The sequence below is a fragment of the Punica granatum genome, chromosome 4, assembly GCF_007655135.1.
Source record: "Punica granatum isolate Tunisia-2019 chromosome 4, ASM765513v2, whole genome shotgun sequence".
In the NCBI taxonomy this organism is placed as follows: Eukaryota; Viridiplantae; Streptophyta; class Magnoliopsida; order Myrtales; family Lythraceae; genus Punica; species Punica granatum.
In genome coordinates, this window is record NC_045130.1 from 26,500,873 (window position 1) to 26,571,517 (window position 70,645).

At 39.0% G+C, this 70,645-nt stretch overlaps 8 protein-coding genes across 8 annotated transcripts in view; 7 read left to right on the forward strand and 1 right to left on the reverse strand.

Moving 5' to 3' along the window:
- LOC116206395 overlaps window positions 1-1,641 on the forward strand; it is a 2,518-nt gene extending 877 nt beyond the window's left edge. The window contains exons 2-3 of the mRNA XM_031539262.1: window positions 1-130; window positions 872-1,641. The exon at window positions 1-130 is cut by the window's left edge and continues 89 nt beyond it. Of these exons, the coding sequence (XP_031395122.1) occupies window positions 1-130; window positions 872-1,093 (352 nt within the window). The 3' untranslated portion in view covers window positions 1,094-1,641. The remainder of the gene's footprint in view (window positions 131-871) is intronic.
- Window positions 1,642-14,980: 13,339 nt separating this feature from the next.
- LOC116206235 (rho GDP-dissociation inhibitor 1-like) lies at window positions 14,981-18,624 on the forward strand. The gene is made up of 5 exons (XM_031539049.1): window positions 14,981-15,568; window positions 16,166-16,232; window positions 16,496-16,714; window positions 17,368-17,492; window positions 18,171-18,624. The coding sequence occupies exons 1-5, from the start codon at window positions 15,326-15,328 to the stop codon at window positions 18,249-18,251; spliced, it is 735 nt and encodes a 244-aa protein (XP_031394909.1). The 5' UTR covers window positions 14,981-15,325; the 3' UTR covers window positions 18,252-18,624.
- A 3,102-nt stretch (window positions 18,625-21,726) lies between these two features.
- Window positions 21,727-25,778, forward strand: LOC116204582 (U4/U6.U5 tri-snRNP-associated protein 2-like). Its single transcript, XM_031536735.1, has 10 exons — window positions 21,727-22,068; window positions 22,476-22,881; window positions 23,132-23,376; window positions 23,675-23,759; window positions 23,888-24,073; window positions 24,165-24,332; window positions 24,432-24,638; window positions 24,768-24,939; window positions 25,036-25,207; window positions 25,304-25,778. The coding sequence occupies exons 2-10, from the start codon at window positions 22,510-22,512 to the stop codon at window positions 25,395-25,397; spliced, it is 1,701 nt and encodes a 566-aa protein (XP_031392595.1). The 5' UTR covers window positions 21,727-22,068; window positions 22,476-22,509; the 3' UTR covers window positions 25,398-25,778.
- A 3,202-nt stretch (window positions 25,779-28,980) lies between these two features.
- On the forward strand, window positions 28,981-31,369 carry LOC116204583 (acyl-CoA--sterol O-acyltransferase 1-like). The gene is made up of 2 exons (XM_031536736.1): window positions 28,981-29,771; window positions 30,838-31,369. The coding sequence occupies exons 1-2, from the start codon at window positions 29,044-29,046 to the stop codon at window positions 31,208-31,210; spliced, it is 1,101 nt and encodes a 366-aa protein (XP_031392596.1). The 5' UTR covers window positions 28,981-29,043; the 3' UTR covers window positions 31,211-31,369.
- Window positions 31,370-43,743: 12,374 nt separating this feature from the next.
- LOC116205617 (acyl-CoA--sterol O-acyltransferase 1-like) lies at window positions 43,744-47,542 on the forward strand. The gene is made up of 2 exons (XM_031538251.1): window positions 43,744-44,194; window positions 46,629-47,542. Exons 1-2 carry the CDS (start codon window positions 43,838-43,840, stop codon window positions 47,337-47,339), a joined length of 1,068 nt encoding a protein of 355 aa, XP_031394111.1. The 5' UTR covers window positions 43,744-43,837; the 3' UTR covers window positions 47,340-47,542.
- Window positions 47,543-57,299: 9,757 nt separating this feature from the next.
- LOC116202474 (acyl-CoA--sterol O-acyltransferase 1-like) lies at window positions 57,300-58,888 on the forward strand. Its single transcript, XM_031534046.1, has 2 exons — window positions 57,300-57,828; window positions 57,918-58,888. Exons 1-2 carry the CDS (start codon window positions 57,472-57,474, stop codon window positions 58,626-58,628), a joined length of 1,068 nt encoding a protein of 355 aa, XP_031389906.1. The 5' UTR covers window positions 57,300-57,471; the 3' UTR covers window positions 58,629-58,888.
- Window positions 58,889-66,363: 7,475 nt separating this feature from the next.
- On the forward strand, window positions 66,364-66,968 carry LOC116205447. The gene has a single exon (XM_031538060.1). The coding sequence runs from the start codon at window positions 66,375-66,377 to the stop codon at window positions 66,732-66,734; it is 360 nt and encodes a 119-aa protein (XP_031393920.1). The 5' UTR covers window positions 66,364-66,374; the 3' UTR covers window positions 66,735-66,968.
- A 157-nt stretch (window positions 66,969-67,125) lies between these two features.
- The window catches only part of LOC116205446 (mannan endo-1,4-beta-mannosidase 6-like), a 3,703-nt gene continuing 183 nt past the window's right edge, over window positions 67,126-70,645 (reverse strand). Inside the window, exons 1-5 of the mRNA XM_031538059.1 lie at window positions 70,399-70,645; window positions 69,787-69,981; window positions 69,342-69,464; window positions 68,688-68,905; window positions 67,126-68,305 (exon numbers count right to left, since the gene is read on the reverse strand). The exon at window positions 70,399-70,645 is cut by the window's right edge and continues 183 nt beyond it. Of these exons, the coding sequence (XP_031393919.1) occupies window positions 67,891-68,305; window positions 68,688-68,905; window positions 69,342-69,464; window positions 69,787-69,981; window positions 70,399-70,645 (1,198 nt within the window). The 3' untranslated portion in view covers window positions 67,126-67,890. The remainder of the gene's footprint in view (window positions 68,306-68,687; window positions 68,906-69,341; window positions 69,465-69,786; window positions 69,982-70,398) is intronic.

Genomic DNA, 70,645 nt, shown 5'->3' on the forward strand with positions numbered 1-70,645 from the left:
GGCAGGAGGAGGAGACGGTGGTGGAGGAGGTTGGTTTGGATGGGGTGGACGGTTCGGTTGGTCCAACGGTGACGATTTCTGGCAAGAAGCACAGCAAATGGGTCTCACTATTTTAGGTATCATTTGTATGGTAAGCTTTCATTGAGCCTTTGTTTCTCAATAGTTTTCTTTTGCTTTTTCATGTCAATAAAGGGCTCCTTATGAAGTTATTAGACCATGGTGGCACAAGCCCCGGGACTTAGGTAATATTCTTGATGACACCGGGACGAGTTATTAGAGTGTGTTAGATGGGGTGAAGTGAAGTCATTGAGTCTAAGACTGCAATGTGCTCCATTCACACTTGAACAGCCCTGGCTAGTTGAAGCGATGACTGCTTTAAAGTGTGATTAAGTCATCTAGTTCATCAGGCAATAATAGCTTTGTCGGCAATAATATTGCTTAACTGAAGATTTGTTAGGTGGTTGTATTACTATTATGAATAATCTAGTAGATGTTCTTGTATGAATTCTGTTCGCGGGCATCTTTGTTTCCATGTAGTAACTCGAACACAATCAATTTCAGCAGGATGGCCCCTTAAGAAGTCATGTTTGAGCCATACTCATATCTTAAAAGAGTTTTCACTTTTCAGAGTCCAGGAGTGCTTAAAGCACTATTTCACGGGTGCAGCTGGCTAATTATAAGAATGCAAAATAATGTGAGAAATTTTGAGTATGTTGATATACAAGTTATGATCAGTTTAATGCTACTTTGACCAGTCCGATATAAACCTCAATTTAAACTTGCACGAGTATATTGACTAGATCAAAATGTACTGATATATGCTAATTTATGACTTGTATCTTCTCTCTAATGGTGTGATCATCATCTGCAGTACCTCATCATTGCCAAAGGGGAAGTACTGCTCGCTGTCATCTTCAACCCACTGCTATTTGTTCTTCGAGGAGCAAGAAACAGTTTAACTTTCGCAACTTCCCAAATCCTGAGAAGGATATCGCCAAACACTTATGCTCAATTGGTCACTCCACCTCAGAAGGAAACTTACACCCGTGTCTCTGCTAAAGAGGAAGTATTAAGAAAATGGGGTAACAATTGACTTTTCTGTTGAGGTTTCAATTTCTCATCTCATCCTTCATCTGTTGCTTTTTTTGCCAAATCTTTTTCCATACTGTCTTTTGACATGCGGAAATTGTGATGGGTTATCTTTTGGAAGAGTAGAGTTAGATGAGCTCGTTTGCTTCTGTTGAAGAAAAGAAGTGAAATGGCTATATTAGGATGAGATAGTATCAAAGCACAGGCTTTTGGATCTATGACCTGGTATCTGAAATGCCCTTTCTATAAGCTCACAGTGCAGAATTTCGATATTTAATGGATAGGAAATTTGGATGAGATCAGAAATTGCTCAAGAATACCCTTGTTGTACCAAGTTGCTGATGAGAATATTTGTTACTTGCAATTTGCTGGAGCTTCATTAGAACAGCTTTCTTGTTTGATAGATCCAAATGATCGTGCATTGGTGTCACTTGTTTTGGATTATCATGTGTGAGCAGCCATATTAAGAATCTTATACTAGACAGTGCCTTCTCCCTGCAATCTGGCTGAAGAAGACAATATAATGAAGTATAACAAGCGATGCTGTGGTCATTTTGATTTGGATCAATATGTTTTAGTTCTACATCAGACAACTGTGTCCTGGCATCTTGCAGTGTTAATATTAAAATTAAGTCTGTCTGTGCAAATATTGCCAAGCAAACGAGGTAAGGATTCACCAAAGAACCTGTATCCATTGTAGTTCGAATTCCTGTGAGATCCTTTCCCGGTGCCTGTCTTTGCACTTTTTATAAAATAACTGGATAATGCTGTATAAGTCATGAAATTACTTGCTTCTTTTCACACCGAGTTCGAACTTGGATTGCTTTTAGCTACTGCTTATGCTCGTGATGGAATGTGCGCTTTGTAGTGAATTAGCTCGCCCCTCAAGAGAGGCGAGTGATGACCATCTACTGTGTGTGGATCAGATCCCTCGTGGTTCCTCGAAACTCAACGGTTGATGATCAATTTTAATTGGGTCGGGTTTAGAACTGAATAAATCTTAGAGCAGTGCTATTTTACGCGAATATTCTTCTGAAAGTAGCCTCCGAAAGGAATGCAAAAGACAGTTGTTAGTCATCATGATTACCTGACATTTAATGCATCATTTGCTTCCTTACTCTCCCCTTCTACCATCTGCTTTCTAGTTTTCCCTTGTTTCGGAAGGGAGCAAAAAGATTGCAGAAAAAAACAATAAATAAATAAAAACGTAGATAAAAAATGAAGAGAAGTTGGTTAATTTCTAAGATGAGAAATCTCTTTACTATATCATTCACTATCTAGTCTTGCAAGATCTTACATTTAGCAAATCAAGTTTTCTTTTCTATATTCATTATCTACTCTTGGCAAAATCTTACGTTTAGCAAATCAAGTTTTCTTTTCTTCTGCCCTATGGAAATCATTTTTGCGTAAAATACCAATGCAATTGCATTAAAATTCCAAATGACTGATTTAAAGGAATAGTTGATTCATTTACTTATTGTTTCCTTAACTATCTTTTTTGGCGTGAATCTTGATATTCGAAAACTTAATTGGGTTCTGATTAATTCAGTCGAGCCGAGTCGATCCACTAAGGGGTAAAATTCTCCCCGCATAGATTTTAAGTGGAACAAGAGTCGAACCGTTTAAACCAATTTAGGTTGGATGTTTCCTTAACTATTTACCTATTAAGTTTTCTAGATAATGTCAATATAAAGCATACATATATGCGAGCATATCTTTTCGATAAAAAAGGGGTACTTATAGTTTTGGTACTTTAAAGGAAAAAAAATACAATGTTATTTAGGTTGCTATTTTGCTATCATGTTGTGACTCATAAGGCATATCATTTATTACATAAAAGAAGCATATCATATCATATATTATTTGAATGAAACAACTCGTGTTTTACGGAATATAAGCTAAATCAATAAAAAAAAATTGGCATGTACCTCTGTATTCGGAAGCCTAACGGGTCCCAATTAATTTAGTTCGAGTAGAGTCGGTCCACTATGAAGTGAATCACTCTCAATTGTGAATTATTTTCATTTATAAAACTTGAACTTGATACATTATTAAAGGAAAATAAACACCATACCGCAACCAATCCATGTTGGTCAAATTATTTTCTTTGATTGCCTGACGGATAACTATGAAATAATATTTTTCCGGTAAATTATGAAATAATATTCTTGGTATGGAAGAAAATCTTCAGAGAAGTAGTCAAACATTCCCTTTTAATAAATATATGAGAGTGTTATTTTTTCTTTTTCACAATAAGGTCACGTTGGAAACAGAGGATAAGGGAAATTGAAAATTGGGAACACTAGAAAGCTGGAAACAAGGGATAAAACATGAAAATAAGAGACGTTGCATTAGTCCAGCAAAGCTTTGCTTTTATAATGCATTAATATGTCTGACCCCAGTCGGAGGATAGTTCGGCAGATCTAATCGGAGGAAATAGCATTTTCCTAAATCTTAAGTGGCGTCCGTTCGTTATGAAAGTACGGAGAAAGCTAACAGTAATATGCACAAAGCCTGATCATGATCATGTGGGCAGTGATTTTCAAAGCTAATCCACCCTTCCCCCAATAAATGAAGCTGTTTAACTTCAAAAGTTCAAATCTTCTTTGGTAGCTCTCCTGCAGCTGACAAAATCTTCGTTGGGATTCGTGATCCATCGGGCTCTTAACTCGTACCTCCCGTTAACAGATTAACGTAACCAGAGAACAAAATGTGTTACATAAAAGATCCCATAAAAGCTCCCTATTTTTCCTCGATATTTCTCTTTACCCGATAAGTGAAGAGGTAAATCGGGTACGTCTAACCTTATTTAATTGGAATGTGATTTATCCAAATGGGGCATGCGGAGTATTACATCCGGGGGAGGATGTTAGGACCATCTGTCACGGGCTAAAAATAAATGAGATCACATCTTGTTTGTCCCATATGGACCACGTCAAATGTCATGAAAATCACTGTTTCAGTTTTTGTGCGTGCATTAGGTACATGCACGAATATCCTAATGACATAAGCTTTTGAAATTAAATATATGCAATGATGAGTTTTTTTTGTGTGTGAACCCTAATATTCGGAAGCCGACATACTAAGGAATAAAACTCTCACAACGTGAATTTTTTGTATCCAGAATGACTCGAAATCAAAATTTTACTTAAACGAAATAAGCGTTGAACTGTTTGAATTTGGATCATTGATTTGATTTGTAATGATGAACTTTCTAAAACTAAAATTCATTGTTTAGTCATGGGGAAGCGGACATCGTGACTAGCAAATTGAGCTAATAAAAAATAATTTGCAACACCAATTTGGGTTGATTTAAGCTGTTCGATACTTATTCCGCTTAAATAAAGTTTCGAGTTCAAATCCTTATGAATGTAGAAAATTCATACTGGGAGAGTTTTACCATTTGATGAGCCGACTCAGTTCGTCTAGATTAATCGAGATCTAATTTGGACCTTCGAATATCAATGTTCACATGAAAAAATAAATAAATTGGGGCGCTCCCACCACATTAGTCAAATTAAGATGAACTTAATTATTGCAACAAGCAACCATTCAAGTGGTGGATCCTATTTTCTCACTTTTATTGTTGGTAATTGGAAAAGTCATTCAATGAGAGAACATGATCATCGTTTTTTTAAAAAAAAAATTTTGTCCATAAGCCTTTTCTTTATTAACTTTAACTCAATAAGAGATGCCAGACTAGGCCACATTTCTTCAAAGCCTCAAAGGCACACAGGCCAAAAAACAAGACTCAGGTCTTAATACCAACTCAACTTTTAACACACAGATCATCATTTTACATGATGAATTTCGGAAATTATCCACTCATTTTCTATGAATGACTAATGAGTTCAAAACTCTATCAGTACCTCAATTTCAACGGCTTCAAATGTATGATTCCCCGTTTCCTATCATCAATTGTCAACCGTCGAGATCTCTCACCAAGCATCTCAGATATTCAATGCGAAATATGTTCTCAATTCTAAAGTGTTGGGACAGTTTCTCTCCGATGGTGAGGGTACGTGTTAGAGATAGTCCCACATAAAAAAGTTGAGAGAAAATTCATAAGTTTATAAGTTTATAAGAGATAATAATTTAGCAACTCATAGGCTTAAGCTTTTGAGTTGCAGATAGGCCCGAGTCCGAAATAAGCCGTGAATTTTTCCAACAAGTGGTATCAGAACCCAAGGTAACGATCTAGAGAAAGTGCACATGCTATACGTGGAAACCCACACTACACCAAGGCCCGAGTGTGGAACTCGTGGCTAGAGAAGGTCCTAACAATTGGTATCTGAGTTCGGAAGTGGAAGCCCGGCTCGAAGTCCTCCACATAATCGAGAATGGGGAGAATTGTTGGGATGGTTTCTCTCCTTTATGGAGAATGGTGAGAGTAGGTGTTGGAGATAGTTCAACATGAAAAAGTTGAGAGGAAATCCATAGATTTATAAGAGACAATGGTCTAGCAACTCATAGGCTTAAGCTTTTGATTTGCGGATTGATTCAAGTCCGAAGTAAACCTGTGGATTTTTCCAACATAAAGATTATCCAATTTGGCCCCGTCATTTACCCAAAAAAAAATCAGTTTTTTTAATCTTTACGTTGGACACGACTCCAAATTAGAATTTTGAGCTGAGATGCATCAAAACTTTCACTACGTAGCGCGTGGACTATTCCAAATAATACTCACCATCACACTTATTAAAAAAAAAAAAGAAACTCACAATTAGAAATTCGCATATTGAATTATGAAAAAAGAAAAATGGGAGGAAAAGAGAAACTCATTGTAGTGCAACATGGACGTCAAAATAAATAGGATGGGGGGCTAAAGCAATTTCAATGATGGATTCAAGAACTGAGAAAGCCGAGAGGTTTTGAAGTATAAAATTCCTTCTCATCATCAAAAGAAAAGAGGTCCCTCTCTTTTCCTCTCTATCCTCCAAGTTCACACCAATCTCTATCTTAATAGTTAGAATAATAATGGAATATTCATGCAGTTAAATAAAACAGATTTTGCTTCTAGATAAGATCTGGATTTTGACTGTTCAAGCTTGCAAGTACTCGAATGGAATCAACTTTTTTGTAAGTTTATTATGTATTGAAAAATATTTCGAAGAAAAAGAAAAATTAAATCAATAAAATAAAAAGGACTGAGGGATAGAGGAGGGAGTTGGTGGGTGAGATAGAAGAAAATGGGGTACATGGGTATATAATTAATTTTCCATTCTTATTACAAATGAAACATTAAGTGAAAACGTAAAATAGAAGAGAACAATAGGGATCAAATGAAAAGTCTAGAGAAAAATATAAATTCATGACGAAAACTTAGAAAAGGAAAAGAAAGATAATTTGTAAGTCATGGAGAAGAAAGGGTGTGTGTAAAGATTGGGAAATTCACCCACCAGAGGGAGGAGAAAGTTATTTATCTTATTCAGCAAAAATTGCAAGGATCTCTCTCTTTTTCTTTTTTACCTATAAAAAAATAGTGTGAGAAACTATAAAGCATTTGGTTAGCTACCAATCAAGCCGACATCTAAATTGAACTAGCCACAACTACTATACTGAGGAAATCTGTGGTCTCACCAGGAAAAAACAAATTTAAGTTAAAAGATATGATAGGATGAAGGGAATTGATTAAGTCTTTTTTTTTAAACTTAGTTTGTGTTTTTTTAGGCTTAAAATGCACTTAATAAAATAAGTACCCGAGAAAATAAGTTGATTTTGTTTGGTGAAGTGGAAAAGTTTAGTTACTTAAAAGGTTGATGATATTTTTCTATTTTTGCCATTATCTTTTTTTAAACTTTTGCCCCTTTACATTAATATTATTTTAATTTAATTTCAATAAATAAGGAAATCGATTTTTTTTAAAAGATTTGAAATAGATCAGAAATGGGGAGGGCTACGGTGGTGGCTACTACACCAGCCACCACCATCTCAGGAGATGTGGCCGGCATCATTAGGGGCTGTTGGCAACGTCGCCTAGGTTGTGATTGTCGGCGAGGAGTCACCACAGCTCAGATCTCATTCCTTCTCTCTCTTCGAGGAGAAATGAGGACTTTTCGTTTGTTTGAGGAAAAGAATAAAAGAAGAGAGTCGGAATTAGCCTAATTTGGTTGGACATACTTAAATGAGGACATTCATTCGAATGAATAAAGATAAAATATTAGCGTATTAGTTATGTAATCAATGCATTGCATGGGCATCTACGTTTTTTTAGTTAATATTTCATAAATTGAATTTATAAATATCAATTCTTAAATTAAAGTAAATAAAACGAGTTTTCTTGAAATATTACGTGTTATGTAAGATGCCAAAATTCAATAAAATAAGGATTGCACATGCATTTACTTTTTATTTTTAGTTATTTTTTTATTTGAAAAGATTTTAGCTAGTGAAAGGTCACGCGACGAAAAGATTGCTTCATCCTATGTGATGTTTCCTTATGTCTCGTCCTGGCTTTTATTATATATATATATATATGTATGTATCTAACTAAGATATATCATTTCCATAAGTGGCACAGGTTATCTAAGAAGAATGTTACCCAGTTATAATTGAACTGAATTAATTTTGCAAAAATAGATTCCAGATGTGGTGTAAACGAAATATACAAGGTAAGTCCACCGGAAAAAAGAAAAGAAAAGAAAGAAAGATAGGCAAGGTATATTATGTGTCTAACATCTTGTTTGTCATGAAGTTGATCTTAGATGGCCGATCAAATTAAGAACCACCTTATAAAATGAGGTTTATTAATTTTCGGTAAATTGTTAGATTTCTGAAAGATTTTTTGGAATAATAAGTTGTCGAAATTTTCTGTTACTATCTAAGGGTTCAAATTTTTGTCGATTCTTAATTTAATATAATCATATCATGGTAATTAGCATTGTCTTCAAAAGCACTAGGACATTGCCCTCGCTGTGCCTCAGCAACAAAAGTTTCCTCAAATAATTTGTTAGATAGATGTATATTAATAAATTATTATTTTCTATATCCCCTTATTTATTTATGATTATAATATCTTAAAATAATAGATTTGGAATGTTTATGAGTCTTTTCGTACGGATAAAGGGAAGAAAATATTACTTGTAATAGTACGTGTATAATTAGTATATTTCCTTACGAAAGAGACAGTATAGAGGAAGAAGTCTGTATCTATGAATGAAAAACTGTAAAAAAATAAAAAATAAAAAAAGCATAGGGTATATGTATTACTCTTTAGAAAAAGATAAAATAGATAGAGAGAATAAATTGAAGTACATCGGAAATCAAATCCTCTAGCGATAAAGAAAAAAATAGGAAAGCTTGTAAACCATATGGGCGTAAAATGTGACCTTATATTTACTTGTAATGTTCGCTTCCTTAGGTGACATTATTTTTGTATATAGTACTTGTAATAAAAAAAGGGAACAACTCGCATGTAGTAGGAATAAATCTAGATAAAAAAAAGCAGAAAAATGATATTTTAGATTAACTTGGCCTGATCATAATGATCGAATCATTTGACTCGATGGGTTAATCAAGTTATCCTGCTAGTTGGTCGGGTCGGTTTTAAAAACATTGGATAAAATAGAAAATTAAAATAAAAGGCAAGGATATCTAGGAGAGGGAAATAGTTCCACACTTGTAATCTAAAGTTAAAAAAAATACCCAAAAAAAGTTTGAAAAACAATTATTGCAAATATCCTAATTTGTACATCTAGCACTTCTAATATGGAATTTCTTTTGAATTTTCTAAATAAAAGTTAGGGAATTTTTTGCCTAAAACCCTATACGATCGGATAATTCGGCATTAAGGGTTGACCAAAATTACCTAATACCTTATTCAGGCACATGAAGTAAAGTATTATAGTGATCGGCCAAAAAAAAAACAGAGAAAAGTTTGTACAACATAAGGGCGAAAAATGTGACGTTATATTTACTTATGAATGCTAGAGGTTCGCTTCCATAAGTTTGCTTTTAACTATAATGATCAGATCATTTGACTCAACTGGTCAACCGGCTTACACCGTTATCTTGCCGGTCCATATTTAAAAACACTGGGCAAAAGAAGAAAATTAAAACAAAGAAAGACACCTGGTAGAATGAAAATATTCCCTACTTGTAGCCTAAAATTCGAGAAAAAAATATTGCATATATATGGTACTTTTAATGCGAAATTGCTTCTAATTTTCCAAAATAAAAATTGAGGGAAAATGTTTTTGGGGAATAAGTGGTCTTACTATAACGATCATATCATTTGGGCTGACGAGTTGACCGAATTAACTGATACCTTATTCAGGTCGGATTTGAAAAAATGGAAAATGGAGAAATTTTAAAGAAATTTTGAAATTGAAAAGGCTAAAAATTTTAAAAAGATATATTCTTTTGGTGTAGATTCCGATATTTGAAAGTCTAATGAGCATGATAATCAAAGATATATTTACCCTAACAAATTGATCGAATTACGTGATAATTTTATTTAGATCATATTAGAAAACACTAAAAAAAAAGAGAGAGGGATTAGAAAGCTCCCACTCGCCTCCAGGGGCCAAAAAGGGACCCAAAATAGCTATCTTATATAATAATTGTTACCCATAAAACAAATTTATGTAGAGATAATTTTTAGAGATATTATTTCGATATTATAGGAACTAAACTATATCTAAAATAAGATCTTGTTGGTTAACTAGATTAGTTTATACTCTTAAGATATTTTTGATTTGATTTAGCTATCTATCAACATCTATCATTATTTTTATTAATTTTTTTTGTCTATAAACAAGTGAGTTTTCTACATTATTTAATTAATCAATTTAAATAATCCACTATCGTGATTTTGACATATGGTTACCACGTTTTGATATCTCTCCTTCCTATTTTATGTTAAATTTCTTCAAGGTCCGAAGCTGGATAATGGGCCATTGATAACATGAAAATGACAATAAACAACCTTTGAAGCGAGAAAAACTCAAGTCAATCTCTTCGGTATTTGAAGCTACATATGCTCAAGCCATCAAGTCAACAGGTATATCTTGACCGCGGAAGCCAAGGGATTTTTTGTTTCAGTCTATTGATAATTAAGAGTGCGTTTGGATTTTGAGTTGAGTTGAGTTTTGATTTTAATTGGTTTGTAATGATTGTATTGTTAAATTATGAGGAAAAGTATGAAAAAGTAATAAATAATTGAGAAAAAGTAATGATTAAGTAATGATTGTGTTGTTGAATTGTGAAAAAGTAATGAATAGTTGAGAGAATTTAATATTAAAAATTGAATTGAATGGTTAAAAAATTTTAAAAATAAAAAAAGTAATGATTGTGATGTTAAATTAAAAATAAGTGGAATTGAGTTGAGTTGAGTTGAATATTATTCGAAAAACAAACGCACCCTAGACCCATGTCAATTCATGGTTATTGTTGGGTAATGAAGCCCCCACCGCCGTCAAATTCGATTGGAAACTCATGCAAGACTAGAATTTTCGCTGGTTTACATGTTCTTCTTAAGGAAGTGGTAGATATATTATTTCGATATTTTAGGAATTAGAATATTTGAAATAAGATTTTCCTGATCAATTAGGTTAGTTTATCTCCTTGAGATATTTCGGATGTGATGTAGTTATTATTCCACATCTATCTATATTCATTTCAAGATCTTCGTTTTTAAAATCTATGTAGCGTATAAATTGGCAAGTTTCTTATCTTATTTAATGAATAAGTCTGAATAATCTATCATTCATGGGATTTTGGCCTACGCGGTATATCTAATTTCTCTCTCTTTCTTAGCTTATATATTAAATTTCTGAACAATTGAATCATCTATGCTACTTCAAAAAGAAAGTTTTTTTTTTCTTCTAACATTCGATTTCTCAAAATATCATTCTTCCAATTCGATTAGAAAATATGATCAATTGGATACAATATCAGTTTTGTTAATTTGCATTCGCACTTTTCTCGACTCACATTGTTCTCCTAAAAGTTCTCTTTTTTCTCTCTCCCTCTCTCACTTCTCACTTGCATAACTTCCTCACATTTCAAAATTTTAATTATTTAATTAATTTAACTCAGAAATCAAATTTTTATATTTCAAAGGACAAAGTATATTGTTTCGACTAATTAAGATTGATAAAAAATTACAATGCGTTATAAAAATTAAACTTGAGAAAAAAAATATTTAATGAATTCCGCGCGTAGCGCGGTCTATGTCTAGTTATTTTTATATGAAAGAAAAGAAATTATAAGAAAAGGAGACGGGAAGTAATTCGTGCCTGTATTATTATTATTATTATTATTATTATTATTATTTGTGCCTCTATAATAAGGAAAGTGCATGGTGGCATTGTCAAGCACAATCAATTTGCTGCAACCGATTTCACGTGCCATACATGCCATCATCATAAAAGAAGAGAAACCAAATGGACCCCCACCAATCATTTTAATTCAATCAATTTAAAAATTTCCACTCATCGCTCCGCCAATTAATTATTCGTTTGAGTTGACGTTATTTCATCAAAAATTTCAATTGGAATTTTAATTAATTACTGGCGTGTATAATTGCGAGAATGATGAGGATACCAGCCGAGCTCTATCTAGTGGGGTCGTCGAATCATTTTGAGGGAGAAAATTTTGCCTAAATCAAAAGAGAATTATTAGAAAGAGATATTACCTGTGTCTAATGTTGGTCTGCTCAAGAAGGGTTGGTTTGGGAATTGGGGTTGATGTTGCCGATGGAAAACCGGAAATAAAATAATAAAAAATAATTATGGATTTAGATTACGTTAATGTGTTTGGAATTCACTAATTTAAAGCTATTAGAATTAAAATACATGACTGATTAGTACTTGAAATATATAATATAATAAGTATAATCAATTTTATTTTTATAATTACTTATTGATCAATTGCAAGTGCCACATTCAACCCAAACTATTGTTTTATCACCAAACACAGGTTCCGTTTAAAAATCACATTCACGCTATCAAATGAACTCATGTTCAGATAAAATTGAAAATTTTTGTTAGAGATGTCTCGGATTAAGCCTGAAGATTCGAAGACCCAGTAGGCGACGACAAGATTGGTCGAAAAGAGAAAGGAGTGATATATTTCATATTTTCTAAGGATTTCGTTGTATTTTTTGAATATTTGAAGAGTGAAATATTCATAGGAAATATTAAAAATATTTATACGATATCTTTAGATTATTTAAAAGGAGAAATATTCATATATCAAATGGAAGAATATTCTAGAGGGATTTTAGGATATTTTTGAGATAAGAGAGTCATGTATCTATATAAAGAAGTGAGCCATATCCTCAACACACAACGTTGCGTGAGACGGTGAGTGTTGAGGTGATATCATTCGATAATTATCTCGAGTTTATTTCTCTATAACTCTATAATTTTAAGGTGAGAAAGGTGAGAGAGAATTGAGAGGTCGGAGAGACTATTTTCGGTGAGGTTCGAATCGGTAAAGGGGCTTTGGAAACACGAGGGATATCTCGGTTGTAATCTCTGATTTTCTTTTATCTACTGGATACTCTTGCTTTGTCTATTGATGTTTCCCTCTACTTGAGGGTTTTACCGCATATATTTGATATAGAATAATATGATAGAATCTAATGATTAATAATATAACTATTAATATACTGATAATTAATATAGTGTAATATAGTGATATATAATTTTGATCTATTTATCAATTAGATGTTTATGAATAATTAATATCTTAATTATATAGTACAGTAAGATTTTTTTTTCATTCCATTTTTTAAACTCAAATAACATTTTTTTGACAGTTTTTTTACTAAGCTAATTCTATTCCTTTTTGACTTTTCATGTCATCACTATTATTTATTACATGACTTTATATCATTTATAAAAAATTCTCAATAGAATTAAATAACTAAATAGAATTTCATTTCATAATAAGAATTTCTTAATTTAATAATTCGATTATGTCGTTTATTTTTCAATTTCTCGCTATTCTAATTTCGTCTGGACATCTTTGGAACAATAAATGGTATCAGAGCACAGGTCTCAGAGTTGATAAAAATGTTAGGCGCGAGATTTGAGGTGGAGAAATTTGATAGGAAGAACGACTTCGGATTGTGGCGGATAAAGATGAAAGCTTTGCCGGTTCAACATGGCCTAGATGGAGCACTACAAGGAGAGACACAAGCTGGATCTGACCTTGATGGCTGACTAGAAGAAGTCGGTCATGGAAGGCTCTTAGCATAATTCAATTGAGCCTGTTGAGAAATATCTGTATCTCAAATGGAAAAATATTCTAGAGGAATTTTAGGATATTTTTGAGATAAGGGGGTCTTGTATCTACATAAAGGGAGTGAAGCATGTACTCAAGACACAATGTTGCGAGAGATGGTGAGTATTGGGTGAGATCTTTCGGGAATTCTCTCGGGTTTATTTCTCTGTAACTCTAGAGTTTTAGGGTGAGAAATGTGAGGGAATTGAGAGGTCGGGGAGACTATTCTCGGTGAGGTTTGGGTCGGTAAGGGGGTTAGAAAACACAAGTGATATCTAGTTGTAATCTCCATTTTTTTTTATCTAGGGGATACTCATGCTCTGTCCATAATGTTTTCCTTCGTTTGAGGGTTTTACTATGTATATTTGGTGCCATTTATTTTTCGATTTCTCGTTATTCTAATTTCGTTTTGACGTCTTTCGAACAACAAATTTTAATTGGTTTATCATAACGACTCGATGAGGAAGAATTACAATAGTTGTTTCAATATATAAATGTACACTACAAAGCTTATTTATTCATTTACTATGACCCTAATGATATATCGTGGATAACGCAAGACTGATGAAGAATATGTTCTCCCAACTATTGTTCCTATGCTTGTCAAAAGCATATTTGTTGGTTAGTAACAATAAATGATTTCGAGAATTTATCAAAATAATTTAAAAATTTAAAATAATCACACACCTTTTTCTTTGTAAAAAAAAAATTTAAAGTTATCGCATAGAATTAGAGCGACGATAACCTTCATTTGATTCACATGATGTTTTGCAATTTCACATTTTAGACTCTTGCCCCCAATCTTTAAAAATTTATAAGATACCTCCAACCTTACAAAATATAAGCATTTTGCCCCCTCCGATCACTTTTCCGGGCAAAAAGAGGCATGCTCATGGAATGAGGCATTTTCAAGGGGCAAATATGAACTTTAACCAAATAAAAATAACTAATTAAAAAATTGAATAAAAAAGAAAGTGAAGGAAATGGATCGGAGATAGGAGTGGGGGAGCCCTAATGCCACCAAACCCCTAGAACGAGATCATCGGCGGGCTTGCTGCAACCACGATCGGGGGGTGGGGTGGCTTGTTGTGGTGCCATCCACCCCTTCTATTGAGAGATCTCGACTAAGATCTTCCTGATCGAGGGATGGAGGCGCCTCCACCAGCCATGTCACCCTATTCTTTGATCTCTAATCCTTTTCCTAATTTTTTTTTTAAAATTTATGATTTTATTATTTTAAATTATGTGAAATGACATTTTTGTCTCTCAAAAATGTCACGTCACTCATTCTTATTGGAAATTTGACCAAATGAGGTAAAGTGCCTTTTTATTATTTAAGTTAAGGGGTATTTTAGAAAATTTTAAAGGCCGGGGTAAATAATATCTGCCCTAGGCTGGGGACAAATTGTTTTTACTTATTAAGAAAAAAAAAAACTAAGCCAAAAAATATCAATGCCCAAAGACACAGATGATAAAAAAAACTCCTCAAGGTATTGGCCCATCTGTCCGTACACTGTTTATCCCCTGGAGATGGCTGTCTCCTTTTTCCTCTTCCTTGGATTCAACTTCACATTTTCGGATCACCACATGACCGATTGACTGTTTCTTCCCCCTTCTGTCAGCAACCCACCATTGTTTTTTTTTTTTTTTTTTTTTTTTTTTCTCTCTTTCTCTCTTTCTCTCTCTCTCAAAAATTTGAGCTTCCCCTGAATAACAAACTCCCCTACACTTGTCCCCATTTTCTTGGCTTCTTGAGAAAAAGAAAAACCAGAAACAGAGAAGTTCATGCCATAGTTAGTTTTCCTTCCTTGGATCGCACCCCATTAACCCCTCTCCCTCTCCCCCTCTCCGCATTCGGGTGCTGCTCTGTTTCCCCCCGGGAAGAAAGAAAGGAAGAAAGAAATCTCTCCCTTTTCCAGTTCTTCCCCTGTTCCAGCACCATCATCATCTTCTTCTTCTTCTTGCATTAGGGGTGTAGGGAAACTCTGGTTTTGATGAACTGTTGATGTCCTTGGCTGTTGGAGCAATGGGGCACGACGACAACAAGGGCGCCGAGAAGACAGAGCAGCAGCCCGCTGGAACGAAGACACCCACAAACGCCGAGGAGGAAGAGGAGCACAAGATCCACCGGTCCCCGAGCGAGAGCTCCATCTATGCCACCGAGGAAGAGGATGATGAAGATGGGGGCGGGAAGAAGATCGATTTGGGACCCCAGTGCACTCTCAAGGAACATTTCGAGAAGGATAAGGTCTGTCTTTCCCTGCCTGCCTTATTTTAACACATGCCATGCATCAACCTCTGCCCATTCTGGTTCATTTCCTTTTTTTTTAACGTTCAACTTGCTTTCCTAGAGAATCTTGTTGGGTAAGCCTTTAATCTTCTGTCAGGCAAATTTAAAAGGCCTCTGGTGCATTGGAATTTACAATTGTTCATGTTTTTGCGTGGAGAAGATGGGTTTGAAATCTTTCTTTATATCTGCTGTCATGTTTTTGTGAAAACAAGAACAAGATTCCTAATTTCGTCCAAGAAAGTCTCATCTAAAGTGCAACCGACGAAGCTTTTTCTAATTACGAAAGATATTGCAACCGCTGCGAAACACTTCTATAAAATGAAATTTCATCGGAAATCTACAGCATTCTCTAGATTGTCAACGGCGAGTGCATGACTGTTGAAGAGATTTGCATGGAAGGGAAGGCACAGTGATTACCTGTAGTACAGGAAAAAGACAACGGAGAAAAGCAACTTCCCTTATGTGAAATGGAGTTGAAAATTTTTCTCATTCTCGGTCGAGTTTTGTTGTCATCAATGTGGATGTTTATGGTACCCGTTTTGATTGGATATTTAGGATGATGAAAGCTTAAGGAGATGGAAGGAACAGCTTCTGGGCAGTGTGGACTTCTCATCTGTTGGAGGTAATTTAATTTCTTCAATGTTGCAACTGACTTTTCGTTTTCCCTTTCCTTTCTGCATTCACAGTGAAACTTGCAGCAGATAATCCGCTCATCCTGATAGGCAATAACATTGTTGGACATTTTCTTTTGTGTTAAACTCGAATGCTTAGTACTTTTGGTAAAACAATGTGATTACTGCATCAATCAATGGACTCGGTGTTTCCACTCCCCCGCCCCCCCCTTTATCTAACTACCAAATGGTCGATACCTGTTATGGTTCGTAGAAACTCTGGAACCCGAAGTGAAGTTCTTGAGCTTGGCAATACTGTCGCCGGGAAGGTCCGACATTGTTCTTTCGATACCTGAGAATGGGAAGCCCAAAGGCCTATGGTTCACTTTAAAGGAAGGCAGCCGCTACAACCTCAAGTTCTCCTTTCAGGTCAAAAACAACATTGTCTCTGGTCTCAAATACACCAACACTGTGTGGAAGACTGGTGTAAAAGGTAAATTCTAGCAAGAAATTTCCTTCCATGTAATCTATGCTCAGGATGAGGTTTTAGATAAACATGATGGGTTGCGAATCCTCCGACTTTCTTTAACATGGTCCCACTCCGTCTGGTGCATTAGTTGATTGGCACAGGCTGATCAAATCATCAGAATCTTAATTATGATTTGACGACCATATTGTCTGTGGAACTAAGGGAATATATATATATATATATATATATATATATATATATGGTTCCTTCGATTGGCACAAGGTGATCAAATCATCAGAATCTTAATTATGATTTCACGACCATACTGTCTGTGGAACCAGAAAAAAGAATATGGTTCCATATCAGGAAAAAGAAGCAGTCCAAAAGGAAAAGAACAAGGGCAAGGAAAAGACTTGATGTATATTATAAGGCAAGATCCATCCCCGGTGTTGAGACTTATGTATTACTGGACCAGTTGCAATAAGAGACTTATGTATTACATAGAGTCAAAAGTTCTTTAAAAAAGCCATATTACCTTCCTAGCAATTCTTAGAAACAACTTGTGATTGTAATCTCTCCATATGTTCGTCATTTAGGGAATTATTATTGTATTAAGTTATGCATACATCTTCAATATCAAAGTCAGGGCATGACATCTTATGCGCATTCTCTTGCAGTGGACAGCTCGAAAGAGATGGTCGGCACCTTCAGCCCACAGTCAGAGCCCTACACACATGTGATGCCAGAGGAGACGACACCTTCCGGAATGTTTGCTCGAGGATCTTACTCTGCTAGAACCAAGGTTAGTTTCGTCTTCTTTTAATATTGTGCTTGTGAATTTGTACTGTGTATTGCACCTTTCATGTGCCTAATTGATGATCATGACATTTAAGGAATATACAAGGCTTTGATTGATAAATGATACTAAAATAAGTTTCTTGAGAAGGGTGTTCTCAAAGATAATCTCACCTCTTCACTTATGCTCAGAAAGTTCATCAAATGCAAACAAATACTGATTAAGCTTCATTTGGATTGCATGTGTGTCAGTTGTAATGCTGTTAATTTGAGTTCTTGACTTTTGTGAATTATAAAACTAGCCTTTGATCAGTTAAGGCATTTTCATTAAAACAATTTACAATCTGATACAACTATTTGGTTGTGGGATTTTCTTTTCTCGAAGTAGGGTAACAAGTGCCGCTAGGAATTCTAGGGGATGCAAACTTTTGACAAAGTGCAAAAAAGGGCTTCTGTTTCCTGGCTCGTTATCGATGAGTTTAAATGCATCTTTCATGTAAGAAGGCAAAATCTTGAGAGTTTTTGCATCCAATAAACCGATTTCTTATTTGCGTAGACGAACAACAAGGGGTCTCCTTTACCTATCAATCTTACAATCTACAATTTGTCGTTTCCATGTTAAGGCCTTTTACAAAATCTATCCTTCCTGGCTTCAAGTTTGTTCATTCTCTGTCTTCATTTGCAGTTCGTTGACGATGATAACAAGTGCTACTTGGAGATCAACTACACCTTTGACATCCGGAAAGAGTGGCCGGCGGACCAATAATCTCTCTGCCTCCAGTCTTGATTTTCCTTTGCCTGCAACTGTTCTTCGAACTTGAGAGATCCTGCAATCTCCTATGTCATGTGTAATCTACTACTTGTCCATGACTGTTGCTTTAAACAATAAATGGAAGAATGTTAATTGAAAAGAAGGGAAGAGAAAGATGAACTAGGAGCTGAACTTGATCTACTATTACATTTTAGCATGTTTTGCTTTCGGGATCGCTTTTGTTAGTGTTGCTTGTTAGTGACTGAGTTTGGTCTATCTGCATTGTCTCCTCTTTTTCCTGTCTGTCTGATGTTCTCTAGTGTGACTTTTGGACCTCTAATGTACGCACGTATTAATCTAGAAAGTTGCGAGAATGCCTTCTTCTCTACTTTCACTACTTCTCGGATCTACCCAAGTAGTTGCTATTGCTTGATGTATGTGTTAGCCCAGGCTTCGTTTGGTCCATATCCGTGATCAGTAAAAGAATAGGTGCAGAGGATGGCAATTGGAGTGCCCAAGGGGTTTAATCCCCATGTCCACTGAGATACATTTACTGAAATACATTTGAGAGGCGGAGCCTGTGAGGTTTGGATTGAAATGAGGGTTAACCTTTTCAGATGAGAGACACATCCCACGCGCTTTAAGATTATGTAATTGCACTAATTACCCCTAAATTTTGAATTATTCACAATGTACTCCGAAAATGCAGTAACATATGGGCTTGTGCTCACTTAATTGGTCTTGTTTTTCATCTTGATTGTCAAATTTGTGATTTTCAAATGCCCCCAAATGTCGTGGCAATGGTGGCTCTGTTACAGGCTTCCATCGCCCGAAGCGAGGTCAAGAACAGCCTTGAATCTCAAGTAGTTGTGATCGACAATAGAGTTATCACTGCTTGAAACTTATTTTATAATTTTCTCCTAAATCATTTATCTTTAGTTTTTATTATCTTATAAACTAAAACTCTTGGTTATAATGGATAGATGTCAACCTATCAATTTTTTGCTTTTTTTTTAATTTGATCTTTTGATATTAGTTTATAATCTCATTTAAGGCTCATATATATATATATAATTTAATAATTTATTTACCTAAATATAAATTTTTTATTTTAAGTCGTCACCATTTTTTGGTGAAACGCAAGATCACTCCAGCCTATTGACAATTTTCGCTTAGATTGGTCATAGTCGCGAGATGCTTTAAATGAATTTCAAAGACCACTTAAAATTGACGGGGCTCTTAATGATGAGTTTTCAATAAAAATTTTACTTAATTAAAATTATAAGAATTATAATATTTCGTATTTATAGGTTTGTTGTATTATTATAATATGGTGCATATTTGCACACGCTATAATGCACCCATATATTTTACTTTTTATTACTAAATAACTAAATAAAAGAATCCTTGTTAAAGTAAAGAATCCATAATATTTGAGTGCATTCTAACACGATATCATGTGTCATAAAGGTATCATGATAAATGAAATATATTGCAGTAAAGACAAGCTGTAACAGTAATATAAAAAAAATGAGATACTTAATGTAGAGGAATTAAATAGTTATTTAATTATATGCGTAATTCGAATAGATATGGTATAGTTGTATCTACAAAGCATGAATTAATATTTTATTTTTTATAAAATTAATTATATATATTCAATATTTCATATAAACTTTTGCATTTTTATATGTTGTTATCATTTTATCTAATTAAGTTTCTCATTTTTTTCTTCACGTCTATATGTTTTTTAAATTAAGACAATTTTGAATTTAGAGTGTGATATCAATTTTAAAATAAGTCACATGGTATTAATTTATAAATATTTTATCTTTTTCAATATTACTAATATCATTTCTCGCACTTCTATCATATGAAAAAATTGTTGACTAAGATCTTTTTTGAAGACCCGCGGCATCGCGCTAGCCCTTTTGCTAGTTAAAGTTAAATGTAATAATATACAATTATATATGCGTATTTTCACATGAAAGTTATGCTTAAGCGAGGTTTTTCTATACGTATTTAAGTTATGTACAATATAATACATATATTACATCATCTTAGGCTTTTATTGTATATATTTCAAAGTCAACCTTGAATACTAAATTGAGCAACTTATATTATAGGTTTAGTATAACCAGTGCTAGTTTAATTTTGAATCATAAATTTGATTAGCCAAGTTTAGATTAACATGTCCATGAATTGATGAAACGTTAATGGATTCAGTAATGCTTATTAAACAAATAAATATTAATTTATAAAAATAAATAAAATGTCAAAACATGAATTCAGTGAAAATAAATTTACATGATTTTATTACAATTCCTTTTGGAACAATTAATCAACGAGAATATCGACCTATATATCTATATATAATATATAATTGTAAAACGAAGATAAAGAATTAAGGTCATCGCTCCAATTTTCAAACTCTAAGCTCCTCATGGCTCGACCTTTCATATGCCCCATGACATTAATTAATAATCACTTTCATTTATTACATGACTGACATTTATTAACCCACCATATTAATTAAGTCACCACATTAATTAAACCAAGAAAATACTCATAAAGAAAAAAATAACATAATTTATTCCATGCACAATACAATAGAATTATTATCTAATGATCTATATATAATATAAAATATCGAATCATCTAATAGGGTCTGCCAGTTTAATTAGAATTACACCATAACTTTTCATTCACCGACTTTTCAGTCACAAAATTGAAAAGAATCGATTTGTTTATAGGACAACAAACGTATTTGAAATTAAAATTTATTACATGATTGATATTTATTAATCCACCACATTAATTAAACCATGAAAACTTTCAAAAAAAGAACATAAAATTAATTAACCATAATATTAATTTAGTCCATGCACAATATATTTGAATTATTATGTAATGATCTATGTATAATTTAATATTACAATCTGCCGAAATTTCATTAGACTTTTTGGTCACAAAATTTCATTGAAAGAGTAAAAATAAAAAAGAATGAGTTTTGATTAGATGGCTACAAATAAGTGTATTTGAAATTAAAATATATTATTATTATTAAATAATTCATTCTACTAACTCGTATGTAACAATTACTATTAACAATATTGAAAATAGAAAATTCATCTTCAATAAATAATTGCTTAACTCATTTTAATGTATTCAATAATTAAAGCGGCTAGTTTTTATTCAATCAAACGATTTAGCTGACTTGAAAAATCGTGAGTATCTTGATTGTACAAATAACACAAAATGATTTGAATTATACATTTAACAAGAGCTTGTAATGGGGCTACACGTGGCGTTATATAAGTAATTTTTCATATTTTTATGTAAGTCATGTTAAATTATTCAAAAAAAAATAAAAATTACCAAATTTTGTTGCATGAGTGGTTTTTTATAGGTGAAAATATAAATTTTTAATTAAAAATAAACGCAATAAAATTAATAAAAAAATTTAGCCTAAAAGGTTAATGAAGTAACTTGGGAAATGAGAGAGGAATAGGGAAGGGAGTGGCGGAATAGAGGGAATTGTGAGACCGACTCGGCCATGGCTCATTGGCTCAGCGATCTCTTTGCCGGGGTGTCCTCACACCTCACAGGCGAGCAAATCCTCGACCAGTCGAACTCGACGTGCTCTAGAGAGGCGTCGCGGCTGCTTCTCCTTTTGTAGAGGCCAACACACTGTCGTCCGAGGCCTTTCACTCCGCTCGTTCTTGCCGGCGTCCAGACGCGGCACCTCACCATACTCCACATCGCCAGCGAACAGTTCTTCTGTTGGAGTCCTCTCCTCCCATCTCCAACTCAGAATCTGAGCTTCACGGAGGTACTTAATCGAATTACAGCCTTTTCAATCGGATCAGTGGTTTGGTCTAGAATTTCGTTTTAGGGTTTTCTAATTTGTTGATATGTGGCCTCATTAGCGAATGGATTGCTTGGTTCAAGCGTGAGAAAATTCCTGCTAATTGTTTTCATTTAGCCAAGGCAACTGAAGTTATTGTTCTAAATCAGTCTCTAGAACTTCTAATGATTCTAAGGAACTTCCCAGGTTGTCTTCTTCAATTCATGTCGGTTTTTATTTCTCGGTAACCTGGGGACTTTGTTTGTGTTTAGCTCAAATTAATGAAAGTGTAGTCACAAAGAAAAAATGTAGAAGAATTCTCTGCTTTGGTGACTTGCCTATTCATATTATGATGCCCTTAGTGACTCGAATAATTGATTGCCTCTGAGCAGTGAAACTGAGACAGAAGCCTAAGAAGCGATAACCATGAAATCCGGCAGAGGAGCAACGGTCAATGAGGAAGGGATTGTTCCTGATTCAAAGAGGCATAGAGTGGCTGAAGACTCATCTCCTTCTGCTTCCGCATCTTTGTTACCTTCCGAGAACCCGCTTCACAAGCTAGCAAATTACGAAGATGATGATGATGAGGAAGTTTATAGGAAGAGCAGAGCACTGAATTGGTATAATAATGGAAGGGAAGCTGGTGTTAACGGTCAACAAAATGATGGTAGAGCTGAAGGAGGAGAGATTCTTCATGATAGTGATAGTGAAGATGAGGAAGGGCATAATCAAGGGAGGAGAAGCCGAACGGTTGAGATTAGGAGAGATTGCCCTTATCTTGATACCGTGAATCGCCAGGTATATAGATTCTCATGTTTCAGACTATTTTGTTGGAATTAATTTCTATACGATCTTTGTATGTGTCGGTGGATGCAAGAAAAATGATGGCCTTACATATGACTTTTAGTTGAATGTGTGTATTCATGAAGTTTAACTCTTTAAGTCTTAGTTGGGGGTTCAGTAAGAATATTTGCTAGCATCTCTAGGGATGTCAATTGTGAGAATTGTTCCCTATCATTACCTGATATTCTATTATTGTCTTTTCCAGGTTTTGGACTTTGATTTTGAGAGGTTCTGCTCCGTGTCATTGTCAAATCTGAATGTATATGCATGTTTAGTATGTGGGAAGTATTACCAGGGTAGAGGGAAAAAGTCTCATGCCTATACACATAGCCTTGAAGCGGGGCATCACGTCTACATTAATCTGCAGACTGAGAAGGTTTACTGCCTTCCAGATGGATATGAGATCAATGATCCTTCATTAGATGACATTCGGCATGTGCTGAACCCCAGGTATACTTTTCATGCTTACTGCTTGATTTTAATTGGTGCTTAACTTTACTGTTGATTCTTGCTGGCCTGTAATTTTTCGTACATTGCTCTGCCAGTGTGTCTTCCATGGAGCTAGCCTTCTCGATTGTCTTCTATGCTTACTGTTTTTGTGAGTTATGTTGGTGGCTAGTTGAAATTGATTGATATCTCATCCTGCAGATGTTGTGTTCACTTTATTCTTGCTTGTTGCATTGAGTTCTTTTCTTATTCGTGCTGAGATGCTGTTCTTGATTCTTTGGATGCTGTATCGTGCATTCAGGTTTACCAGAGAACAAGTTGAGCAGCTTGATAAGAACAAACAATGGTCTAGGACTCTTGATGGTTCTGATTACCTACCAGGAATGGTTTGTTTCTTTCACCTCTCTTATGCAATTATCAAGTTTCTGGTTCTCTTCATTAAAGAATGTGGTCATATTGAATTTTGCCATTTTCTCATGTTTTCAATCCCCTCCCCCCTCTTGGCCATTTTCAGGTGGGCCTGAATAACATTAAGGAGACTGATTTTGTCAATGTCACGATCCAGTCACTAATGAGAGTTACTCCTCTAAGGAACTTTTTCCTTATTCCTGAAAATTACCAGCATTGTAAATCCCCTCTTGTTCATCGTTTTGGGGAACTCACAAGGAAAATCTGGCACGCCCGGAACTTTAAAGGACAGGTTTGATCCTTATGTTGAATGTAATTGCACCAAATTTCTTGTCATGGACTAAAACTATAATTCTCAACGTTACGGCTTTTCTTATTTTCAGGTAAGTCCTCATGAGTTCCTACAGTCTGTGATGAAGGCCAGCAAGAAAAGATTCCGGATAGGTGTACAGTCTGATCCAGTTGAATTTATGTCGTGGCTTCTGAATACACTGCATGCGGACCTTAGAACTTCAAAGAAAGATAGCAGCATCATTCACCAGTGTTTTCAGGTGAGCCACTTAGTTCTCGATGTGCTATTGTTTTTGTTGCTTTCCCTGTCGATTCCTTTTGGCTATACCTTGTTGTCTAAAAGTCAGTGTTCCCTATAGGGGGAATTGGAGGTGGTTAAAGAGGTTCCTGACAAGGCCATTACTGAGAAGAAGGAAAACAGCAATGAACAGAATGGTCTTCCGGCTGAAGGCGGGAACGAAAACAATATTTCTGACACTTCAAGGATGCCATTCTTAATGCTTGGGCTTGACTTGCCTCCGCCGCCCCTTTTTAAGGATGTGATGGAGAAAAATATCATTCCTCAGGTATGTGCTGCATTTTAATCTGCTTGAATGTATTGAAGAAGTATGCTTTGCTTTTGTTTGCTTTTGCTCTGAGGTTTATAATATGAAGATGATGTGTTGTATTTAGTTAGAAATCTGATTCTTTATCAGGTTCCCCTTTTCAACATACTGAAGAAGTTTGATGGGGAGGCCATCACAGAGGTGGTCCGTCCTCATATAGCAAGGATGAGGTACCGCGTGACGAGATTGCCGCAATATCTAATTCTCCACATGCGTCGTTTTACGAAAAACAACTTTTTTGTGGAGAAGAATCCCACATTAGGTGAGATAATCTGTACAATGTTTCAATTGTCTTGATGTATCTGCTTCAAAGTGCGTCACCTAAGCTGGCCTTGTGAAATGGTATTGACTTGTGCAGTTAATTTTCCGGTGAAGAACTTGGAGCTGAAGGACTACATTCCTTTGCCGAGTCCAAAAGAGAATGAGCAGCTACGGTCGAAGTATGATTTGATTGCCAACGTTGTTCATGACGGTAAACCTGGTGAAGGGTCATACAGGGTATTCGTGCAGCGAAAATCAGAAGAACTATGGTAATTCTCTATCTGCGGTATATGTTCAAGTCACCGTTTCAAGTGGTACAACTCTTGATCATTGGTCCATAACTTCCTGTTTTCAATGAAATTCAGGTACGAGATGCAGGATCTGCATGTCTCTGAAACCCTTCCTCAAATGGTAGCTCTTTCAGAGGCATACATGCAGATATATGAGCAGCATAAGTGAGATCAGATTTTCAGCCATTTGCGACTCCATACGTTTTATCAAGTTTTGTTAGAGACAGGATCCTAAAAAAACAATCAGCACAACCTTTTGATAGATCAATCATGTCTAAGCTGCTTGAAATTCTGGCAAGTTTTGGGAGGTTCTTGTTTGAAAGCCAGTGGCTTTGTACCGAAAATGGTTGCCGTGATAAAGACGGTATAGATTATCTTGCTATCGCCAATTGTAGCTTATCTGACTCTTCCCAGGATATTCCATACTTCTCCACTATGTATGTCATGAGAAGTTGTCCATAGTTTGTTTGGGATGGAAAGATCTCCAGTGATCCCAAGTGGAACTTTTGCTTCAAAAGGAATATATTATGAAGGAGCGACTTGTATGAAGAAAGATAAATTATCTTTAAAAAAAGCACAAATTTGCCCCTTTTTTAAAATTTTAGTACTTTCTTTTTTTGCAAGGAAATATGCCAATTTTAGATTATTATAGGTTTGGCACGATGTCATTTTTTTATGTTAATCTTAATGGGTTTGTCGACATGACACTTAAAAGTGTCGACGGGCTGCTTCATTTGTAAATAATGGGTTCGAAGCTCTTTTTTTTTAAATATAAAATAAAAACATTCTGAAAAATATTAAAAGAACAAAAAAAAAAATGAAATAAGAAAATCGTGAAGGAAGAAGGGGAGGAGGCCAGCGGTAGGGCTGATCAAAATAATCGGCTGTCCTGAAAACCCGATCCAAAGTGAGTCGAACTGCCCTGAATTTTGGATCTTCTAGAACGCGGTTCGGTTTCTTAAGTTTCTTAAGTTTCTGTTCGGTTTAGAAATTACATCTCCGAAATTCCCGTCCCTAACCAAATTTACTGCTTATCGTTAGGACTATTTTTATTTTAGGAGAACCTGATGTTAAGGAACACTTTGTGTCCTTTGTTGAGCAGCAAGTTACTACGTGGTTATGATTATGGATGCTTGCAAAATGATTTGATTAGCTGAATCTATTGCAGAATTATGGTGGTGTGATGAATCTCTAATTTTTTGTTTTAATTTTCTGTTGTGTTTCTCGGGTAACCCCGAGAACCGAACCGTGAAAAACCATATCCGTATGAGTCGGTTATTATGTTCGTTTCGGTTTTAGTTCTTGGGACAGGTTTTGAAATTCCTGAGCAGATAAAAGTGGCGCCCCGAAATTTTACTCTGAAACCGACCCAACCCGAACGGTGATCACCCCTGGCCAGCGGTTGCGACCTTATAGTGAGAGATATAATCATGCCACGGGGGTCTGTCCGAAGCATCCCCAACGAAGACGCCCGAGAATCTCGTTTGCAAGCAGAAATGGCGGGTTTTCGGAAGATTCTGATTCTTCTATTACTAGTAGAAAGGGCTTCAAGCTGGCAGTTTTAACAATGGCATCTTTGGTTCTGGCGAAGGAAGAGTGCGAGGTCTTACTTTTCATGACCGAGAGGAGAAACAAGCGCATCGAGGTGAAGAGAAAATTGCAAGCTTGAGAGAGGTTGAGAAAGAAGCTGATCTGCCCTTGGGCAGTACAACAAGTGCCTCCACAACAGGTTGAAGCGGTTCGGAGATTGTTTCTCTTATGCAATGTCTCGATTAGTCGGAGCCCAATTAGACTTTCGGATACCGGGGTGCAAACCAAAAACAGTGCCTTGGCTCGAGGTTGAAAGCAGAGTCTACTACGGGGAGAAGTCGAGAGGATCCTAAATGTGAATATATAAGAATTTAATTGAGGTCAACCTGTAATCTTCCCCTGTGCCAGTGGTGAAGAATTTGCATGCGGGGATCTTCAGGTCGAGGCAGATGATACACAAGCTTGAGCAGGAGATCGAGCTTCCCATTGATGAAAGGAATGCCCTTCAGCAGGAGATGAGTAATTCTCATTAATATTTTCTCTGTCTTCAGGGGTTTTTTCTTCTTCTTCTTCTTCTTCTTCTTCTTGTTTGTAGAAAGAACAGGGGGCGCCCGAGCTATGGGGGGCGCTCAAACTGGATCAGGGCCGAGGTCGGAGTTACTATTCTTTTACTTATTTCAATGAATTAACTAATTTGTAAAAATGAATATACATAAAATACTTTTATATGTATTATTAGAATTTGATAAGGCGTTACGTTTGAAGTCATAATTTTTATATAGTGATTTTCTTATTAAAATGATTTATCTTTAATTGTCAAATATGGATGTGTGCCCTCTAATTAGCTCTTAAGAACTCAAGTTTACTCTTTGAGAATAAATGCACATATTTACAGAGAATACATTTCTATTTTTTCACGAATTTCGTCAGACCATCTAATTTATCTCAGTTAATTAATTATAAGCGAGATTCAACAAAAGATAAAAGATTGGGACAGAAATAATGGTTTGACGATTTTCGCAAATGCTCGTTTTGGGTTAAAAGAAATCAGTGCTGCACCAAATTGATGCGTGGGACTGAGGTTATGCTGACTTATATTATATTTACCACAAAAGAGATATATGAGCCTTAAAATGTAAGCTTGACAGCTGTCCCACCAACAACAGATTTATAATTTAGTTTTATTTATAGAAGATTTATAGATAGATAGATTATAGATTATAGATTATAGATTATAGATATTCATTAATCTATCAAGTTTTTTTCTGAGTTTTACCTCTCTTCTCAATCTATATATGTATGATATTACGAATGGACACTATAGTACAACATTTTACTGTATAAAGAGTAATATTTTTTGATAAATGTTGAGAAACAATCTTGATAAATTAAAAACGTTTCTTCATAAATATTGAACAATTTAAATTTACTTATTTTTTCACATGTTTGCGCAATGCGCATTAAGCTAATTACTCTACACGATTGACAGCTTGTGTATTGCAGTGTTTTTTCCTTTTTCTCCTATACATCTCTGTACCCCAAAAAAAAGATCGAAACATTATATAAAAAATTCGTAAAATAAAAATTGATGGAAACCAAAAGATGTTGGACATCCGTTAAATCTTTGTTCTGTTTCTTTTGTGATTTTCTTCTTTATAATGGTTTTTACAATTTCTTCGTTATGTTTATGTTAATCTAAAGTGAAAAGCCACGTTTATTTTAAGTTAATTTGCACTTTCGGCAGAACATATTGAAAAAAATGTCTCAAATTTATTAGGATGGGTCCGTGCATATTTAGGGTGTAATTGTTTCTTAAAATTTTTTTAACTCAACTCCACTCCACTCCACTCCACTTATATTCAATTCAACAATACAATCATTATTTTTTTTAATTTTTTAATTTTTTTAATCATTTAATTCAATTTTTAATATTAAATTATCTCAACTATTCATTACTTTTTTCATAATTCAATAACACAATCATTATTTAATCATTACTTTCTCTCAACTATTCATTACTTTTTTTTTACACTTTTTCACATAATTCAACAATACAATCATTACGAATCAATTAAAATTAAAACTCAACTCAATTTAACTCTAAATTCAAACGGACTCTTAACATTTCTCCTTTTGCGGTGGGCCGCCTCTCTTTGTCCGGGTCGCCATTTCCGTCCCCTGTCCCCATTTCCCTCCTTTACATAAAAAAAATTCTTCTATCTTAAAGTGCCTATTAGTTTAGGCCAATAAAAAAAAATTGCCCATTAGTTCTCTATCTTAAAGCCATGGCAATGGCAGGCGGCGAGAGCGAGGTTTATGGCCTAATCAAGGTCTGGGCCTCCGTCTTCTCCGCCCTCACTTACTGCTGCGCCCTTGGGAAGCTGACGCGGCCGGGCGCCGGTCGCCTAGTCTTTGTCCTCCCCATTGTCGGCCTCTTCCTCCTCCTGCCCCTCCACCTCTCGTCAGTACACCTCTGCGGCAGCACCGCCTTCTTCATCGCGTGGCTCGCCAACTTCAAGCTCCTCATGTTCGCCTTGGGAAAGGGCCCCTTGGCCTCCTCTAACCCTCCACTCTCCCTCCCCAACTTCATCGCCGTCGCCAGCCTGCCCATCAAAATCCAACCCAACCCGCCTCAGGATGGGGGTCAAAAGGCCGGCGCCACCAAGGATCCCCAGAAGGGCCACAAGTCGGTCTTCAACTACGGGATTAAGCTGCTGCTGCTGGGGATTATGCTCCGGGTGTACGATTACAGCGACCACTTGCCACAGGTGGTGCTGTGGTTCATCTATGGCTTTCACATCTACTTCTGCCTGGAGATTATCCTGGCAGGGGCGGCGGTGTTGGCGCGGGCCGCACTAGGGATGGAGCTGGAGCCGCAGTTCAATGAGCCGTACCTCTCTACGTCCCTCCAGGACTTCTGGGGCCGCCGCTGGAATATCATGGTCACGAGCATCCTCCGGCCCACTGTTTACGAGCCCGTGCTCTCCTTCTCCACTCGACTCATCAGCCGCAGGTGAGGCACGCTACACGTCATCCCTGGCTCAACAACTATTATTAATATGTTCTTTTGTCATTGATTTGTTTGGCCCAAGTTCTTGAATTGAAATGGACCGAATATAGCTTGTTGGTTAGGTTTCCACACTAAGCATTTCATAATGTTGGAGCAAGAGTTAGTCTGAACCAATAATAGTCGAGGGCACTTCATAATCTGGTGAAAAAGATTAACTCAAGGGAAATTATTTTTCCTCCGAATGCCAGTCAAGTGCAAATCACCAATAATTGCAAAATTTGCCATTTGTGAGACATTTGGCATAACCGAATTCGGAATGTGAAGCACAACTCTTAACTCAATGTCGTCCCATTCCCCACGTCAAATTCGGCGCCTGTGGGTAAAGATTTGGGGACACAGCAAATGGTCCAATTTAAGAAAGGGACCTACCACTTCTACGGCCGAGTGTCTTGTGATATATTTAATGGGTCGTCGGTCGAACCATTTTATTAGGTGTAGACATTCAGTTGTCTCTTTTTTTTTTTTTTTCGGTTACAATAGTAGGCTCATGGCTTAGTATAAGGAAATAGAAATGAAATCTAAATAAAGGGGCACATGTAATCCCACTAATAAAAATCGAACCTAAAATCTCTATGTTACCAGGTGAGGGTGTTAGCCACTGCACTATATCTCTTTCTTGTTATTTCCTAGTTTAGTTTCCACAAAGTGAGGCTTGACCGGCAAATCAGACATATATATATATATATATATTTGGGTAATAGCAAATCAGATATTTTTTGTTGTTAAAAATATTCAGAAAGCTTCGAATACTTAGCTAGGTAGGTAAGTATATATACAGGGATGGACTGCTAAAGAATTTTTGCGTACTAAACATATTTATATCTTGTTTCTCAAATTTTATTTAATTATTTATTTATCTTTTTGCTGCGTGTTTTTCAAATTTTAATGAAATTATTTATATTCGCCTAACTTGTTAGAAAAGATATTGCTATTCGTCCCAATTCAAATCCTGCATGCGTCCATCCTATACATATATATGTATATATGCTGATGATGATTGAAATCACAGGTATGCTCCGCTACCAGCGGTGTTCAGCACGTTTGTGGTGTCAGCGATCATGCACGAGCTGATATTCTACTACCTAGGACGCATAAGGCCGACGTGGGAGATCACCGGTTTCTTCCTCTTTCACGGCATGTGCCTCATGGGGGAGATTGCCATCAAGAAACAGCTAAGGCTGAGCCGGGGGCTCCCGAGGCCACTGGCGGCGTTCCTGACGTTCAGCTTCGTCATGGTCACTGCTTTCTGGCTGTTCCTGCCACCATTACTCCGATGCAGAGCCGACATCAGGGCATTTGAGGAGTACTCGGCCATTGGGGAGTTCGCGAAGGACGTCCTGAGTCATATGTCCGTCTCGAAGGCTTTCAATACATCGAGATAATGAGGAAGCTCATTTTTTTTTTTTACTATGGAAAAATATTAGGACAAAGTAGATAATTGTCACACACAGGATTCTTCGATTAGGAATCAGTCTCAAATGGTGGACTTCAATTATTTATAATTCATGGATTTAAAATACACTATAAGTACTTTGTGGTCACGACCATCCAAATGTGAGCAGAGATATACCTCAGTCAACATGCTGAGGATAATTTAATCATGAAAATTGATCATTAGGCCTTCTCTAATTTAAAGTTAGCCCTCTTGTTCGCACCTTCGTACTTTACCGTCGTGTAGATTAAGAATAAACAGAGGGAAAATTTCAACCAACGGAAAAGGAATCCTATAGCGATACTTAATGAATAAGAGAAAACATCAAGGGATACCAATAACTGATGGTTCAAATAGTTCGATATTTATTTTCCTTAAGTAAGATCTCAGTTGAAGTCTTTGTGAATGAAGAAAATCCTTTATTATGGAAGCTTTATTCCTTAGTGGGTTGATCCTGGCCGAATTGAATTAGTTAGAGCTCATTGAATTTTTGGATATTAAAGTACACACCGAAAAAAAAATCAAATCAAGGGAAAAAAAGTTAGGTGCAAAGAAGGACATGGCAAACCTAATAGCAATAATAAAGTGGGTGGAATATATTGAACATTTATGGGAAAGTAGACATATCTCTAACCCTCCAAATTAAAAGATTTAGGAGGTTTACGTGTTAATAAGAACATTACATCTTTATATTGATACAGTCATGGTGAAAAAGTTCTGTATTGTTTTCTTTAAATATTTTCTCATCACTCCTCAGTATGTTGTCGTAAAGTACTGTGACTATATTACCAAATGATATAGGTTGCGAGAATGGAAGAGAAAGAAGACAACAAAGAACATCGGTTGGTTCCTTCATTGCCATCATGATTGCGCCAGTTATCGACTCGCGCAGTTGTAGCTTCTGCTCCTTCAAGCATATTAACATCCGAAGAATTTGCATGTCAAACATGCCATACAGGGAATAAATCCTTTCAAACAATCGGACAGACAACACCTCACATCTAGAAGAGACAACTAACATTGTGTTTGATAACTATAACTAAGTATTAAAATTAATTTTCAGCACTTAATGGAATTAAGTTTATTTGATAACATAACATAAAAATTGATTTAACTTAATGATTCAGTCAAAAAAGTATTGAATCATTAATAAGTAATCCAACTTAATCATTCAGCTCTATATTTATTTATTCGCTCAACTGGGGATACTTTTGGCTTATTTACAGCGGTGTCCCTGAACTTTTTTGATTTTGCAATCTGGTCCATTTCCTGATTTTCAGTTAGAAATTTTTTTTTTTTTGGGGGGGGGGGGGGGGGGGGGGGGGTAGGGTGGTGGTGGTGGCCGGGGAGGTCACCGGGAACCTCTCTTTCTTCAACGATTTATAAGAGAGAGAGGGACAATTAAGGGCGTTGGTAGCCCCGATCTCGGCCACCACTGTCCATGCAAGGTTGTTGGCGACTCATGACGTCGCATGCGACCTCGATTAGGCAAGTGGAATCGAGGCCACAACTGTCCCCTTCCCTGTCCATGCTCTCCAATCTCACTGTCTTCTCCTCTTATTTTTATTTTTATTTTCAGTAATTGAATTAAAAAGATGAGGCCAAACTGTAAAAAAAAAGTAAATATTGAGCATAATGTAAATATGACCCCACCGCCCTCCAACTGTTCTCCTCCTTGTCTCTCTATTTTCTTTTCGAAAACCCAGTCGAGCTGGGTGGTTGCCAGTGGTGGGGTCCTCGTCGACGACCACCCAGCCTAAGAAGAGCCTTGGTTCTTTTTTTTTTTTCAATTTTCTATTTTCAAAAACTATTTTATAAAGTATTTTAATTTTCATGTTGGCTTTCTAGAAATAAAGTTACAAAGGATTCGTGTCAACATCGGTTAGTAACGATTTGGACCATGAGAATGGACCAAACTCTTAAAGGAAAATTTATAGGATCTTTTTTGTAATTTCCCCCATGTTATTGCAAAATTCCACTGATGTCTCCTCATTTTGCAATAAGACACTTATTATCTCTACTTTTGCTAATATCGCCACTAACTAACCACTGGAACCTTAAGCTGACATGGCACCAAATATTTTTTTTGGGTAAAGTCGGGGGCACAGCCCAAATTACAACGAAGCAGAAATAAGGCGGGGTATGGTGGCTCCTACAATGTCGCCTAATAACAGCTGAAACACCCCATTAGGAACTGAGTGAAAAATATGCGTGCCGAGCGGGTACTCCAGAGCCATATTTACAAGCTTGTCCGCATAATAGTCACCCTCTCGATATGTGGGTTGCATCTTGAACTTTTTTGATTTTGCAATCTGGTCCATTTCCTGATTTTCAGTTAGAATTTTTTTTTTTGGGGGTGGGGGGGAGTGGGGTGGGTGGGGTGGCAGTGGTGGCCGGGGAGGTAACCGGGAACCTCTCTTTCTTCGACGATTTATAAGAGAGAGAGGGACAATTAAGGGCGTTGGTGGCCCCGATCTCGGCCACCACCGTCCATGCAAGGTTGTTGGCGACCCATGACGTCGCATGCGACCTCGATTAGGCAAGTTGTGGCTGGAATCGAGGCCACCACTGTCCCCTTCCCTGTCTATGCTCTGCGATCTCACTGTCTTCTCCTCTTATTTTTATTTTTATTTTCAGTAATTGAATTAAAAAGATGAGGCCAAACTGTAAAAAAAAGTAAATATTGAGCATAATGTAAATATGACCCCACCGCCCCCCAACTGTTCTCCTCCTTGTCTCTCTATTTTATTTTCGAAAACCCAGTCGAGCTGGGTGGTTGCTAGTGGTGGGGTCCTCATTGACGACCACCCAGCCTAAGAAGGGCCTTGTTTTTTTTTTTTTTTCAATTTTCTATTTTCAAAAACTATTTTATAAAGTATTTTAATTTCCATGTTGGCTTTCTAAAAATACAGTTACAAAAGATTTGTGTCAGCATCGATTAATAACGATTTCGACCAAACACTTAAAGGAAAATTTCTGGATCTTTTTTGTAATTTCCCCCATGTTATTGCAAAATTCCACTGATGTCTCCTCATTTTGCAATAGGACACTTATTATTTCTACTTTTGCTAACATTGCCACTAATTAACCATTGGAACCTTATGCTGATGTGGCACCAAATATTTTTTTTTTGGTAAAGTCGGGGGCAGAACCCAAATTACAACAAAGTAGAAATAAGGCGGGGCATGGTGGCCCCTACAATGTCGCCTAACAGCAGCTGAAACACCCCATTAGGAACTGAGTGAAAAATATGCGTGCTGAGCGGGTACCCTAGGGCCATATTTGCATGCTTGTTCGCACAATAGTTACCCTCTCGATATGTGTGTTGCATCCTGAACTTTTTTGATTTTGCAATCTGGTCCATTTCCTGATTTTCAGTTAGAAATTTTTTTTTTGGGGGGTGGGGTGGTGGTGGTGGTCGGGGAGGTCACCGGGAACCTCTCTTTCTTCGACGATTTATAAGAGAGAGGGACAATTAAAGGCGTTGGTGGCCCCCATCTCGACCACCACCGTCCATGCAAGGTTGTTGGCGACCCATGACGTCGCATGCGACCTCGATTAGGCAAGTAGTGGCTGGAATCGAGGCCACCACTGTCCCCTTCCCTGTCCATGCTCTCCGATCTCACTGTCTTCTCCTCTTATTTTTATTTTTTTTTTCAGTAATTGAATTAAAAAGATGAGGCCAAACTGTAAAAAAAAGTAAATATTGAGCATAATGTAAATATGACCCCACCGCCCCCCAACTGTTCTCCTCCTTGTCTCTCTATTTTCCTTTCGAAAACCTAGTCGAGCTGGGTGGTTGCTAGTGGTGGGGTCCTCGTCGACGACCACCCAACCTAAGAAGGGCCTTGGTTTTTTTTTTTTTTCAATTTTCTATTTTCAAAAACTATTTTATAAAGTATTTTAATTTCCATGTTGGCTTTCTAAAAATACAGTTACAAAAGATTCGTGTCAGCATCGGTTAGTAACGATTTGGACCATGAGAATGGACCAAACGTTTAAAGGAAAATTTATAGGATCTTTTTTGTAATTTCCCCCATGTTATTGCAAAATTCCACTGATGTCTCCTCATTTTGTAATATGACACTTATTATCTCCACTTTTGCTAACATCACCACTAACTAACCACTGGAACCTTATGCTGATGTGGCACCAAATATTTTTTTTTTGGGTAAAGTCGAGGGCATAGCTCAAATTACAACGAAGCAGAAATAAGGCGGGGCATGGTGGCCCCTACAATGTCGCCTAATAGCAGCTGAAACACCCCATTAGGAACTGAGTGAAAAATATGCGTGCCGAGCGGGTACTCCAGAGCCATATTTGCAAGCTTGTCTGCACAATAGTTATCCTCTCGATATGTGGGTTACATCCTGAACTTTTTTGATATTGCAATTTGGTCCATTTCCTGATTTTCAGTTAGAAATTTTTTTTTTTGGGGTAGGGGGGTAGTGGTCGGAGAGGTCACCGGGAACCTCTCTTTCTTCGACGATTTATAAGAGAGAGAGGGACAATTAAGGGCGTTGGTGACCCCGATCTTGGCCACCACCGTCCATGCAAGGTTGTTGGCGACCCATGATGTCGCATGCGACCTCGATTAGGCAAGTAGTGGCTAGAATCGAGGCCACCACTGTCCCCTTCCCTGTCCATGCTCTCCGATCTCACTGTCTTCTCCTCTAATTTTTATTTTTATTTTCAGTAATTGAATTAAAAAGATGAGGCCAAACTGTAAAAAAAGTAAATATTGAGCATAATGTAAATATGACCCCACCGCCCCCCAACTGTTCTCCTCCTTGTCTCTCTATTTTCTTTTCGAAAACCCAGTCGAGCTGGGTGGTTGCTAGTGGTGGGGTCCTCGACGACGACCGCCCAACCTAAGAAGGGGCCTTGGTTTTTTTTTTTTCAATTTTCTATTTTCAAAAATTATTTTATAAAGTATTTTAATTTCCATGTTGGCTTTCTAAAAATACAGATACAAAAGATTCGTGTCAGCATCGGTTAGTAACGATTTGGACCATGAGAATGGACCAAACGCTTAAAGGAAAATTTCTAGGATCTTTTTTGTAATTTCCCCCATGTTATTGCAAAATTCCACTGATGTCTCCTCATTTTGCAGTAGGACACTTATTATCTCTACTTTTGCTAACATCGCCACTAACTAACCAGTGGAACCTTATGCTGATGTGGCACCAAATATTTTTTTTTGGGTAAAGTCGGGAGCATAGCCCAAATTACAACGAAGCAGAAATAAGGCGGGGCATGGTGGCCCCTACAATGTCGCCTAACAGCAGCTGAAACACCCCATTAGGAACTGAGTGAAAAATATGCGTGCCGAGCGGGTACTCCAGAGCCATATTTGCAAGCTTGTCCGCACAATAGTTATCCTCTCGATATGTGTGTTGCATCATGAACTTTTTTGATTTTGTAATCTAGTCCATTTCTTGATTTTCTGTTAGAAATTTTTTTTTTGGGGGAAGGGGGGGGGGGTGGTGGTGGCCGGGGAGGTCACCAGGAACCTCTCTTTCTTCAACGATTTATAAGAGAGAGAGGAACAATTAAGGGCGATGGTGGCCCCGATCTCGGCCACCACCGTCCATGCAAGGTTGTTGGTGACCCATGACGTCGCATGCGACCTCGATTAGGCAAGTAGTGGCTGGAATCGAGGCCACCACTGTCCCCTTCCCTGTCCATGCTCTCCGATCTCACTGTCTTCTCCTCTTGTTTTTATTTTTATTTTCAGTAATTGAATTAGAAAGATGAGTCCAAACTGTAAAAAAAAAGTAAATATTACGCATAATGTAACTATGACCCCACCGCCCCCTAACTGTTCTCCTCCTTGTCTCTCTATTTTCTTTTCGAAAACCCAGTCGAGCTGGGTGGTTGCTCGTGGTGGGGTCCTCGTCGACGACCACCCAGCCTAAGAAGAGCCTTGGTGCTTTTTTTTTTTCAATTTTCTATTTTCAAAAACTATTTTATAAAGTATTTTAATTTCCATGTTGGCTTTCTAAAAATACAGTTACAAAAGATTCGTGTCAGCATTGGTTAGTAACGATTTGGACCATGAGAATGGACCAAACGCTTAAAGGAAAATTTATAGGATCTTTTTTGTAATTTCCCCCATGTTATTGCAAAATTCCACTGATGTCTCCTCATTTTGCAATAAGGCACTTATTATCTCTACTTTTGCTAACATCGCCGCTAACTAACCACTGGAACCTTATGCTGATGTGGCACCAAATATTTTTTTTTGGGTAAAGTCGGGGGCATAGCCCAAATTACAACGAAGCAGAAATAAGGCGGGGCATGGTGGCCCCTATAATGTCGCCTAATAGCAGCTGAAACACCCCATTAGGAACTGAGTGAAAAATATGCGTGCCGAGTGGGTACTCCAGAGCCATATTTGCAAGCTTGTCCGCACAATAGTTACCCTCTCAATATGTGTGTTGCATCCGGACCTCCCAATCTCAACGACAAAGGTTAAGAATCCGACCTCGGAGAGTCTGTAGCCAAGGAGCAACAGGATCGTCTCCTGAAATAATCCGCAAGACCGTTAATGAGTCTACTTTAAGGATTAACCTTCGACATCCCATGTTCCAAGCCAACTCCATCCCCGTGAGTACCCCCCAAAAGCTCCGCCATGCTGACCATAGCGATGCCAATGTTTTGAGCAAATCCCACGATCCACCTGACATCTACATCGCGAAAGAGGCCACCAGCTCCGGCTGCCTCGGGATTGCCTCTGGAAGAGTCGTACGTGTTAAGTTCGAAGAAGTCCTCAGGGGAACGAATCCAACTGATGTCGACCCAGCGTTTCGAGATAGTACCTATCGCCTTTTCCACCAATGCTCAGCCATTTCGGAAAGATTGAGCGGTCTGTAAAATAGTCCGACATGCCGAGGTGGGACGGCTAAAATCCGACTCGAAAAGCTCATTGTTCCTCAACGTCCAGAACAGCCAGCAACATGTAGCAAAGGTAGTCGACCAATATATATGATGCGGGTATAAAAAATTTTGCCATAGCCAATCCAATCGGTCAAGAGTGAAGAATTCCGGTTGAGTGACGATGGGGACAAGCCTCGACCAAACTTGCTTCGTCAGAGCACAATCCCGTAGGACATGTAAGGTAGATTCAGCCCCACTCTCACAGTGGGGGCAGCTAGGGGTGTCGCACAAGCTCCTTCGTTAACGAGCTTCGTTCGTGAGCAAGCTCTCCCGGGCTACACGCCAAAGGAAGAACCGGATACGCTGTGGACCTTCCCATTTCGAAATATTCTTCCATAGCTTGGAGAATTGATCAGTCCCCGAGCCCTCAGTTAAAAGTTTGTATGCCGATACCACCGTATAGTTCCCAGACGATGCCAACCGCTAAAATGGAATGTCATTTCCTTGGGCACCCGGGGTCGGGGCCACCACACTAGCAATATGCAACAGCGATGAATTGTTCAGCAGGGGAGCAATCTGCTCCCAATCCCATCTCCTCGATTCGGTGACATAGCTATGAATCGTGGCCTGCACCTCCTCGTCGGACAACGAAATCACAGCATAGTCAGCCAAAGGGCCGCTTCCCGACACCCACTGATCATTCCAGAATCGAGCACGAAACCCCGATTGAATCTGCCATCCTAAGCCTTTTTTGACTCTGTTACAAGAGGAGGTAATACTTCTCCATAGCTATGAATCTCCCAGTTTTGCCAATAAAGACAAGTCAGGCCCCATTCGGTTTGGGTACTTGTGCGTCAACAATTGCACCCATAGCTCTGAAGGACGAGTGACAACTCCCCACCCGATCTTTCCGAGTAGAGCACATTTAAACTCGCTCATGCATTAAAGTCCCAGTCCCACTTCCTCTTTTGGACGAGTGATCGCATCCCACCGAACCATATGAAGCCGTCTCTGGTTCTCTAAGTGGCCCCAGAGGAAATTTCAGCACAGTCTCTTGAGCTCCATACAGATGCTACGGGGAAGATTTACAACTTGCATTTGGTACGTAGGGATGGACTGTAGAATCGACTTGACTAGGATAGCTCGGCCCGCCATCGTAAGAGAAGAAGCTGACCACCCGTTAAGACGATTCCTCATTCGTTCCAGCATGCTGTGGAAGAGTGTCCTCTGCACTCGACCATGAACAATTGGGATCCCTAAATACTTCCCCAAGTTTTTTGTCTGTGTGAGCGAGTTGATCTCACAACTGCGATCTCGAATGCTCCCCGAAACATTGCCAGAAAAGTGGATTATGGATTTAGCCATGCTCACCTTCTGTCCCGAACCTTGACAAAATGTCTCTAGAACATACATCACCTCCTTAATCTGATCTAACGAGGCCTCTACAAATAGAAGGAGATCATCGGCGAACATTATATGGGAAATAGGTGGGCCTTGAGCCCCAATGCGAATTGGTTTCCACCGTCCCGCCTCGACCGAATCAAAGATTAAGTGAGCGAGTCGTTCGATGCACAAGACGAACAAGTAGGGTGATAAAGGACAGCCTTGCCAGATACCCCTCCTCGAAGAGAATGGTTCAGTGAGCTTGTCGTTCCACAACATCTGTATAGATGGGGTAGACACACAATCCATAATGATCTGCTTCAATCGTAATGGAATCCCGGCCAACGATAGTGTACTCGAGAGAAAATCCCAATTCACACGATCATATGCTTTCTCCAAATCAATCTTGATGGCCATGAAACCCTTATGCCGCTTCATCTTTCGCATGGAGTGCATTAATTCCTGAGCAATGATCACGTTGTCTTGAATGATTATATGGGAAATTGAAGGAGATCATCGGCGAACATTATATGGGAAATAGGTAGGCCTTGAGCCCCAATGCGAATTGGTTTCCACCGTCCCGCCTCGACCGAATCAAAGATTAAGTGAGCGAGTCGTTCGATGCACAAGACGAACAAGTAGGGCGATAAAGGATAGCCTTGCCAGATACCCCTTCTCGAAGAGAATGGTTCAGTGAGCTTGTCGTTCCACAACATCTGCATAGATGGGGTAGACACAATCCATAATGATCCACTTCAGTCGTAATGGAATCCCGGACAACGATAGTGTACTCGAGAGAAAATCCCAATTCACACGATCATATGCTTTCTCCAAATCAATCTTGATGGCCATGAAACCCTTATGCCGCTTCATCTTTTGCATGGAGTGCATTAATTCCTGAGCAATGATGATGTTGTCCTGAATGTGTCGTGCCAGGACAAAACTCGACTGATAAGGGAAGATGAGACCCCGCATGTAGGGCTAAAGTCGGTTTGCTACTAGCTTAGTGATTAGCTTGTACGAGACATTACACAAGCTAATTCGGCGAAACAGGTGAATCTTCTTTGGAAGCGAAACTTTTGGAATTAGGACAAGTAAGGTAGAGTTCATCTCTGCCACAGACTTCCCTTCTTCAAAGACTTCCTTAACGTATTCAAACAACGAGGAATGCACAGTCTCTCAATTCTTTTGATAAAAGACGGCCTGGAACCCATCGTGTCCCGGCGCCCGGAGCGGAGACATACTGAAGAGAGCCCGACGAATCTCCTCTGTCGTAGGAGCTGCGGTAAGCAAGCTGTCCACCTCATCGGGTAGCTCTGAAAAGCAATGATTTGTTTGGATCTCGGCTGGTATGTCAACAGCGGTGTACAAGGCCTGAAAGTGGTTTACCGCGATCTCGCGTAGACGGGCATCATCATCCACCCACGCATCATCCTTTCCTCGCAGCGCTTCTACCTTCAATCTCTTCCTCCTAATAACTGCTTGAGCATGAAGTACTTAGTATTGCGATCGCCGGCTTTAACCCAAGTGCTCCTCGATTTTTGATACCAAAACAATTCCTCCTGCACTTGGATTTCCTCTAACTCACTCCTGATCTTCTTCTCCAGTCGATCAAGGAAGGGATTCGGTCCCATTTGCAAAGCCCTTTGGATGCCCCCCCAATCTCGATAAGGCCCTGGTCTTACGGAAGTGAATGTTCTCGAAGATATTCTTATTCCATTGTTGCACCAGAAATTGAAACTCATTGAGATTTTCACCAAGAGCTGCCTGAGGTGACCACACTGCACGCAAGAAATTCAAGAAATCTTGGTGTGTGTGCCACGCTGCCATGTAGCGAAACGGTTGTTAATGGGGCGACGGAGACTGGCGACTCTGGCAGTAAGTGAGCAAGGGATGGTGGTCCGATTTCATCAACGGCAAGACTCTCACCGAAGCGTTCGGGAAGAGTACCCGCCACTGGGCATTACACACAGCTCGGTCCAAGCAACAAAGGATCCTCTTGCGTCCCCAATAGATCGGCCCCCTCCATGTGAACGAAGGCTCCGTACTACCCATGTCCAACAAGCCACACCGATGGAACGCCTCATTGAACTTAGAGGCCTAATTTGGATTGAAGGGTGCTTCGCCAGACTTATCAACCTCTGAGGCAATCACATTGAAATCCCCCATAAGTAACCACGCATCATCACCCGTTGGGGCTACTGAGTGAAGAAACCCCCATAGATTCTCCCGGATTGCGGCATTGGGGCTTCCGTAAACCGTGGTGAAGAGCCATGAGCGGCTTCCCTCCTCTACCCGTACATGGATAGCTTGCCTGTGACGTTGTAGAATAGTGAGTTTGAGACGGTTCGGCCTCCATAATACCCAAACACCACCTGAGAATCCTTCAGCCTCCACCCGAATAACCTCAAACTCCCGAAACTTCCTGCAAACCTTATCAGCTCGCACATCACTAATACGAGGTTCAACAATGGCAACAATATCCGGACTATGCAGACGTAAGTAATCTCTCAACGATCCTAGAAAATTAATGCTACCGGCACCACGACAATTTCACGAGAATAACTTCATTGATAAACTAATTAAGTAGATAGGGAGGAAATATTATTATTCATATAAAAATAAAATGATTTTACAACATTAAAAATATTTCCATTAGGGAGACATCTGGAGATATTCTCCAGAGGCGGTTGGTGCGAAGTAGGTTCATCTGGGGATATTCTCCGACAGTCGCTCCCTAAGACAAGGTCACTAGAAGTGCAAGGTCTCTAGTAATCTCATTAGAGGGAGGTGACAACCGGAGGCCCCCAGCCTCCAGAATCCTGCACCTCTTTCTATCTTCATTCTCTCTCTCATTTCGATGAGATAATGACTAGGGCAAGTTTGGGGTGGGGACTCCCCTCTAGCCATTACTCCACGCGAGATCGCAAGAGACCTGATAAGTCTCTGGCAAACGTTGAGAGCACCTGTTTGAAGGGGGTAGTAGCCGGGTGCTAGTAGGGATCCCAACCATCCATGATCCATTATCACTTAAATTTTTCTTCCAGTACGTACCCGATATTCGAAATTTCAATGTGCCCCGGTTAATCTAGCTCGAGTCCGGTCAGCCAACTGAGAGTGTAAAACTCTACCAGCATTGATCTTTTTCCATTAAAAGAGTCGAATCTGAGACATTACTTAAGAGAAACAAGTATCGAATCGTTTCCACCGAACTATGGTATCACCACTTAAAATTAACTAGTGAAATTTTTTTTCTCTAAGTAGTTGATGAAGAATAATTCTAAAACCCTCTCACTAAAACCCTCTCACTCCCTAACCATTTTTTTCGATTATAATAAGTGGCTCATGGCCTAATATAAAAAAATTGAAAGGAAATCTAAATAAAGGAGTACGGGTAGTCCCACTGATGATAATCGAACCTGAAACCTCTAGGTTACCAAGAGAGAGTATTAGCCACTGCACTACACCCCTTTCTCGCGCTCCCTAACCAATTAATGAACGGAATTCCAAAATCAAGGAGGCTGAATTTCAGCCGCAGGATGCCACTGTTGAAACTCGTGAAGGAGATCCAGCGGTGGAATTAAGACTAGTATTACAAGTTGCCAGTTCCAAATCCAACCCCCACCCCACATAAATAATTCCATAAGCCCAGTCCCAGAAGTAAACATATATAATACTTAATATATACTACCCAACCTTACTGAAAATATATATATATATATATATAGATATACATGAATATAAATGTAAATGTTCTCATTTGACCAGCCCTTAAAAATAGTATATAATTAAGTGCAGGTCGGCGCATTGAACGGGTGCGTAAAAATATTAAAAATATATGTTTATATGATGTTAATGGAAATTTTTTTAATTTACTTAGAGAAATTTAGTTTTTTATTTTGCGATCAGCAAAATTATAATTTTTAAGTAAATAATTAATATTTATTTATGCATGAGAAGTTTCTTTTATTTTTAATATAATAGTTAACTAATGATGATCATTAAAATTGAGCAGTTGAAGAAACGTCCAATTACGAGCTGAGAATATCAAGAAAAAATGGATGTCGCACTTTTTTATTGCACCTACTGACTTATATATATTGTAATTGATTGATCCATTCATTTGAAAAAATAAAAGTAAAAATATATTTTAGGAAAAGAAGAGAAAGAAAATTGTGTATAATTTTAGACATGACGGTGACCAAGCAGCCGACTCTCGATTGTCAACGCCATCCCAAAGGCAAAATAAATATGTATGGATTGCGATTAAGAAGAAAGGTCAAACCTCTAAGCTAGCTTTCTGAGGAGGTAAACCATGGAGGGAGAGCTCAACAACTTTATCCTGGTATGGATCTCGGCGGCCGCCTCCCTCTGCTACTGCCACACTGCCTCGAAGCTCGTCCCGGCCGGCCTCACGAGGCTGCTCTGCCTCGCCCCCGTGGTCTGCTTATTCTTGGCCCTCCCTCTTAGGCTTACCACCCTCTCCCTCAGTAGCCTCTCCTCCTTTTTCCTCTCCTGGCTCGCCAACTTCAAGCTCCTCCTCCTCGCCTTTGGTGAGGGCCCTCTTTGCTCCAACCCGCCACTCACACTCCCTCGGTTCCTTGCCATTGCCGGCCTCCCCATCAAGCTCCAGACTCTTCCTCATCCAAACGAGGAGAATGTAGCAAAGAAGGTATCATACTCGCCCATGCGTGTGAATAGTTTGCTGGAATTTCCACCATTAGATTAGATTACTAATTAAGTTAACTTCAATATGGCGGTCCGCCCCCCCTGAGTTTTTTGCTCCAACTCTCAATTGCAAATATTGTGTTGCGAATTGTGACTAATGCCGAATTGCTAGCAAAGTCGCCTTTGAATGAGTTATATATGTTTCAAGTGACGAATAGATCTGAGGTACCATAAGACTTAATTAATACTAGCAGGCGGGGATCGAGCTAATCATTCCAAGTTTCACCTCTTCCAGGATGGTCAAACTTTGCACGATCTCCTTGTGATTATTCATATATATGCACGAAAATTTTGGCTATATTACTTATACAAAAGAAAAGGGCCATGTTGAAGTGGGAAATTCTATAATACAATTAATGAAATCAGTGCATTATAACATCAACTAAATACTATGGCATCAAAGAGGGTATAGCACGGTGGTGCATGTTCTCGCCTAGTGACAAAGAGGTCCCAAGTTCGATGCTCAAGTGAGACTACCCATGTCCCTTTATTCGATATTTATCATTTCCATTTCATTATACTAGGCTTATTAACCTCCTTCACAACAGAAAAAATTACTAAACACTAGCATTCTATCCTGCGCATTGCAGGGATTTGTTTTCATATATTGCTATACCATTTCTTGTTGTAATTATTTGCAATTTTGAAACACAAACTTTCTGATTCAAAATAATAACTATTTTCAAATTATTAATTAGAAATTCAAATATTTACCTTACATTTTTTTGTTAAGAATTAAAGTGAGTCAACTATTATTTTGCCACATAGCAAGTTAATTATTGAAATAATATTCTGAAATTATTTATTTCAATTGATATGCATCATTATTTTTTTTGTTAATTATCAATACATATTGAAATATATTATGTTTAGTAATTATAATAAAACTTCATTTTGCTAGTTTTTTAAACAATATTTATGAGATTCTTATTTTTAAAATTAAATTTTTTATTTTATTTGTGAGTTTAAGCTCATAGCGGTATATCTTAATATTTTTCATTTATAAGACCATAACTTTTATTGAAAATTATATTATTATTTATGAGCTTAAAGCATTTATATATCATTTTTATAATAATTATTCTAAATTTTAGAAAACATATTTTCTTCTTAACACTATAAAACATTTTTAATAATTAATTTCAAGTTTTATACAATAATTTTGTTAGTATTTTTTGGGAAATTTTTGTATGAATTTTTTTTGTTCTTTCTTTGTATTATTTGTGATTTCATCTTTTTATACATTTATTTCATTTACATAATAATTACTTATATTTTTAAAAAATAATTGGCTTATAAAGAATCATAAAAGTATAAAAAAATAGCTTAATATTTTACACAATAATTTTTGAATAATAACCTTCGATGAAGTTGGACTAATTAACTTATTTAATATTTTTTTTCTAAAATTTCTCTTACGAATTTGTTTTATACACTTTTGTACTCAATTTCATATATTTTAATTTCTTTCAGATGCCAATTGTTTACGGTGCGTTTGGTTTCAGAGTTAAAGTAACTTTGATTTTGATTGTGGAAAAGGACAAAATGTTATGTAGTATGTCGAATTAAAGTTAAAGTTAAAATTTTTGTGATTTTAACCCTGAAAACAAACGGGCCAATAGTTTAGTCTTATATATTATCAATTAATTATTTTCAATATAAGTTATATAATAATAACTAATTAAATATTACTTTGTTATATAATTGTAAATTGACTATTTTATAAGTAGGACCCTATTTAATGCAAAAATGGAATCAATTTTACTATATATATAGATATGGATGGATATAGATAGATCGATGTCAGTAAAAGTTAAGGCCTTATTTGGATTCCGGGTTAAAAAATTTTAACTTTAACTTTAACTTAACACACTACACAACAAAAACACACATTTCCCAAGCAAAAAAATTTTAACTTTAACTTTAACTCAACACACTACACAACAAAAACGCACGTTTCTCAAGTCAAATTTATAATCTCATTTCATTTGTCATTTTCCACAATAAAAATCAAAATCAAAATTAAAGTTACTTTAACTTTGAAACCAAACGCACCGTAAATATTTTACAAAGTAAAGTTCCTCAAAATCTATGTAGTTCATTTAAAAATTTGTTTTTTTTCGAAATATGTGTAATTTACCTTGAAATCTGTGTACTTTACTTTTTTTTTTGTAGTAATTCACTTCCTTTGTTACTAATTTACTAGAAATTTAAGTAATTTACTACAAATTAGAGCAATTTACTTTGGTTGTATGGTACAAGTGATCCTAGGCTTTCCCACGTTGACAGATATCATAAAATTATCTGGTAGAAGCTGAGAACCTACGGCTATACAAGAGGCGCAAATCGATTAAAACATTTTCGGATTGACTCCACAGGAAGGCTTGAAGTCACTGCTGAACTATGCCGCCAGGTGCTTGCTGCTGGCGTCCTTTGTGCCGCTCTACGAGAAGGAATGGATCCACCAAAAGCTCATCATGATGATGTACGCAATCCACGTGTATGTCAGCCTTGAGGTCAGCCTTGCCATCGTCGGCGCAGCAGCTTGGGCCTTCACTGGCATTGGCCTTGAGCCGCAATTCGATGAGCCCTATCTCTCCACTTCCCTCCAGGACTTCTGGGGCCGCCGCTGGAACCTCATGGTGACAAGCATCCTCCACCCTTCCGTATACAAACCCATGCGGTCTATCTCTGCACGATGGTTTGAGCGGAGGTGGACTGCAGTGCCTGCGGCCTTCTCGGCCTTCCTTGTGTCGGGGTTGATGCACGAGCTGGTTTTCTACCACATAGGGAGGAGGGACCCCACTTGGGCCGTTACGACTTTCTTTTTGCTCCACGGAGTTTCAGTAGCTGTGGAGATCGGTTTAAAGAAATCAATCCGGTGGCGGCTGCCAAAGGTTGTTTCCTGCCCCCTGACTGTGGCATACGTTGTAGCAACAGGGTTGTGGCTGTTTATCCCAGCACTGATGGAGTGCGATGCCGTGCCTAAAGCCCGAAGGGAGACCGTGGCTCTGATAGAGTTTGTAAAGCATTGTTGGAGCATTTTACAATTTTGCTCCATCACCATCTGGAGTATATTTAAAACCTAACGAGCTCTTTTGTAATCGAAAAAACTTAGGGAGCTCCAACTACATGTGTGGACAGAATTGCATTTAGTTGAAACTTTGTCATGGTACAAGGAAGAGTTCATGAGAGAGAACTGTAATGGGGTATGTTTATAATACAATTCGTTAAGGATTGGATATATAGGTGCTTTCAAATAAATTACTTCAATTTTTTAACAAATAAAATATTGAAGAGTCCTTGGTTTCCCTGTCTATATCAATTAAAATAAAACCAATAAACAAGTAGATAAAAGAGAGTGTAGCGCATTGACATGCACTTTCGATTTAATTAAAAGGTCCTTAAATTAGATATTTCTTGTGTTATTAGTGGCACCTCATTTTTAATTATGAAAATTTTTGTTTTATTGTACTTAGTTCATGAAATTGAAAAATAAAATAAAATAAAATAAAATAGATGATAGATGAATAATAAATAAATAAATAAACAATATTAATTAATTAATTTCCACCCTTTCTGCTCCGAGTTGACCAGTCCATAAAAGTTGCATATAATTTACGAAAAAAAACAAAACAAAAAGAGTGTGCGTCACCGAAAAAAAAGAAAAAGAAAAAGAGAAAGAAGTTTGTATACAATTTCCCATCCGACGGAAACCAAAGCAGCCAACAATTCACTGTCAACGCCATCATAAGGTCAAGAGGCAAAACACAGAGGAAGAGCTCAAATACTTCAGTGTGGATCTTCGCGGCAGCCTCCAAGCTTGCCCCGGATGGCCCCGCAAGGCTGCTCTGCCTCCTCCCGGTGGTCTGCCTTTTCTTGGCCCTCCCTCTTTGTTGACACTCAATTTTTGGCAGATTTTCATAAATTGGACCGGCCGGTTCTGACCGGTTCTTCGGTGATATTAAAGGATCCTGATAAACCGAAATATCAAGTATATCTATGGATATGATGATTGATCGATCCAATATTCTCACCCAACGGACTAGGCTCGAATCAATTGAGAGACGTTTAGTCCAAAATAGGAGAATATGCTCAACCCGTAAAGAAGGCCGGTTGGCCCAGTTGTCTCTTAAGTGCCAATTTATCCGAAAATAGGTATAAATCTCGGATATACAGTTAATTCGATTGTATTTATGGTAAAATGTTGGGATATCATATTGAATATTTTTGAGTCGAGACCAAAAGGGCCGATCGGCCCTCATGAGGGCTAGCCAGCCCTCTCGACAATGGTGGTTGGCGCTTAAGAGAGTGCCAACCGGCCCTGATGTGAGAGCTGTTTTACTTGGACAACATGCCCCTTTGAATATACGGTTCGATTGTATTTAGGGAAAGTATCTTCGGGAGCACACATTAGAGCCTGTCGGCCTACATTACAGCCGACTCGGCCTTGACAGCAGTGGCAATCGACGCACATTGAGCGCCAACCGGCCCTTTTTGCCCCTGGAAAAATCTATAAATGGGGGTCATTTCTGATATGATCCAGCTAGAGGACCCTTCGCACGAGCATGAGGAAGAATTCCAGGATGACAGGGTCGGGCATGAAGGCGAGCTTTGGGATAAGCATGTGCCAGCTAGAGCAAGTACAAGAGCACGAGCCAAGCGAATCCAACAAGCCATGCAAAGGTTGTTATTGCATGTCCATGGAGGAGTAGTCGAGCTATTGAGCGGGCTGCATGTGGAACAAGAAGCCACGACCGTTCATATCCTAAAAATCTATTTAGTAGATAATCTCAGTTCAAAATGCTGAATTCAGTTGCTTTTTAATAACTTAGGCCTATTTCATTTTGGGTTAATTACACTTAGGATTTATTTTAGCCAAGCCCATTAACCTATTTAGGTTATCAGCTAGTATCTCTCTATAAATAAGTATGTGGCATCCTTAGAAAAGACATATCAGTTTTCATTGAACTTTGTAAGAAAGGTTTTTTTTCTGAGTTGTTCTACAGCAACTTCGCCGATATTACAAGTGTGATGACTTATGATTCCCGACATTTATAATATTGGTTTATAGCTCCTTATAGCTAGCGGGTCAATATTTCATATTATAATATTGGTTTCTGACTCTTTATAGTCAGCGGGTCAATATTCTCTATTCTTGAAACCTTTATTGGACGATCCCGGATTTGATCTCATTCTATTGTTGTTGGGTCTCGCGGCAGGTTCGTCGAGGTTCGCATCATTTTGGTATCAGAGCTTTGGCTCAAATCCAGGTTTCACCTATCCTATTTCGTTTTTTTTTGTTATCCATTGTTCTTAGGGTTCGTAAATCGTTGATAGAAGTTGTGATTTTTGTTGGTTGATTCCAATTGTCCTGAAGAATCCATGCTTTGATATTTGCAGGTACCGCCTGAGAATCCATATGAGGAGAAATTGGCGAAACCGGGACACCCATTTCTTTATTGTTCTATATTTTCTTGATATAATGCTTATCGGATGATCATAACGTTCATTCTTGGACGAAAATCTGTATTTCGAAGTCTTTGATACATTTCTGTCAGTTTCTGTTTATGATGCGAACAGAGCCGATCGGCACATATAGCGCTGACCCGCGTTGTTGCAAGGGCCGATAGGCCATTATCAAGGGCTTGCTATTTTATCTAGCGTTCCCTACCCGTGCGGCCCTAGAATCGCTATTCTAGGCAGCCTTTCCCTTTGCAGAACTTCTAGAGAGAGAAACTAGAGAGAGAAGCTCTGGAGAATGATACTTGTATTGCTTTTTCAAGTGTCTGTACAAATGAGAATGTGAGATCCTTATATAGGCACTTGGTATTTAATGTTCATCCAACTACTTCTACCATCTACCGGTATAAATGCAATTATCCCAACTACCGATATTAATTACAGAAGACTCGAGTGACTTCTAGAAGGTTCGGGGTCCGAGACTCTCTAGAAGACTCCATCGCACGCATTTCCTAGCAAACCTCAACAACTTCGGGCTCCCTCGATCATCTTCGATGTTAGGAAGGTCCGTTCGTAACATTCTCCCCCACCTAATATGGCGACGCCCTCGTCGCATTCTCTGCATAAAAAGCCTCAATCTGCTTTGTAAACTGCCACAAGTCTTTGGCAGGTTCCCAACTTGCCTCACTCTCGGGTAACCCCTTCCATTTGATGAGGTACTCACGCTTCGGTCATATGCCGCCTTAGCCCCAATTGATGCACGCGAGGACTCGGCCCTGCTCGGATCTTCCTTGTCCTCCTGGAATGGCTTCAGCATACTCACGTGGAATACCGGGTGGAGCTTTAGCTTCTTAGGGAGTTCCACCTTGTACGCCACGTTACCTATGCGCTGGAGGACTTGGAATGGGCCCTCGTATCTCCGTGTAAGGCCCTTGTGCACGTCCTTGTGTCGGAGAATGTTGTGTAGTTTCACCAACACACAGTCGCCCACACTATACTCGACGTGGCGACGCTTCTTATCGGCCCACTTCTTCATTCACTTCGTCGCACTGTTGAGGCAAGACCGTGCCAAGTCCGCCTCTTCTTGCCAACTCTTGGCGACCTTGTACGCCGCTAGGCTATTCCCCTTGTATCCCGATGCCATCGTACTCGGGGTTGATGGCTGCTGGCCCGTCACAATCTCGAAGGGACTTTTGCCGGTAGACTCGCTCCTTTGTAGGTTATAGGAGAATTGGGCTGCATCGATCATCGTCGCCCAATCTTTTTGCGTTGTGCTCACGTAGTGTCGTAGGTACAACTCCAAGAGTGCATTCACCCTCTCCGTTTGGCCGTCGGTTTGAGGATGAAGACTTGTAGAGAAGTTCAAGCTTGTGCCCAAAAGCTTGAAGAGCTCAGTCCAAAATCGCCCCGTAAATCGATGATCACGATCACTAACTATCGTGGTCGGCATGCCCAATACTTGACCACGTTCTTCATGAAGAGTCGGGCTGCCTCCTCCGCTGGGCAGTCCTTCTTAGCCGGGATGAACGTCGCATACTTCGAGAATCGATCAACCACGACCATCAACGTTTGACATCCCTTCGACTTCGGAAGGTTGACTGTGAAATCCATCGAAACACTCTCCCAAGGACGCTCTGGAATGGGGAGAGGCTCGAGGAGTCCTGCGGCCGACTTCTGCTCTGTCTTGTCCTGTTGGCACACAAGACAAGTCTTCACGAAAATCTCCACATCATCCCGTAGTTGAGGCCAATAGTACCGCTCTTCGACGAGTGCTAAAGTGCGGTGAATCCTCGGGTGACCAGCCCACTTTGAGTCATGGCACTCCCGTAGAATCTCCCGTCTGAGGTTGTCATAGAGCGGCACGTAGACTCGACGACCCTTGATGTAAACAAGGTCATCCTCGCACCAAAATTGCCATGACTTCCCTTCGCGAGCGAGCTCCAAGAGAATGCGGGCTTTAGCGTCATGCTGCAGCCCTTCCTTGATCCGACCCAACCATGGACTCTCAAGTCGGCTGATCGCGGCGAGTTCCACCCGTCGACTCAATGCATCAGCCACGGCATTGGTCCTTCCTGGCTTATACTCCATCACAAAATCGAACTCGGCCAGGAAATCTTGCCAACGAGCTTGCTTCGGGGATAACTTCTTTTGCGTCTGGAAGTAACTCGGGGACAATGAACTTTGAGCCCAAGAAATAGTGCCTCCAAGTCCGGAGACAATGCACCATCGCCGTCATTTCCTTCTCTTGGACCGTATACGGTCGCTCCACGTCACTAAGCTTCCGGGACTCAAACGCGATGGGGTGGCCATCTTGCATCAGCACCCCGCCGATAGCGAAATCCGAGGCATCCGTCTCCACCTCGAACGACTTCTCATAACAAGGCAATGCGAGAACGGGCTCATCCGTGACAACCCGCTTCAAGCGATCAAAAGCTGCTTGACATTTGTCTGTCCACTCCCAGGCTCGAGCCTTCTTCAAGAGGTCCGTGAGTGGCACGGTGATGCTTGAGTAGCCCTTGATGAACCGTCGATAATAGTTGGCGAGACCAAGGAACGAACGCAACTCTGTCACCTTGGTTGGCGATTTCCATTCCATGATCGAGGCCACCTTTGATGGATCCATTCGGACCCGACCTCCACCAACGATGTGGCAGAGGAAAAAGGACTTCCCTCTTAGCGAATGCACACTTCTCCCTCTTCACAATCAAGGAGTTCTCCCGAAGCACCTCGAAGACTTGTCTCAAGTGCTCGACGTGGTCCTCGAGTGACCGGCTATACACAACGATATCGTCAAGATAAACCACCACAAATCGATCAAGAAACGGGTGGAGTACCTTATTCATGAGGGTGCAAAAAGTGGCCGGTGCATTAGTCAGCCCAAAGGGCATGACGAGGAACTCGTAGGAACGGTATCGCGTTACGCATGCGGTCTTAGGCTCGTCCCCTTCCGCGATCCGCACTTGGTAGTACCCCGACCGCAGATCCAACTTAGAGATCCACTGAGCTTCCCCAAGCTGGTCAAAGAGATCTGCAATCAACGGTATCGGGTACTTGTTCTTGACCGTTAGCTTGTTCAATGCCCGGTAGTCTATACACATCCGTAGCGATCCGTCGTGCTTCTTTTGGAAGAGCACCGGGGCACCGAACGGGGCCTTCGAAGGTCGAACATAGCCAGCATCAAGCAACTCCTTGAGCTACCTCCTCAATTCCGCCAACTCTAGCGGTGCCATCCGGTAAGGAGCCATGGCGGGTGGCTTAGCATCGGGCACCAACTCGATCTGGTGATCCACCTCCCTCTTAGGTGGAAGCTTCTTCGGAAGTTTCGTCAGCATCACATCCTTGAAGGAATTGAGGACTTGGGCGACCTTCGCTGGTACGTCATCTTCCGAGCCCCCATCCTCATCTACCTTCAAGGCCGCAAGGTACGTGACTTCTCCTTTCTGGATCCCTCGCTTCAGTTGCATGGCCGACAAGGTCTTTTGCCCATTTCCCATTGACCGCTTGACCGGCACCACGCATTGGCACTTAGCATCCAACACACAGATGCAATCCGCGAATGGGACGAGTAGTGCATCGATCCTGTCAAGGAAATCCATCCCAATAACAAAGTCGTAGTCATCAAGAGGGATTACCTCAACAGTTTCCTTTCCGCTCCACTGGCCGATCCGGATATCCACGTCCTTAGCAACACCGCATGTCAGGACTTCTTCGGAATTCACTGTCTTGAGCCGCCCCCTTGTCCTTTCAACCCGAAGTCCCAGCTTCTTCGCGCCTTCTTCAGAGATGAAGAGGTTGGATGCTCCTGTGTTAACGAGAGCACTAAATGCCTTCCCGGCAATTTCAACATCCGCGAACATGAGCCCCTTCGACTGATTGGCCTTCCTGGTCGTAATGGAGCTAAGGATACGCAACGAGCCCAACCGCGTCTCCTCTTCCTTTTCCTCGTCGGCTTTCACCAACGCCGCGAGCTTGGCTTTGGTAGGGCATTCTCAAGCCATGTGCGGACCATCGCATAAGAAACACTTGAGCATCCGCTCATCCTTCCCCTTTGGCTTGCTCGACCCCGCCTTGTCCTTGAAAGTTGACTTGGTCGTCTTGCCGCCATCGGATCGGTGGGACTTCTCTTTATCTCCCCCACCTTTGGGCTTGCCCTTCTCTTTCGAGTCGGACTTGCTTGATGAGCAGAATTCCACCAGCGACTCCGCCGTCGACATAGCCTGGTGCAGATCTTGCACACCGCGGCGTTGCAGCTCTTGCTTAGCCCACGGTTTCAGCCCATCCATGAACTGGAAGAAGGCTTCTTTGTCAGTCAGCGACGGAATCTGAAGCATGAGTTCCGTGAACTGCCGCACATACTCCGGAAGTTCACCCTTATGCTCCAGGCGTCGAAGCTTGGCGCGAGCTTCATCCTCCGCATACTCAGGGTAGAACTGTTGGCGGAATTCAGCCTTGAACTCCTCCCAAGTGTTGACCGTGTTGCCACTTCGGTTGTCGCACCTCCGACGCCACCATAGCAAAGCGACATCCACAAGGTACATGGAAACCATCCCCACACGGACAGCTTCGTCCTCTACCCCCGTCGCGCGGAAGTAGGTCTCCATACTCCATATGAAGTTGTCCACGTCCTTGGCCACCCTAGTTCCCTTGAATTCCTTGGGCCTCGGGACATCTGGACGCGCGCTAAACTGACCTATGCCACCCCCATTGACACGAGTCCTCCGCACTTGCACGAGTTTGGCCCTGAGCTCATCGATCTCAGCACGCATGGCCGAGACAAGGGCTTCCAGCGTCTCGTCCCGCTTGGTCAGCTCGTCAACTGCAGTGTTTAAGGCGCCCTGCATACCCTCTTGAAGCTCCTCCAAGTCCGAGCGGAGCTCCTCCATGCCCTTGGACGCGTCCTCGGTCTTACCTTGGACGTCCGCCATGACAACCTCCATCTTTGTCATGCGGCCCTCAAACGAACTTAGTGGATCCCTCGAGCTTTCCCGCTGCTTCTTAGACTTTGCCTTCGTCTCATCGATCACCACCTCCGATTGGTTAGAGGTTGCCATCGCCTTAGACCTTCGCTCTGATACCACTTGTCACGGGCTTGCTATTTTATCTAGCGTTCCCTACCCGTGCGACCCTAGAATCGCTATTCTAGGCAGCCTTTCCCTTTGCAGAACTTCTAGAGAGAGAAACTAGAGAGAGAAGCTCTGGAGAATGATACTTGTATTGCTTTTTCAAGTATCTGTACAAATGAGAAGGTGAAGCCCTTATATAGGCACTTGGTATTTAATGTACATCCAACTACTTCTACTATCTACCGGTATAAATGCAATTATCCCAACTACCGATATTAATTACAAAAGACTCGGGTGACTTCTAGAAGGTTCGGGGACCGAGGCTCTCTAGAAGACTCCATTGCACGCATTTCCTAGCAAACCTCAACAACTTCGGGCTCCCTCGATCATCTTCGATGTTAGGAAGGTCCGTTCGTAACACCATCATCACAAAGTCACTTTACTTATCGTTCCATTTTTTTCTTGCGCAGATGGATCCGGTCGGGGTTTATAGCATGGAGCAGCGCTATTGCTGAGGCTGATTAGCCTTCTTTACATATGTTAATTTAATCGTTTTTGTGTAAAATAGCTTCGATTTGGATTTTAGTAAATGATTTCGATAAATAAAAATTTGTTATTTTATTAGAACTAAGTCGAGGAGGTGTCCTGGGAAGGTCAGCAGTCAGAGTCGATCGACTCCCTCTTCAGCAGTCAGAGTCGACCGGATCTATTGCATGGCCTAAGACATTGAGACAAAGGATTATTTCACAAAACAGGAATTCGGATTAGAAACTAATTTCAGAATTGCCCAGATAATTTCGAAGAATCAACTTCTTGTGTTTCTGAAATAAGGGTCGATTGGCGCTCTCTACAGTGCATATAGAGCTGGTCAGCCTTCCTTGCGCCTCTCAGATTAAATCGATTTCTAATCCGAATTTGGCTTGGTTATATTGGGATGGATGGGCTACATGTCTGTGTTGCATGGGCTGCATATGTCTGTGTTGCGCGATGAATGAACGTCTGGTCACGAGACTTCTCGGGTCACGAACCGGGGGAGGTACCTCACTGTGGCGCCTCCATGGACATGGGGCCGGCTGTCATGTTTCCTTTTTGGGCTTTTGGGTTTAATTTCTGTACATATCATACGGGAATCGGTATAATGGATAATCTTGGATGTTGATTGCTTAGATATAGACAATGTCGGAGATAGTATCATGCTAAGTCTGTGGGTTATAAGGCTGGATGGATATCAACTGCATATTTTCCGCACCTGGCTGCTGATCTTCAACTTAATCGAATAGATTACATTTACTGACAATTTAAATTTATTTTGTAAAATATTATGTAATAAGAAAGAAATACTGAAATGATTAAATTACTTTTTATTTAAAAAAAAGTAAATTTCACTGGTGGTCTAAAAAATTTTTATAAATATTTCAATATGATACATAAAGTTTTTTTTGCTACTTGATGGTACAAAATGCTTCAAAGTTGTTTCAGTATAGTACAAACCGTCATTTCATCATTGACGTCGTCAAGCCGTCCTTTACAAGATATGTAAATTTTGCACCATCATGTAGCTTACGTAAAACATTTTGTACTATTAAGTTACAACTTCAAAACATTTTGCATCATCATGTAACGTCCAACAAAAACCGATTTTGCATCATTAGCTTCGGGTTGAAGGCGTCAATGGCGAGATGCCGGTTTGTATTATACTGGAACAACTTTAAAATATTTTGTACCATCAAGTAGTAAAAAAAACTTTTTGTATCATATTGAAATATTTGTAAAATATTTTGGACCACTAGTATAATTTACCCTTTAAAAAAATATGAAGTAATGGGTGGTTTAGGGTTTTTTTTTTTTCCCTGGCCAAGCTGAGGACAGCATTTTTCTTTTTTCGGCCGACGAAGAAAAAAGGGAGAGAACATGAGTATATGGGGAAAAAAGGGGAAAAGAATGGATATTTTGGTACCAAGCCCGTGGAATCGTTCAATTATCACCTAGGAAGAAGACTTTCTTTGAAGAATTGATTCTGCCAACACCAAAATTCAAAAGGATCATTAGTCGGAAATTTCATCTTAAGATGATGATGAATTATTAGCATCATTATTAGCCCATCATATCAAAATGCGTAAAGTGTGTGATGCACTTTATGCTTCCGCAAAACAAAAATATTTATTAGCCTTTCTCCTCTTCCTTTTAAAAGTTCATGAGGGCATCCTTTTCCTCTACCTTTCCCTTCCCCTTTAGGAGCTCGAGGGTCCTTTTTATTAGAAAACAAGTAAATAAATAATAAATAAATATATAAACAAAAACCGCGATCTGTATTAACTTGAGGTTATAAGTTTTAGATATTTATTTTTCTTAAATGAGATCTCGAGTTCAAGTCTTATGAATGAAAAAAATTTATGTTGAAAGAACTTTATCATTAGTGAGATGACTCAATTTAAATTAGTCGAAATACATTGAGTTTCCGATTACTAGTTACACGCTAAAAGACCGCCTTGTGCATATTTGCCAAACAACATCGTGACGGAGACTCTACCCACCGTATTTATTGAAAATAATTAAATAATAATCACATAAAGTCATAAATCATTCTACCCAATGGCTGTTCCTATTTGACCAGTTTTTTCAAAGACTTGTATGCAATTCACACCCGACCGAAACTGAACCAGCCAACCCTCTTCATCGCCACCGCCATCAGAACATGGAGGGAGAGCTCAACAACTTACTCTTGGTATGGATCTCCGCAGCCGCCTCCCTCTGCTACTGCCACGCCGCCTCCAAGCTCGCCCCGGCCGGCCCCACGAGGCTGCTCTGCCTCCTCCCGGTGGTCTGCCTCTTCTTGGTCCTCCCTCTTAGGCTCACCACCATCTCCCTTGGCGGCCTAACCTCCTTCTTCCTCACATGGCTCGCCAACTTCAAGCTCCTCCTACTCGCCTTCGGGCAGGGCCCGCTCTGCTCTGACCAGCTGCCCCCACTCCCCCGGTTCCTCGCCATCGCCTGCCTCCCCATCAAGCTCCAGGCTCCGCCTCCCGAAAGCCATGACAAGGCCACTACGAAGGTATTCGGTCTGAAATTTTCTTGATAAGTTATTATGTACATATATGTACTAACCTACCTACCCTTGCGGCATGCGGATGGATGTCACAGAAGGGCTTGAAGTCGCCGCTGAACTATGCCGGCAAGTGCGTGCTGCTGGCATTGCTCGTGCCGGTCTATGAGAAGGACTGGATTCACCCCAAGGTCATCATGTTGATGTACGCGGTCTACATGTACATTGGCCTCGAGGTCAGCCTCGCCATCGTCGGCGCAGTGGCTTATGCCTTCACCGGCGTCCTCCTCGAGCCGCAGTTCGACGAGCCCTACCTGTCCACCTCCCTCCAAGACTTCTGGGGCCGGCGCTGGAACCTCATGGTAACCAGCATCCTCCACCCCTCCGTCTACGATCCTGTCCGATTGATCTCTGCCCGGATGATCGGGCGGAGGTGGGCTTCCCTGCCTGCAGCCTTCTCAGTCTTCCTTGTGTCGGGGCTGATGCACGAGCTGATTTTCTACCACATCGGGAGGAGGGACCCCACGTGGGTGGTCACGTGCTTCTTTTTGCTCCACGGGGTGTCGGTGGCGGCCGAGATCGGACTGAAGAAAGCCATCAGGTGGCGGCTTCCAGCAGCGGTTTCCTGCCCCCTGACGGTGGGGTACATCACAGCGACAGGGCTGTGGCTCTTTATTCCGCCCTTGCTGGAGTGCGATGCCGTTCCTAAGGCCCGGAGGGAGAGCCGGGCCGTGATAGAGCTGTTAAAGGGGTTCTGGAGCCTTTTACGATTCAGCTCCATTACCATAGCGAGCACATTGAAAAATTAGAGTATCAAAAAATTTGATTTTATGAAACCTTAATTACTTGGGTTCCGACCAGATTCAAAACAATGTTATAATATAAGTGGGGACGACATTTGATTAAAGATTTAGTGGTTGCGGAATAAAGGAGGAGGCCCTCATAGAGAACAAGTAGATATGTGGTATTTTCATGGCAACTCGTGGCCACTTGACATCTTTGCCCAAAACTCGTCAATGTCAACGGCTGATTTTCTTATATTTACAGTTCAGAGTACGAACAGATTTTAGGTGCAACGCTCACAAAGGAAACTTCAAAATATTTGATTTATTGATTAAGGAGGAGCTCATGTATTTATTTGATTCCAGATTCGAAATCCATTGGAATCACCAGAATAACTTTGACGTGATTATTCACTTCGTATTAAGAGTTCATAAAATCTCAGGTATTAGTCAGGCGAAACCCAACTACCTTGAACAAAAAAAAATAAAAAAATAAAAATCTCAAGAAGGAAAATTAATTTCCTTTCCCCCAAAAGAAGAGTTATGTGTATATTCATTATGTCTAAAAATCTCGACGTACATGAGTTGTTCATGACAAGGGAATTAAAGAATTGACAATCTCTTTTTCATTTCTTTGTAATAGATCCATGGCTCATTTGTAATCGGGGAAAAAAGAAAAAGATTGAGAATCTTGAGCTTATTAGAGCAAATTGGGATGCTACCTAATTTGCCACTAAAAATGGCTTATCTCCTGATAAGCGCAACACTGACCGATTGGAGCTCTCTAATTTGTTGTTGAAGGAAAATTTCAACTAGTGTAGTGTATTCATGCATTTTTCAAATAGGTATATGCATTCAGTTGAACTATTAGAAGTTGTACTATAGCCTTAGAACATAAATGAGAAATATTCATCTTTTCCAGCTACAAAAGAATTCATGTTGTGTAAATAGATAAAGGAAGTGACATAATGGACTTTACTAGAGGGTAAGAGCGAAAAATCCATTGAAAACATTTTGAAGCGGGTCAGATTTATGTCCGAATTGGATTAATGCAAATAAAGGTGCCAAATCTTCCGAATGTAGAGTTATGATACAAATGCCCAGGTTATTCAAACAATTTACAATATCGCCACTCTTCTCTACTTTCGCATGATGCGAATGTGAGAAACTTTATCATAAACTTCAGGACGAAGGAAAATGTTATTTCTGCCGAAATGGAGACGAAGCTTCTCCTCGGCTTCCTATACAATCACAAACTTTCTATACGATAAAACTAGGGATGCGTGCACGCACTTTGTTTCGAGTACAAAAGGTTCCTCGTATAATATATTAGATAGATGCAATATAAAAAAATTATTATTTGTAGTAGCCGCTTATTTATATATATATATATATATATATATGACTATAATATCGTAAAATAATAGATTTGAAATGTTTATAGATCTTATTATATGAATAGATGAAAATATTACTTGTACTTCAAAAAGTATGTGTATGATCTCTTTATGCTTTGTTTGAAGTTTATTTATAATAGTTATAAAATTATGTTCTATTTTACTACGCTATTTTCTCAATCGATATTTGTTAGGATATTTAAATATATGAAAAGAATTTATTGGATACTTTTAATAAGAAAACCATTATCATATATCATGACTTATTATATAATCATGGTATACACCGAAAAGTATATGGTACTTTAAGTTTCTTTCAAACATCTGCTACTATTACAAAGTATTAAATGAATTACCAAAAAACTTCATTATATTAAAAAGACCTTATTAGTTCTCAAGAAACTACCAATATAATCAATTTTATTAATTTAATTTCCAAAATAATTAGAAAGTCCTCCTCTCTTAACACTCACATTAGCGTAGAACACATATTTCGATAAGAAAATGAAAGAAATACTTGAAGTGAACCTCTTATTGAACCACTTTTCTTTCTATAAACATAAAACTTAATTGTACTTATTATAAAATATCATTAGAATTTTATATATGGCGTTAATCAATTGTTATTATTTTTTAGAAATTATTATTATGATATATTATTTTTTAATAATATTTTTTTATATTTCTATGCATGGCGCGTACGATCTTTAGTGTGAGTTTTGTGATTGGAGAATATTCGCGATTGGGAGGCCTACTTGAACCTATATTAATTAGCTAGTAGACTTTAACACACCGAAAAATCGCAAATAAAAAATGACTATTTAAATTGGTGACTAATTATTGAACCGATAACCGGGTGACTAATAGAAATAGATTTTTTATCAGCATGGATTTGATCGCATTGGTTTTAGGTGAGTTGGCCTCATCATTATTATTATTATAAGGGGTAATTACACTGGTGGTCCAAAAAGTTTCACTAATGTACCAAGTTGGTCCAAAAAGTTTTTTTTGCTACTTGATGGTACAAAATGTTTCAAAGTAGTAATATAATAGTACAAACCGTTATCTCGCCATTGACGTCGTCATCTCGTCATTGACATGTGTGGACCTTTAAGTTAATTAAAGAAATATTTTGTACCATTATGTTACATTTGTAAAACATTTTGGACCATTAAGTGATAACTTCAAAAGAGTTTGAACCATCATGTAACATTTCACCAACTCCTAAAAACATATCAGAGTCACGTGTCGGCCACGTCAGCTTCGCTTGACGGTGTTAATGGTGAGATAACGGATTGTACTATCATGTTACACTTTTGAAACATTTTGTATCATCAAGTAGCAAAAAAAAATTTTGGACCAACTTGATACATTAGTGAAACTTTTTGAACCACCAGTGTAATTACCCCTTATTATTATTATTTTATAGATAATAATGATTCATTTATGAGGAAAACAACCAAGAACACGGGGTATACAAAGCCCTTCGAAGATCGTAAATGAGCAAAAAAAAAAGAGAATCAAACAAAGAACTGAAAATGGAAAAGACAAGATTAAGAGCAAAGATCAGACAATAAAGGGATGATTCCATGAATCGCAGAAGTCCACTGGGACCAAGTTGAACTAAAAGCCTGAAGTATATAAGAAAGAGACTTCTCAGAGTCTTCAAAGGTCTTTTGATTTCTCTCCAACCATATTGTCCAAGCAATAAAGAAAGGAATAGCACTCCATAGTTTCTTGTTACCTTGTCTTGACGTAATTCAAGCTTTTAATAATATCTGCGAAGGAATGCGGGAGGTAAACACTAACACCAGCAACCTTCAAAACATTAATACTAAAGGAAAGAGGCAACTCTACAGTGGATTAACAGATGATTAACTGGTTCTCCATGTTGCTTACGCATGCAGCACAAATCCACAATGTAAAGTCCTCTTTTTCTCAAATTATCCGAAGTCAGAATCCTTCCTCGGGCTACCGACCAACCAAAAAGAGCGATCCTTTTGGTGGCACTTTGTTCCTCCAAATTTGTCTCCATGGAAAAGAGGAATTACCCAAATCAACAAGATTTATCCTTTAGTGGGTATCGGATGTCAGTTTTGTAATTGGTGAAAAACTCACATCTCGGAAAAGATTTTCCCTTAATGTGTCGATCTCGCTCGAATATAGATTAATTGGAGACTTAACAAACTTCAAAATAACCAGTAGTACACATCTGAAAAAAAAAATATATATATATATATATATATAATTAAATATAATAAAATAAAAAATACTAAAATTTATTAAAAAAGGGAAAGGAGGGACGGGGGAGCGGGTGGGAAGCAAATGGTGAAAAGTTTGATTGCATCAGGAATCTACATGACCCTAAATTTTCTATAGCTTATGATTTTCTTAAAAAAAATAATGAATATGAGTGTTCTTTTATCCTCTTAATAATCAATCTAAAAATCATTCTAATTCGAAATTTTTACTTACAATAGTATGAGATGTAATTTACATAACATCCAAGGACTATTTAATATATGTGAGTGTTAGGAGGGATTATTAAGCAAATATATATATATATATATATCTTTTCGTCCAAATTAAGCAAACTTATTAGGTTGGGAGAATTTAAACTATTTTATAGCCAAAAGTTCCTAAATGCGAGAGGAATCAAAATTGACTATCAAGTGAATGCAACTTGGGAATTTGACTATGTTTCCAGTTAGTCAACGTTTCTTCTGTTGAAATTTTAAATAATTACATCAACAGCTATTTCAGAGTGCCCAATTTAGTCTTCGCTCATCGTGAAAATCAGTCACTTTCATAGATGTCACACTCTAGTAGATCAATCTAGAATAATATCAGGAGCTTTCAATCGTAAGTAATATTCATAAGCAATATCAGAAAAAGCGAATCTCTTCATATGGTCGGATATACAACAGATGCCCTTCACAGCTGATCAAACCAGGAACCCACGACCAAACCGCTACCAGCCCAATTCTCAAAAGGCGGAGGAGGGAGATGCCACAAGCGGCTGGAGGGAGTAGAGAACCTGTAACAATAGATATGAAAAACAGTAGAAGGCCGAGGTGCCGCTGGTGCCAACCAGTCTAAGAGTGTGCACGGATACCGAGTATATCCAGAACCGGTCAGAACGTACCCGTTATGATAGGGTCCATGTAACTTATATTGAAAATATGGTAGAATCTGAGTATTAAAATAAGAAATCGGTGAAATCAGTTTCGGTTCCGATTCCTACATATAGGATACCCAAAATTGGAACCGGAATTGATACCCGGATCCGGATAATAGTAACTATATATATATATATAAAAAAAAAGGGACACTGAAAGTCTAAAACCAAGCCTAAACCCCATAATCTCTATCTTCTCTCTCTCGCTGCTCCGTCTCCATATTCCCAAACACCCTTACCACTGGCCTTGAGATCAAGAGATTTCCCAAGCTCGAAATCATGTCCAAGTCCTTCTCCCCTAGAAGATCGATGGCATCATTGGTTACGTAGTCGTAGGTCAGGCAGCATCCCCTCTCATGCGTCCTCATCAGCATTGTCGTCGTGAAATTGTTCTGCGACTTCACGTCGAACAAGGCCCCGAAGTAGAGCAGATTGAGGAGATCCTTGAGGTCCGAGTCCTTTGAAGGGGCGGGGGCAAATTCCTCCGACAGAGGGGAGACCTGGTAGCGCTGGATGGCGAGGTTAAGCTCCTCCTGGAGGGCGATGCTGAGTTGGGAGGGAGGGGGGAGCTTCTCAAGCTCGTCGATGGAGGCGATGACGAAGGGCAGCCTCCAACCCATTGCTCCAACCCAGATCGTCTCCATCTTCTTCCTTTCGCTGCTCCGTCCCCCGCAATCTCCATTAGGTCCTCGATAATTTACAGATTCCAACATGATATCCGGAACCTGTGGTATAATAGAAAGTCCGAATAGATTTCGGTTTTAAGATTTAACAAGGTAGGGTCCAATTTCAAAATATTGAAACATATCCCTTATAGAGTATGGTCCAGGTATCGTGAAAAAAAAAAAAAAAGATATCTGACCTTATCACCCCTACCAACCACAACATATCCGAGAAACTCCAGCTGCAGGTGGGGCATGATATGCAGTTGTTCACTATGCCTTCTTGATTCTAGAATAAAATCAGGAGCTTTCAATCATAAGTAATCTGCAGTTACTCACTATACCTTGATTATTGAGAATGCAGTTCTTCGCTATAACTTCTTGATCATATAAAGGCATGCCCTTTTTTTTTTTAATCCTAATATGCAGAAACCCAATTAGACCCCGACTAATTCGATCGAATTGAGTCGACCCACTAAGGAGTAAAGTTCTCCCAACATGAATTTTTTGTGTTTACAAAGGTTTGAACCTGAGATCTTGCTTTAGTGGAATAAGTGTCGAATCGCTTGAATCAACTCATGTTGGTTTAAAGGCATGCCTTTCATTATTAGATACATTTGTTAATTTGTTATCTGTAAATAGCGATCTCTCCCTTAGATCTTCAAGTCTTCAAGTCCGACCTATGAAAAATCACATCAGTAATGTTTTTCCTTTTACGTATACTCAATCACTTGGTTTGAGAAAACATTTTTAGACCTTCCGCGATGTGTTCCACTTTAGTATTCCAAAATTTTTATCTAAACATTTCGATTCCAAAATGCATTCCTATTAAAGTACTTCAAGAGTAGTTGAGAGATTGCGAGTTCATTAGTTTTTGCTTCTCTTTTGTGTTTTAGGGTTTTAGGCTAAGACCATGCTAGCGACCCCGATAAGAGCGTGGGTGGCCGATGGGAGCCCCCCTATTCGAGGGATCCCAGTCACCGTTAGACCATGCCAGTGACCCCAATTTGGGGGTGGATGGCCGTACCGTCGGAGACACCCCCGACCCCCTTTTTGATTCCAGCCAGTCTGCCTTTCTTCTTCTTCTTTTTTTTTAAATAATTTGATATTATTTTTTATTTTGTTTTATTTATTTTAGGTCCCTCAGATTGCCTTTTATAAAAATTACCACAGAAAATATCACCACGTCGACATTCCATCCATTTATACCGACGGCATGCTGTGTGATGAAAAAATGATTTTTTTCTCGTAGTATCATGAAATTATTGAAATTATGCTGTAGTGTGAAAACTGAAAAAATTTCATGCTACTTGATATTACTTTTCCTACTCTTGTCAAATGTTTTATAATATTATTCTCATAATGTACTTGACCTTAATTTACGATCGATTTAGCTTAGATTTTTACTATAGAAAAATAAAGAAGAAAAAAGATAAGGTTTAAGATGGTGACCTCGGCAGCATCGAGCTTAGATATCCGAAGAAGGGTGGACATTAGGGGCATTTAGTTCGAGTATGGTTAGATTATATGAAATATGAGGATTGAAAAAAAAATTTTAATTATGTAATTTTTTTCTGAATTAAAATTTAAAATGTGATATTATTATATTTAGTAAATTATATTAGATTACGTTGAATGATAATATATTATTTATTTTTATTGAGATGATTATGGATCCAATAATCGTAATTTCTATTATAATCTATTAACTTTACATGTTTTGAATGTAAAATTTTGTTGTAAAGTTCTAACTTAAACAAATAATTATAATCTTTATAAATAAAGGTAGTAAAATAATAGGTAAAGTTCCAACTTTACCAACAAACGACCCCTAGAAACTTTAAAGAGCTGAAGATTGAAATTGAGCAAACCAAGAAGGCTGCAGACATTAAATGACTTGCTTTGGATGGACGTACAGAGCGAAGATTAAAGTTCCATTTCCAAGAACATCAAAAAAACAAACAAGTCAACCGGCTTACAATAATACAAACAAAAACATTGAAGTCTACTTACGTTTTTTTTTTTTTCCCGGATGAATGAAGTCTACTTACTGGCAATGTCTACGGAGGTACGTCATTGCTTAGATGAAGATATTTCGGATTTGACTCTTATCGGCTCGATTTGAGCATCCCTTTGTTGACCTTTTAACGATTTGAGCATCCCTTTCTTTACCTTTTATTTTCTCTTTATTAAGTTTATGTATCACCTTGTAATCCAAAAAAAATAAAGTATGCAAGAAGAATTATAGGGACTCAATTTACAATTTAAGGTAGTTTATGAACTTAATAGATAAATATAGGAAAATAAATATAAGAATACGAAAAGTCTTACTTGTGAGAGTCAGGCACACAAACTCTTGATTTATAGATTATTAAGAACGTGTACGCCCCCGTTTTTGCATTTTAACAACTAACAAAAATTAAATGTTGGATGGAGACTTCTTAAACTTGCAATTGATGAGCTTTTATGACATCGGACCTCGATAATTCGGTATTTAGTATTTACAGCCTGAGGGCCTACTCTGCTTCCTTATAAAATGGGCCTAAACCTTCTCCCTTCCTGGTCTGTCCGTCATCAACTCAAACAGCAAAAGGAAATGGAAAAGAAGGCGCCTCTACTGGCTATCTTGATGATTTTCTTGCTTGTGACAATCATGCGAGCTGAGGCGTCTTGCCCATCGTATGGCAGCGAGTGCAGTGGCTGTATCACCGAGCGGATGAAGTACGGGTGCCCTAGGTGCCGTCCCCTCCTCAAATGCATGGCCCGGTGCCTGTGGGGTGGGAGATCACGAGCCCTGTGCACGAAGAGGTGTGACTGCAACAGCAGCAAGGGTAAGCCGAGGTTGTCCGATTGCAAGAAGTGCATGTCCAAGTGCAGATGCAGCTGTATGTCCTAGATAAGTCCAATGTTTGGTGTTTCATCAAATGTGGTATGTGACTTTCCTATGTTGAAAGCAAGGCTGCATGCTTTTCTGTTTAAGGTGGATCCCGTAGAAAGGACAGGTAGAATGCCTATTGTCAGACTGTTTTGACAAACATAGGTAACCGAACCATCGCAGCTGATATAATTGTTTGATGTAGCTCGTGAATACATGACTAAGATGCAAGGAGAATTGACGTGATTAGATCCACTCTAGAGACTTAAGTCCTTTTAAAGTTTGTCCAGGACTCGAACCCGCACTCGTTGTGAGGAGTAGATAATACATAAGGAGATGAAAATATCTGCTAAATAAACCTGAAATATTGGTAATGTGCTTATCTGATTATACTTGCGGAGAGAGTAAGCGGTAAGAATTAAGAAAGTTAGATCGACGTAGAACCTGCCAGTTCGATGAAACAATTAGTTTACATGGCAAATGGACCAAATCAATGAACAAAATTGTTTCTATTAGAAGCCGAAGCCTATCCAGCCCAGGTACAAGCTCCTATTCCATCGATTCCTTGAGAATCAGATGCAGTGGAAACTTGCTAGTAAGATCTACAAAAGAATGTCAACGGAGAAGGAAGTAAGCAAGGCCGCAGTACAAATCATTACCTATTATACATAACTTATCAGCAAGCTTCGAACTCTTAACTTTTCCTAACTACAGAAACTCGTATTGCGTATTTCAACTCTATAACGTTCTATACACATGCATCCGGCAGATTCCGCAGACTTTTTGTCTGTAAGCCTTTCCTTGCAGCCGAGAACATCAAGATCCTTCCCCTGCAGACAAAGTAACTTCCCAAATTCTAGTCAAAATCCTCATCAAAATCAGATTTGATATCCATCTACCTCGTAGTTGTCATAATTAACCAGACGAAATAGTTGGCTTCACCATGTGCCGTATTAGTTCATGGCTACGCACTGTGCACATGACCCATATGCAACTCAATGACCACTGGGAACCACATAGAGTTAGCTGGTTCATCCTACTTGCTCGGCTGACTTTGACTATAACAATATGTAGATTTATGCAAGCACTTAGACCCATTGGAACCCTATGGGAAACCCCATGAGCATCAAACTCGTAACTTGATCTGCATGATGTTCAATCCATCTGACATGTCTTATCAAGACCCATGATCAAAGCAAGGATCACTCTTGCGCAATTTCTTACTTCTGTCACTTTTAGTTGCAAAGAGACTCCTTAACTTGCATGATTGCTTTTGGATCAAGTTGTACGTGGAAGGATGATGCCAGGCCACCAGAGAGAATCGGTCACCATATCTTCCGATGTCTTCCACCAGCAACTGCCAGATCAGGGCTCCTGCTCCTGCTTGCCTCTTCTTAGCAGAGTCATATACTTTGTCATAGATTGTCTTCAAGAAAACCTCTCTCTCATATACTCCTTTGGTATCATGCAAGGAGGATCCAACTTCAGTAAACAAAACGGGCTTCTTTAATGTGTTGTCCCCATCTTTTATATGAGAATCCACCCATTGCGAGAGATACTTCACTTTCGCTTCCAAATCTGCCTTCGGGATCCTAAACAGCAAATAGAAAGTGAACATAATATGAATGTAGAAAACAAGCGAGCTACATACAAAGCCAGGAGATTATTGCATTGTCTTATGCCGAAAATACACTAGCCCAATCAGATTATATAAAATACATGTCTATTTTGGACTCCACTGAACATGGGACCTTTCTGATCTTTCTACTGCAAGTGGCTTCACTTCACCATCATGGTTCAGATATCGATCAGTAAATTGAAAATTTTCATTCTGCATATATAGTTGATAGTGATAGTAATCAGCATTCAGCACCATATTACATATGAAATATTCTTACTGAAATGTTTCTTAAGAAGCAATATGTTCGTAGTCATTATATTCGATCGGCAAATGAGTTAATGGTATTTACTGACCAGCTATCAGGGTATGCATGAACGGAGGCAAAATCTATGTCCTTGATGGCTGAATTCTGTAGAAAGTCGGTTCCAAGTGAAGCCGCCCATTCACCAGGATTTACTCCCAGTTTTCCTCCTGTGGCAGTGGCAGACCCATAAAATCCCTCAGTACCAACTGTCACAAGGTGTTTTGGGTCCAAGCTCTTAATAAATGCAGCCATCTCGGTAATCCAAGCCTGTGTGCCGCACAAGTGCAAGATCAGCACTTGAGCATATTAATTTTCCTTTTTTTTTTCTCTTCTAAACATACAATATTGCCCAGAACAGTGCGCTTAGCTATGAGAATACACTTGCAGGTGCTTCAATAATAATTTTCCTTTCCAAAATCCAAGAAATTTTTACCTCTAACTGTGCTATGAGTATACGAGCACCATCTCCATTAATCTTGGCCAATGAAATAATATATATATATATATATATATATATAATTATTTATATACATATTATTATGCAGGGAGAAGTGTATAATTTTATATCCTTTGAAGGTAGAACAATAAAGGGAAATATGGTGTATCACGCAATCTTTCTCTCTATCTAGAAACTTGTGACCACCTAGAGAAACTTCCAAAGTGAAACAACTCGTCAAGATAATGTCAAAGTAAACATTATGACCTGAAGGATGGGGGAGGATGAACTCGATGAACAACGCGGTTCGTTCATCAGCTCCCAGGCAAATATAGCAGGTTCGGCAAAATAACGAACTCCACTTAAAGAGTTTTTCCTTGTCACAATTGCCTGTAGAGAGCAAAGTACATAGCAAGAGACTGAAATTACCAATCCCGACGCACAAAGAAAGAGGAGATGCATAACCAAAATAAATAAATAGAAAAGAAAGAAATGAAAAACAGAGAGAAAAACTGAAAGAATACTCGAATCGGATTCTGACATACTACCTAGATAAACAGAGTCACAGCACAAAATGGGTGTTTATTTTGCACTAACCATTCGGTTCAATTTTAAGGCAAAGGATAAATTGCGAGAGAACAGTCAAGTCACAATATTGTTAAGTCATACAAGCACAAGATATTTTTCTATCAGATCTTAATTAAGAGAATACCTTGATGTAGGCCTTGTAATAATCCTTTATAGTAGGATGTGCGAAGAAGGAATCGGTTGAAGAGACATTCAGTCCAGCTTCTCTCGCCCACCGGACATACTGAGCCTTACCACCATATGCATCCAAGTTATTCACTAAGCTTAGAATCAGTCTTACACGGTTCCTTCGTGCTTCAACTATAACATAATCAAGTCCCTGATATCAGATAAACATGGCCAAAGATAAGAAGAATCGCCCGCCTCCTGTAAGCGATCATGCCGATCGCAGATCTCAACAAAACAACAATGTTTATGTTTCTAAATTATAGTAAATAAAGAAATCGAACATCTTAACGTCCAGAAGGAGAAAAGATTATCTCCTAACACTATATAACTTTATATTCTTCAATGTGCGCAAGTATGTTCACAGACCATCCGAGTTCCGAACAACGAGTTCTCAATTGCATCCAATTCAGCTCATTTTCTTCAATGTAAGTTGAATTACTTCGAGCCATTTGCGTCAACAACTCGAATCAAGCACAATTCGAAAATGCACATAACTCGGTAGAATGTAAATCGAATAAAGTCGGAACAATTCTGATCATTATCATGATTTCAAATCAGAAAAAGCAACCTTAAAGACCCGCTCATTGAAGACGCCCGGGGAGGTCTGCAAGGCGGCGGCCCCGTCCCCGCCGTCGCTGAAGGCCCACGTCCGGCAGACGGTCATCCCCATCTCCGCCCCCTTCCTGAGCATCTTCGACACCCTGCGCCGCGAGTTTCCCCACACGCTCTCCTCCATCAGCCAGTACGAGTTCCACCCATTGACGTACAGCGTTGACTGGAGCTGACCCTCGGCTTCGACGAAGTGGGTCGAATTC

Bases quoted from the DNA above. Each gene is read 5' to 3' on its own strand.
- LOC116202474 (XM_031534046.1), top strand. From the start codon at position 57,472: ATGGAGGGAGAGCTCAACAACTTACTCTTGGTATGGATCTCCGCAGCC. The intron at 57,829-57,917 runs GTATTCGGTCTG...TGGATGTCACAG, and splicing joins ATGACAAGGCCACTACGAAG to AAGGGCTTGAAGTCGCCGCT.
- LOC116204583 (XM_031536736.1), top strand. From the start codon at position 29,044: ATGGCAATGGCAGGCGGCGAGAGCGAGGTTTATGGCCTAATCAAGGTC. The intron at 29,772-30,837 runs GTGAGGCACGCT...TTGAAATCACAG, and splicing joins ACTCGACTCATCAGCCGCAG to GTATGCTCCGCTACCAGCGG.
- LOC116204582 (XM_031536735.1), top strand. From the start codon at position 22,510: ATGAAATCCGGCAGAGGAGCAACGGTCAATGAGGAAGGGATTGTTCCT. The intron at 22,882-23,131 runs GTATATAGATTC...TGTCTTTTCCAG, and splicing joins TTGATACCGTGAATCGCCAG to GTTTTGGACTTTGATTTTGA. The intron at 23,760-23,887 runs GTTTGTTTCTTT...GGCCATTTTCAG, and splicing joins CTGATTACCTACCAGGAATG to GTGGGCCTGAATAACATTAA.
- LOC116205447 (XM_031538060.1), top strand. From the start codon at position 66,375: ATGGGCCTAAACCTTCTCCCTTCCTGGTCTGTCCGTCATCAACTCAAA.
- LOC116206235 (XM_031539049.1), top strand. From the start codon at position 15,326: ATGTCCTTGGCTGTTGGAGCAATGGGGCACGACGACAACAAGGGCGCC. The intron at 15,569-16,165 runs GTCTGTCTTTCC...TTGGATATTTAG, and splicing joins AACATTTCGAGAAGGATAAG to GATGATGAAAGCTTAAGGAG. The intron at 17,493-18,170 runs GTTAGTTTCGTC...CTTCATTTGCAG, and splicing joins CTTACTCTGCTAGAACCAAG to TTCGTTGACGATGATAACAA.
- LOC116205617 (XM_031538251.1), top strand. From the start codon at position 43,838: ATGGAGGGAGAGCTCAACAACTTTATCCTGGTATGGATCTCGGCGGCC. The intron at 44,195-46,628 runs GTATCATACTCG...TTGACTCCACAG, and splicing joins AGGAGAATGTAGCAAAGAAG to GAAGGCTTGAAGTCACTGCT.